General features: G+C 45.1%; 1 protein-coding gene across 1 annotated transcript; it reads left to right on the forward strand.

Annotated features, from left to right (window-relative positions):
* Window positions 1-5536: 5536 nt before the first annotated feature.
* On the forward strand, window positions 5537-52473 carry LOC124776144. Its single transcript, XM_047250980.1, has 3 exons — window positions 5537-5761; window positions 28647-29499; window positions 52289-52473. The coding sequence occupies exons 1-3, from the start codon at window positions 5537-5539 to the stop codon at window positions 52471-52473; spliced, it is 1263 nt and encodes a 420-aa protein (XP_047106936.1).
* Window positions 52474-72089: the final 19616 nt, after the last annotated feature.

Genomic DNA, 72089 nt, shown 5'->3' on the forward strand with positions numbered 1-72089 from the left:
CATCTTTGACTGACAGCTGAGTTAGATAGCAGAGATGCTTGCGTGCGCTGTTCAGACATTGCTGTAGTCACTTTAGTTCTACTTAAAGACTATTAAAAAATATGAAAAGCGCAGCCACCATTTTATGATGCTTGGTTCTGCATTAGATTTTGCTGAGGCCATACTTCAGCTTAGAGCGTATTGAGTCGATTAGAAAAGATTTATCTCGAGAATAACTTCATCTCAAAAGTTCAATTTATCATTGCAACGTAGCTATGCCGAAAGCATAAGTTTACTGTGAATTTAGGCCGTGGATAATTACTACTAACTTTACAAGTCAGTTAATTACTTATACTCATCTGTGAACTACTTAAGAAAGGTACGGGATTGTTATCTAAGAAAAACGATTAACTTAATACATAAAGTGAAAGTTTTCGTAATCTGATCTGGGAGGCTAGAACTTGAGAATCGATATTTAGACTCTTTTATATTTCATTGTCGACGAACCTGCTACCGGTGTCAGTTTTAAAACTTCGGATTATTCGGTTTAAAGCTGGGTCGCCCACGTCACGTTAAACTTCACGCGTACCTCTTGTGTGAACCGACCTGTCCCGCCTTTGCTCGTTCCTTCTGGGAGGTACCCGGAACAGCGCAACATTTCGTTGAGTATTCAGGTGCGGCATTTTTCGGTCAGCACAGCTCTCTTCAGTTCGGCAAATCATGGTGTCAGCACTATTTAGGTTTCACTATTTGTTCTTGGTATGAATGACGTTCACAGGTTCTGATGCTGTTAGCACAAAAAGAGTAAGTCTAGTGATTCATTGTCACAAGCATTTAACAATGAATGACAATGACAGAAAAGAGGGATGAGAATTCTCTGAGTCTGTTATCCAGTCGCTTAAGAGACGGGCACTGCTAACTTGCTATGAAATTATAATACCATGCAGAAATAATTTAGATCCTTAGTAGATAATGAGAGAGAGAATGAAAATTACAGTGATCGACACATGAGATTCATTGTTCAACGCATCAAGGAGCCCTTTGTGCTAGGTTTGCCGGTTTGGAGCACGTGGAGAAATTGGCGGTACGAACAATAAAATTTCCGTAGTCGCACGCATTATCCCACTTCAATTGCAACAGCTACCGATGGAAATGAACTAAGGGTATAGAGACTTTGTACGCTGCTGCAGAGTACGTTGATTAAGTCAAGGGACATCTCTGGAACGAGCTTTCGACTTAAAAGTCGCTATTGTCGATTTTATGAAGGAAAAAGGAGTGCAGCGACAGAAATTAGAAAATTCGGAATTATTTGCCGAACTTGCATTTTAAGTCGGCTTGACCGTTGTAGTCCATACGCACTCCCACAAACGCAGTCCGGTCCCCTACGTTCACTGGCGTTAATGAGAACATGAGGTATGAATGATTCATTGTGGCCTTTCAAGAATTACGATGATAGTTTCCTAAACGTATTGACGACCTGCCATTTTTGCATCTGATTTCGAGACCGTCTGTACTTTCGGTAAAAGGCGCTCCTGTCCATGTACAGATGTACAGGGTGATCAAGAAGTCAGTATAAATTTGAGAACTGAAGAAATCACGGAATAATGTAGATAGAGAGATACAAATTGATACACATGCTTGGAATGACATGGGGTTTCATTAGAACAAAAAAAATGCAAAAGTTCGAAAAATGTCCGCCAGATGGCGCTTCATCTGATCAGAATAGCAATAATTAGCATAACAAAGTAAGACAAAGCAAATACGATGTTATTTACAGGAAATGCTCAATATGTCCACCATCATTTATCAACAATAGCTGTAGTCGAGGAATAATGTTGTGAACAGCACTGTAAAGCATGTCCGGAGTTTTGGTGAGGCATTGGAGTCGGATGTTGTCTTACAGCATCCCTAGAGATGTCGGTCGATCACGATACACTTGCGACTTCTGGGAACCCCAAAGCCAGTAATCGGACGGACTGAGGTCTTGGGACCTGGGAGGCAAAGCATGACGAAAGTGGCGGCTGAGCACACGATCATCACCAGACGACGCGCGCAAGAGATCTTTCACGCGTCTAGCAATATGGGATGGAGCGCCATCCTGTATAAGCATCGTACGTTCCAGCAGGTGTTTATCAGCCAGGCTGGGGATGATACGATTCTGAAACATATCGGCGTACCTCTCACCCGTCACGGTAGCAGTTTAGCTGTCCAGCGCGATCTGTCGGACATTTTATGAACTTTTTTTTCGTTCTAATAAAACCCCATGTTATTCCAAGCATGTGTGTCAATTCTTACCTCTCTATCTACATTATTCCGCGGTTTATTAAGTTTTCAAACTCGCACTGACTTTTTGATCATCCGGTATCTCACTGATCTGCAAGGTAATTCTCATTTTAAGACAAATTCCTTTAACGTCAAAACTGTCCAGAACGTCTATATTGCTTTCCTTGGGTAGAGTTTCCTCATTCCATAATAAGGTTGCAAATGAGCTACAATATTTGAACCAACATGTGGCTGTGTGAAAGAGCTTCTTTTAATTAGGAAACAAAATAATCCACTATTACGTGCCAACGTGAGTGTGGGGACTGATGACCACAGCTGTTAAGTCCCATAGTGCCAACATGAGTGTGAAAGTCTGTGAAATTGTCTGCCTCTTGTTGCGTCCCTTGGGTAGTGAATTCAATAAATCGTAGTTAACACATAGAGAAAGTGTCATTAAAATTAATAAGCAATATTTATACACGTACAAAAGTGAGCAAACTCTGATGTAGGGATATTTTGTGAAATTATGTCAGATGTTAATTATATGAAAGACAATCAAAGACATGTAGATACAAGCAAACATATAAGAGTCGCTGCCATTGTAAATAGTGTAAAAATACTCTCTTATAGAATCTCTCTCTGTTGATCTTTATTGCTTTTTTGGTTTTGGTCTTGTTGGTGGTATGTAGTATCGAGTTACTTTCGTTTCATTTGTTATAAGAGCTGTTGTTCTTATCTGGAATTATAGGCTGGGGTAACTGTATTATGGTCTTTTTCTTAATACACTATAAAGCAACATTGAGCGTACATGTAATCATTTATTAGATAATAACCTCCATTTGCTACTTATTTGAGATTTTGCAGCAATCCTCCACAGATGCTGGGAGGCGAAAAGGATTATCACTGACCGTCATCTGATCCGCCATTACGCGGACCTTTCAAATTTCAATTTATTTAAAACCAACAGCGCGCTCTAAGAAGCAACAAACGCTGAAAATATGGAATAATCCTGGCGAGTATGTAAACAGAAAAACTTTGATTTAGAAAGCAGAACTTGAAGTAAGTAGGAAAGGATAAAATATACAATCCTGAATTGACTGTGTGAAACTGCGTAAGCAACTGACATTTAGTTTCCAGTTGTATTGATACTCAGGAGTGAGTCATTTTACGATATTTCTTGCAGATAATTTTATTGTCTCGTAAGTAGGTGTGTTTTACGTATCAAGTGCAGCAGTATAGCTTATTTGATAATTTAATTTATTAGATGCTAACAGATATGGAGAATTTAGTCTGCGAAAGCCTTATGTTGACATTAGTGTAAATTTTCACCACTTGCAGGGGCAGATACAAACAATCATACAATACCAACTTTGCACTTCTACAACTCAAACATCTTAACACATCATTTTATACCTTATACACCACACACTGTCCGTATGCCGATAGTTTCTACTAGCTGAAAATTATGTCTTCAGCGTGCCAAAAAAAATCAAGTAATATTGAAAATTTGTTTTGTTTTTTATCTGTGTTGCTGAGAAACGTGAAACAAACAACCAGACGGTATGCAGTGCTACTGTGCTGACGTTTAAATGCGGTGCGTTCGTCCTCTCCCACTCCTCCTCCTCCTCCTCATCGCACTCAGACGGAATGGCATGGCAGCGTTCGATGAGGAGAAAGTTTATCCAATGTCAACAGACACCAGATAATATGGGTGTTTTTTCGTAATACACGTTAGCTCTCGAAACTAAATTACTATTAATTCTACTCTTGCAGTAGTTGTATACACAACTGGCCATTAAAATTGCTACATCATGAAGATGACGTGCTACAGACGCGAAATGTAACCGACAGGAAGAAGAAGCTGTGATATGCAAGTGATTAGCTTTCCAGAGCATTCACACAAGGTTGGTGCCGGTGGCGACACCCAAACCGTGCTGACATGAGGAAAGCTTCCAACCGATTTCTCATACACAAACAGCAGTTGACCGGCGTTACCTGGTGAAAAGTTGTTCTGATGCCTCCTGTAAGGAGGAGAAATGCGTACCGTCACGTTTCCGACTTTGATAAAGGTCCGATTGTAGCCCATCGCGATTGCAGTTTATCGTACCGCGACATTGCTGCTCGCGTTGGTCGAGATCCAATGACTGTTAACAGAATATGGAATCGGTGGGCTCAGGAGGGTAATACGGAACGCTGTGTTGGATCCCAACGGCCTCGTATCACTAGCAGTCGAGATGACAGGTATCTTTTCCGCATGGCTGTAACGGATCGTGGAGCCACGTCTCGATCCCTGAGTCAACAGATGGGGACGTTTGGACGTTTTCAAGACAACAACCATCTGCACGAACAGTTCGGCGACGTTTGCAGCAGCGTGGACTATCAGCTCGGAGACCACGGCCCCGGTTACACTTGACGCTGCATCACAGACAGGAGCGCCTGCGATGGTATACTGTATGACGAACCTGAGTGCACTAATGGCAAAACGTAATTTTTTTCGGATGAATCCAGGTTCTGCTTACATCAACATGATGGTCGCATCCGTGTTTGGTGACATCGCGGTGAACGCACATTGGAAGCGTGTATTCGTCATCGCCATACTGGCGTATCACCCAGCGTGATGGTATGGGGTGCCATTGGTTACACGTCTCGGCCACCTCTTGTGCGCATTGACGGCACTTTGAACAGTGGACGTTACATTCCAGATATGTTACGACCCGTGGCTCTACCCTTCATTCGATCCCTGCGAAACCCTACATTTCAGCAGGATAATGCACGACCGCATGTTGCAGGTCCTGTACAGGCCTTTCTGAATATAGAAAATGTTCGACTGCTGCCCTGGCCAGCACATTCTCCAGATCTCTCACCAATTGAAACGTCTGGTCAATGGTGGCCGAGCAATTGGCTCGTCACAATACGCCAGTCACTACTCTTGCTGAACTGTGTTATCGTGTTGAAGCTAATGGGCAGCTGTACCTGTACACGTCATCCAAAGTCTGACACAATGCCCAGGCGTATCAAGGCCGTTATTACGGCCAGAGGTGGTTGTTCTGGGTACTGATTTCTCAGAATCTATGCATCCAAATTGGGTGAAAATGTAATGACATGTCAGTTCTAGTATAATATATTTGTCCAAGGAATACCCGTTTATCGTCTGCATTACCTCTTGGTGTAGCAATTTTAATGGGCAGTAGTGTATTTATAATAGTGCCTGGGACGTGTTGTTGGAATGTCTCATCCGGCATGTTGGCGTGTACGTTTTCTGCCCGGCAGACACGACACTCGGCCAGCGACCGCCATGGAGCGTGTGTTCGCGGTGAGGCGAGCGGGAGCGGCGGCCGGCCGGTGCTGCCCCCGTGCGGACGGCGCGCTGTGGCGCAGCCTGCGGCCACTGCTGGCCGCGTCGGCGCTGCTGGGGGTGCCCGCCTCCTACCCCCGGGGGCGGCCGTGGCTGCGAGCCGCCAGCCGCTGCCACTGTGCGGCGCTGCTGTCGCTTCAGCTCTTCGCCTCCACCTCCGCCGTGGTGAGGAGCGCGAAATGCATCCATACTCAGGAGTAGCTTCTTAAGTGTCCCCTGAACTGTCAATAATACACTCCTGGAAATGGAAAAATGAACACACTGACACCGGTGTGTCAGACCCACCATACTTGCTCCGGACACTGCGAGAGGGCTGTACAAGCAATGATCACACGCACGGCACAGCGGACACACCAGGAACCGCGGTGTTGGCCGTCGAATGGCGCTAGCTGCGCAGCATTTGTGCACCGCCGCCGTCAGTGTCAGCCAGTTTGCCGTGGCATACGGAGCTCCATCGCAGTCTTTAACACTGGTAGCATGCCGCGACAGCGTGGACGTGAACCGTATGTGCAGTTGACGGACTTTGAGCGAGGGCGTATAGTGGGCATGCGGGAGGCCGGGTGGGCGTACCGCCGAATTGCTCAACACGTGGGGCGTGAGGTCTCCACAGTACATCGATGTTGTCGCCAGTGGTCGGCGGAAGGTGCACGTGCCCGTCGACCTGGGACCGGACCGCAGCGACGCACGGATGCACGCCAAGACCGTAGGATCCTACGCAGTGCCGTAGGGGACCGCACCGCCACTTCCCAGCAAATTAGGGACACTGTTGCTCCTGGGGTATCGGCGAGGACCATTCGCAACCGTCTCCATGAAGCTGGGCTACGGTCCCGCACACCGTTAGGCCGTCTTCCGCTCACGCCCCAACATCGTGCAGCCCGCCTCCAGTGGTGTCGCGATAGGCGTGAATGGAGGGACGAATGGAGACGTGTCGTCTTCAGCGATGAGAGTCGCTTCTGCCTTGGTGCCAATGATGGTCGTATGCGTGTTTGGCGCCGTGCAGGTGAGCGCCACAATCAGGACTGCATACGACCGAGGCACACAGGGCCAACACCCGGCATCATGGTGTGGGGAGCGATCTCCTACACTGGCCGTACACCACTGGTGATCGTCGAGGGGACACTGAATAGTGCACGGTACATCCAAACCGTCATCGAACCCATCGTTCTACCATTCCTAGACCGGCAAGGGAACTTGCTGTTCCAACAGGACAATGCACGTCCGCATGTATCCCGTGCCACCCAACGTGCTCTAGACGGTGTAAGTCAACTACCCTGGCCAGCAAGATCTCCGGATCTGTCCCCCATTGAGCATGTTTGGGACTGGATGAAGCGTCGTCTCACGCGGTCTGCACGTCCAGCACGAACGCTGGTCCAACTGAGGCGCCAGGTGGAAATGGCATGGCAAGCCGTTCCACAGGACTACATCCAGCATCTCTACGATCGTCTCCATGGGAGAATAGCAGCCTGCATTGCTGCGAAAGGTGGATGTACACTGTACTAGTGCCGACATTGTGCATGCTCTGTTGCCTGTGTCTATGTGCCTGTGGTTCTGTCAGTGTGATCATGTGATGTACCTGACCCCAGGAATGTGTCAATAAAGTTTCCCCTTCCTGGGACAATGAATTCACGGTGTTCTTATTTCAATTTCCAGGAATGTATTATGTAACATTTCATATTTTGTAATATTATACAGAAACAAGATGGCAGTTATAAGAGTCGAGCGACACGAAAGGGAAGCAGTGGTAGGGAAGGGAGTGAGACAGGGTTGTAGCTTCTTCCCGATGTTATTCAATCTGTATATTGAGCAAGCAGTGAAGGAAACAAAAGAAAAATTCGGAGTAGGTATTAAAATCCATAGAGAAGAAATTAAGATTTTGAGGTTCGCCGATGACATTGTAATTCTGTCAGAGACAGCAAAGGACTTGGAAGAGCAGTTGAACGGAATGGACAGTGTCTTCAAAGGAGGGTATAAAATGAACATCAATATAAGCAAAGCGAGGATAATGGAATGTAGTCGGATTAAGTCGGGTGATACTGAGGGAATTAGATTAGGAAATGAGACACTTAAAGTAGTAAAGGAATTTTGCTATTTGGGGAGCAAAATAACTGATGATGGTCGAAGTAGAGAAGATATAAAATGTAGACTGGCAATGGCAAGGAAAGCTTTTCTGTAGAAGAGAAATTTGTTAACATCGAGTATTGATTTAAGTCTTAGGAAGTCGTTTCTGAAAGTATTTGTATGGAGTGTAGCCATGTATGGAAGTGAAACAAGGACGATAAATAGTTTTGATAAGAAGACAATAGAAGCTTTCGAAATGTGGTGCTACAGAATAGTGCTGAAGATTAGATGGGTAGATCACATAACTAATGAGGAGTTACTGAATAGGGTTGGGGAGAAGAGGGGTTTGTGGCACAACTTGACAAGAAGAAGGGACCGGTTGGTAGGACATGTTCTGATGCATCAAGGGATCACAAGTGTAGCATTGGAGGGCAACGTGGAGGGTAAAAATCGTAGAGGGAGACCAAGAGAGGAATACGCTAAGCAGATTAAGAAGGACGTAGGTTGCAGTAAGTACTGGAAGATGAAGAAGCTTACACAGGATAGAGTAGCATGGAGAGCTCCATCAAACCAGTCTCAGGACTGAAGACCACAACAACAACAACAATATTATTCACTATCAATGGACAATAGTGAAGGTTGTGCAGTATATCGATGGACCTACTGATATTGGTTTTTTATTGGTAAACTGGTTAGATTGTGTCGGCTCTGGCTAATATTGTGTATCTTTGTCAACTCAGTTTCGTATGATTAAGTGTTCATTTTGCGCGAGATGTTGTGTTGTAAAGTGGAAATTTCTTCTAAATCAGCGGAAAGCATGTTGCTTTTTAAAATTAATGAAAGCATGTAGAGGTTTTCTAGCCTGATGGTATGTCTTAAATGAAGTGACTTTATTAATTGCAAAAAAAAAAAGGAACAGAGCAATACGGTCAGTTACTGTTGTAATTCAGGAAAATATACTTGGAAGCAGATAGGCTTCATTTAGTAAAGATGTTAAATTCATTGATGACACATCACGCTATCGTTTTGAACTCAGTTACCGTGCTTGCAGAATATAATACTGAATAAATGTATCGAATGAATTAATGGGTGAATGGAGTGAATGGGTGCTAAAATAGAACTATAATTTTGTGTACTTGCAAAAAGGCAGACCAATACTTAATTAATTATCATTGAGGACAAATTATAGGAAGCAACTCAACGGAATTACGAGAGCATCGAAAGGGGGACATGGTGCTGACGAGCTACTGCAGCCAGCACTTCCGTAGTTTGAAGGTACTAGAGACCACTTGAAAAAGTATCGGAAGGAAAGTATCGATAGTTTGACATATTGATACCCATGTCTGATAAGAGAAATGTTAGAGTAGATCTGTCTATTGGCTCCTATCTCTATATATCTGTTTTCATCATCAACCTACAACGAAGAGAGATAGTCGATTTTCAAAAGATTTAAAAAGACTAATACAAACGCTAAATCAAGCAGCGTTTTTATTTCTTTTACAAATCACAATTTTTAAAAATCTCAAACTTGAAATACAAAATCACAGACCATTTTACATGAAAATAACTGAATTGCACTAAAATGGCAAGTCTCCTAATTTCAGCCAGCTCATTGCATGTTGGCTGTTGTCCAGTTTAGCCATCCTGAATATGAGCAGGTAGCAGACATTTCTGCCAGAGCAGTGATATTTTATAATTAGCTTCACTCGAATCTCTAAACTGGAAAAAATTTTAATACCACAGAAATGCATACATTTTAAAACATCGTTTGCACTCTGTTCAGATTAACAACATATGCAGTAAAACTATATGGTCGTAATTATAACCGGTCTTTTTTCAGCTGTTGGTGCTGTTTATTGTCCTATCAGCTATAAGGCTCTTTTCTCATTGTCAAACAGACTTTGCACATCATTTCAGCGTTATCCTGTTTATCAAAATACTGACAACTTCTAACTGCTGATTTAGTAAGTTTTACGTGTCAACTATTTTTAACAACATTACAAAAGCAAACAAGCAAGTGGAATCGTGAAAACAAGGCAATTCCAGGTGAACGAACTGCAAACGAAACGTTTCCAAGGTTGGCAGAGCATCCAAAATGTTTTTGTAAACCCACTCTGTTGCCCACACGCACATGGCTCATTCAGTTGTTGGTCATATGATCCTCACACCTTCTATTGTTGAAAGTGTTGAAATTGAGCTATATAGCAAAAATTTTGGGTGCGTAATATACATTTAATAAACCTTATTAGGTTCATTCGATATTATACCACGTGTAAAGTACTAATGTGAGTTAAAGCACGGTTACTGGAAAACATGACAGGGTTCGCGGGAGCATCTGTGCAGTAGCCAGCCACGACGATAACGTCACAGCTGACCCTGCATTCGCTCTGCCGCAATCTACTTTGCTCTGTCTGTGTTTATGAGTGACTACGAGGTTATTTAAGGGATAATGTTATTCCAGTTGATTGTCCTGCAATCGTATAATCATAAAACAATTGGCTTACAGCATGTTTATGCACAATAGGTTACATTTGTTTATGTTGAGATCATGGACTTCACAGCCATGGGCGAGAGGGGGACGAGTTCTCCCGAAAACGTTTCGAAAAGTAATTTCAATATTTTGAGTCTTAGTTGAAAAAAAATCTTGGAACGGCTGTATCCAAGCTTAACTAATTATCTATAATAAAAGCTGTTGTGCAGGAAAAATTAATGCTTTGAAGGCTCTACTAACGTGCGTGTAAATCAAAGCCACTTATACTGTTTACTAAAAAGACAATCCATTTTTAATAAACTGTGTTGGTATGTCTACGGACAATGCATAAGCACTAATTTGCTTGGTTTTCCTGTAAGTCTGAAGGAGGAATGGCCAGGGGGCAGGAAGCCACATGACACTCACAGTCTGATGTTGATATAATAGTAAAGTTATAGTTAGTGCCTGTGCCAACAAAAATTGCTACGAAGAGAACTCAAGAGAATTAATGAATATTGACACTTTTTAAAAGGCAAAGGGAGGTTGGTAAGTAAATATTTATTACGAAACATATTCCAATTTACGCAGTTTCACCACTACTACATAACAGAATATCTAATTTGTAGGATTTATTAACTATTATTTAAAGTGATGAAATATTGTTCTATTGGCACTATTTTTCCTTGGTTCTTCCATAAAAAGAAAGGTTTATTCTAAACCAAGAAGAGCACAGGGTGCAGCCAACTGCAGGTGGTTGCTCACGTCGGTACCAATGATGTGTGTCACTTTGGATCAGAAGAGATTCTCTCTGGTTTCGAGCTGCTAACAGAAGTGGTAAAGGCTGACAGTCTTGCTTATAAGATGAAAGCAGCGCTGACCATTTGCAACATAGTCGACACGAGCGATTGCGGACCTCTGGTACAGAGCCGACTGGAAGGTCTGAATCAGAGGCTCAGACGGTTCTGCGACCGTGTAGGTTCCAGATTCCTCGACTTGCGCCAAAGGGTGGTTGGGTTTCGGGTTCCGCTGAATAGGTCAGGTGTCCATCACACGCAGGAGGCGGCTACACGGGTACCAGGGGCTGTGTGGCGTAGACTGGGCGGTTTTTTAGGTTAGAGGGTCTCGGGAAGGGCTTCAGTCACAAAGGGAGCAGGCTGAACACGGGAAGAATGTAGGTACAGGAACCATCGGTATAACAGTTGTAAATTGTCGTAGCTGTGTTGGGAAAGTACGAGCGCTCTAAGCGCTAATCGAAAGAACTGATGCTCAAATTGTTATAGGCACTGAAAGCTGGCTAAAGCCGAATATAAGCTCAGCTGAAATTTTGGCGAAGAACCTAATGGTGTTCCGAAAGGATAGGCTAAACGCCTGTGGCGTGTTTGTTGCTGTCAGAAGTAGTTTAACTTGCCGCGAAATCGAAGTAGATAATTCCTGTGAGTTAGTATGGGCAGAGGTCTTTGTTGGCAACCGGAAAAAAATAATAATTGCATCCTTTTACCGACCTCCCAATTCAGATGGTACAGTTGCTGAAAGGTTCAAAGAAAAACACCTGACTCATACGATACTGGTTGGTGGTGACTTTAATTTACCCTCGATGTGTTGGCGGAAATACATGTGTAATTCCGGAGGTACGCATAAAATATCATCCGAAATTGTGCTAAACGCATTCTCTGAAAATTATTTCGAGCAGTTAGTTCATGAGCCCAAGCGAATAGTAAACGGTTGTCAAAACACACTTGACCTCTTAGCAACAAATAATCCAGAGTTAATAACGACCATCAAAACCGATTCAGGGATTAGTGAACACAGGGTTTTCGTGGCGAGACTGAATATTGTAATCCCAAAATCCCCGAAAAATAAGCGAAAAATATACCTATTCAAAAATGCAGATAAAAACTCACTTGACACCTACCTGAGAGACAATCCCCACTCATTCCAAATTAATAATATAAGTGTAGACCAGATGTGGCTTAAATTCAAAGAAACAGTATCGGCAGCAATTGAGATATTTATACCAAATAAATTAGCAAACGACGGAGCTGATCCTCTTTGGTACACAGAACGGGTTAGAACACTGTTGCAGAAACAACGAAACAAACATGCCAAATTTAAACAGACGCAAAATCCCGAAGATTGGCGATCTTTTTCAGAAGCTCGAAATTTAGCGCGGACTTCAATGCGAGATGCCTATAACAGTTTCCACAACGAAACGTTGTCTCGAAACCTGGCAGAAAATCCAAAGAGATCCTGGGCGTATGTGAAGTATGTTAGCGGCAAGAAACAATCAATGTCTTCCCCGCGCGATAGCAATGGAGATACTATGTAAGACAGTGCTGCCAAAGCAAAGTTACTAAACACAGTCTTCCGAAATGCCTTCACAAGTAAATATTCCAGAATTCGAATCAAGAACAGCTGCCAACATGAGTAACGTGGAAGTAAATATCCTCGGAGTAGTGAAGCAACTTAAATCACTTAACAAGAGCAAGTCTTCTGGTCCAGACTGTATACTATTTAGGTTCCTTTCGGTGTATGCTGATGCATTAGCTCCATACTTAACAATCATATACATCCGTTGGCTCGACGAAAGATCCGTACCCAAAGACTGGAAAGTTGCACAGGTCAGACCAATATTCAAGAAAGGTAGTATGAGTAATCCATTAAATTACAGGCCCATATCATTAACGTCGATATGTAGCAGGATTTTGGAACATATATTGTGATCGATGCACATGAAGTGTTGTGTGCTATTGACAAGGGATTTCAGATCGATTCCGTATTTCTGGATTTCCGGAAGGCTTTTGACACTGTACCATACAAGCGGCTTGTAGTGAAATTGCGTGCTTATGGAATATCGTCTCAGTTATGTGACTGGATTTGTGATTTCCTGTCAGAGAGGTCACAGTTCGTAGTAATTGACGGAAAGTTATCGATTAAACCAGAAGTGATCTCCGGCGTTCCCCAAGATAGTGTTATAAGCCCTTTGCTGTTCCTTATCTTTATAAACGATTTGGGAAACAACCTGAGCAGCCGTCTTCGGTTGTTTGCAGATGACGCTGCCGTTTATCGACTAATAAAGTCATCATCAGATCAGAACAATTGCAAAACGATTTAGAAAAAATATCTCAATGGTGTGAAAATTGGCAGTTGACCCCGAATAACGAAAAGTGTGAGGTCATTCATATGAGTGCAGAAAAGAACTCGTAAAACTTGCGTTATACGATAAATCAGTCTAATATACAAGCCGTAAATTCAACTAAATACCTGGGTATTGCAATTACGAACAACTTAAATTGGAAGTAACACATAGAAAATGTTGTGGGGAAGGCTAAACAAAGACTGCGTTTTGTTGGCAGGACACTTAGAAAATGTAACAGATCTACTAAGGAGACTGCCTACACTACGCTTGTCCGTCCTCTTTTAGAATACTACTGCGCGGTGTGGGATCCTTACCAGATAGGACTGACGGAGTACATCGAAAAACTTCAAAGAAAGGCAGCACGTTTTGTATTATCGTGAAATATGGGAGAGGGTGTCACAGAAATGATACAGGATTTGGGCTGGAAATCCTTAAAAGAAAGGCGTTTTTCGTTGCGACGGATTGTTCTCAGGAAATTCCAATCACCAACTTTCTCCTCCGAATGCGAAATTATTTTATTGACACCGACCTACATAGGGAGGAACGATCACCTCGATAAAATAAGGGAAATTAGAGCTTGTACGGAAAGATACAGGTGTTCATTCTTTCCGCGCGCTATACGAGATTGGAATAATAGAGAATTGTGAAGGTGGTTCGATGGACCCTCTGCCAGGCACTTAAATGTGATTTGCAGGGTATCCATGCAGATGTAGATGTCGATGCAGAAACTAGCAATTTGCCCGTTGCAGCTTCGCTTACGTTACTCAATAAAATAAAATTAAACAGTGTAAATTTTTGGATGATATTATTGTAAACTAATGGTTTTTCAACGTTCTCCATGTTTTAAAAGCATGGATCTGTACTTAAACTACGAAATAAACTGTATTTTGGGACGGATTATCCTCATTTGCCTAAACTGGATTTAATTATCAAACTAATACAGTATTTAAAAAATAGAGATCTTCGTCTGTTACTTTTATACTCCCTAATTGTAAAACGCGTTTAATCCAAACGCTTAAACGTGAGTGCCTTGAAGAGTTTTTTAAAGCACTGTTAAAATGTGTGGTCTCAAGCATCCAGAATTCTCCAGAAAGTGGTTTTAGGTCCTAATTTTGTTTAAAGGGGATTTCTCGTTTAGAGCTCCTTGTGATACATACCTTATCGAATGAGTTGTCCTCAAATTCTTAAATAATTTAGTGCTGGCGATGCTCATGGTTGAGAGTAAGCTGTTAAACCCTGCACAAAGCAACGGTCCTCCGCTGCTAATCGTGCATACCGCTGCAATTTCCCAGGATTATAACTTCTATGTATATGAAAGCACTATCCATGACTGACGATTAGGTACAGAGTCACGCTAGAGTTGTCATGGTACTGAGCGGTTGCGAGAGTGTGTTTTGTGTTTTTACGAAAAACAGTGGTTTTCTTCTCGATCGCAATGTGTACTAACCACTGCACATAAGGAAAAAGTTAGGAATTAAGTTTCACATAATTTCAAAGAACAATGAGACGACACAAAAATGGAAAAGAGATTTTGAACGCTCTGGTTAGTTTTCAGATGCTAATGCTTCTTTAGACTCAATGCATTTTGCTGATTCGAATTATCAAAAGGAGTTTAATAGCGAATTTTTGAATCTGTTTGCGAAACGAAAGTTGAAGCCAGAAGCTGTTCCTGCTCTGTACCATCCATCCTCCGTAACCGATGTAGCGGCTAGAAATGAGTTTGACAACAAAAGATAAGTTCAGGTACAAATACGAAAGTTATCCGTTAAAGCACAACAGATTTTACAGATAAATCTAGTATCAACTAATGAAGAAATTAACAGTAGAAACACATGAACTACGAACACAAACGAAGTTGTACATGTGACATTGTGCCTCTCTGCCAACTTTTGAAAATTATGGAAAAAAGAATACAAAAACTTAGTCAAAAGATTAAAGTTACATTATCGTCTCTCTTTCTTTGTACGTAATGCTGACATACTTAAAATAAAATATTTTCAAAAAGTGACTGAAGGTTCTTTTTCTATCAACAACAAGCAACTATATAAAGAGAGTTTACTAGCTTGTGGTCTGAGTACACAGGACAGACAGTGTCTGTGCAATATATATCTTATAAAATGTTTTAAGTTTTTAAACAAACGCAAATTTATTTCTTCATTCAATTAAGAAATAAGTTAATAGCAATCGATGTTCCTAACACTGTTCATAGGGCACGTCCCAGTTGCAAGTTGCCGCCTATCTGTGGCTTCCAAGGCGAACAAAAAGATGATGGTCAGTTTGTATGTATACGGATCCCGCTCCAGCTACTGCCGCGTCTGGGTGCTGACGTGTCCAGCAGGCCGGAGTGGCCGAGCGGTTCTAGGCGCTACAGTCTGGAACTGCGCGACCGCTACGGTCGCAGGTTCGAGTCCTGCCTCGAGCATGGATGTGTGTTATGTCCTTAGGTTAGTTAGGTTTAAGTAGTTCTAAGTTCTAGGGGACTGCTAACCTCAGAAGTTAAGTCCCATAGTGCTCAGAGCCATTTGAATTTTTTGCTGACGCGTCCTCTCCATTTGGCTCGGTCCTCCCACCACTTTTCTTCCTCCACCTGATGTCAGCTCACACCTGTCCTTTCCACAGATATTCTCACTCCCGTTTTCCACTGTGTTCTTGGGCACCCTCTAGGTCTTTTTCCATCCATCTTTAGTTCTTCCATAATTTTAGGAAGTCCTTGGCCACGCATTCTGTTAACATGCCCATACCATCTTAATCTCTCTTTCCGAATTTCTTCTCTCATACTTTCTGGTTTAAGGTCCTTTCGAATATCTAAAATGGCTCTAAGTGCTATGGGACTTAACATCTGAGGTCATCAGTCCCTTAGACTTAGAACTACTTAAACCTAACTAACCTAAGGGCATCACACACATCCATGCCCGAGGCAGGATTCGAACCTGCGACTGCAACAGCAGCGTGGTTCCGGACTGAAGCACCTCGAACCGCTCGGCCACAGCGGCCGGTTCTAATATCAACATTCCTTAATCTGTGCATTCTTGTTTTCCCCTTAACTGCTCTGAGAAATTTCATTTCCCCTGCTTGCAGAATGCTCCAGTCCCTTTCTGTCGCTGTCCACGTTTCTCCTCCATAGGTGACAATAGGGAAGTAATAACTCTTGTACATGAGGAGTTTTGCTTTTTCTGAAACTTCCTTATTCCAAATCAGGTGTTTTATTGTTTGGTAGAAAGTGCATCCCTTTCGTAACTTCCTATTAAAGTCTTTAGTTATTCTTCCATCACTAGATATTTCACTTCGCAAGTACGTCAAACTGTCTACAACTCTGAGAGGTTCTTCATTCAAAGTAATAATCCCGTTGATCCTTTTGGCTCTTCCAAATACCTTTACTTCACTCTTACCTCTATTTACTTTTAATCGATACCTTTTCATTATTTCTTTCCACGCATCAAGTTGTAACTGTACATCCATCTCTTTATCGCCCCATATTACCATATGATCTGGAAAAATCTTCTTTTTGTCTTTCCTTTTACTGTATCTTTAAACTGCCGTATGCACTCCTTCCATTACAACATTAAAAAGTGCAGGAGATAGAATACTTCCTGGTTGAAGTCCTTGTCTTATTTCGAAGTATTCAGAGTTCCCCAATGATGTCCTAATTTTACAATTGTGTCCTCTGTACATTGTTTTTATTAGATTAATGTATCCATCTTCTATACCTATCTTCGTCATTTCTCTCACAGTCTTTCTCTGTTAACTGAGTCATATGCCTTTTCTATGTCTGTTAAAACCATTATCACCCTTTTTCCATCAGTTGACGGATAGAAAATATGAGGTCGATCGTGCTTCTTTCTTCCCTAAACCCATGCTGTTCTTCAGTCAGCTCCTTTCCTATCATTTTACTTATTCGATTTAGTAGCTTTCAAAAATCTTGGCTGTATCATTCATTAGAGTTATTCCTCTGTAGTTTTTACAAAGTATTTTATTGCCTTTTTTAAAGATGGGAACAGTGCCTCCTGTTCTCCAATCGTCAGGTATTGTACTATCTGTCACCACACTTGACAGTACTCTATACAGCCACTGCATTCCCAATGGACCTGCTGCTCTTATCACGATTGTCAGTATTTCATATAAATCAGAATTTCATAAAATTGTTCACCGACTTTAAAAACTTTAAAATGCTGACATTATCTACTCAAGCGATATAATCTTACTTTGAAGGTTTCACACAGTAAGACAAGTATCACAGAAACTATATATATGGCTGAGGCAGCTTGACTGAAGGCATGTGCTGGGCTGGAAACGCTTACTACTTTGTCAGGATGCGGCATTTAATATTAAAATTTATGCCATTCGCTACCGGAAATAGAAGTCCTTGGTGCTTCTTCTGCACTGAATGTCGGCCACGCAATCTGGAGAATAATCAGCTGAATCCAATAACAGATTCACGGCTACCGAGGGTGCCGCATCAGCTAGGAGTGGAAGTCGATGACTCCTTGTTATGGCGACTCTGCTGCCCGCAGGCGAGGTAGGCAAGCGCCGTCGGTAGCTCTGCTTTCGAAGACGGCGGTAGCCATGATGTGTGTATTTTGAGTCACACACTGTTCTGGGGAGTTCTCGATCCCTCCTAGATTGCTGCCCTCGTTGTTTCCCTCAGGTGGACTTTGATTTCGGATGCCGTGTAGTTGTGCTGAATGATGAACCTGGTCCGCCAATGTGGTATGCCTCCAGATACGTGCGACGTTGGAGTTTAGGGCATTTTCCACCCTGGACTGTAGCTGTGTGGGTAGACCCTCTGTCTTTCCATCAGTGCTGGCTGCTGTGCTGTTGTTAAGCAATGGATATTAGACTCCATCAGCCTTGGCTTCGGACAGCTGATCGTCTCGCAGAGCAGTGAGTGCAACGCCCACAACAGGACAATCTCACGTACTAGATTTTACCAGATCATTACGAGAGAATCGAGTGTGAACGACATGAACGCCGTTGATTATACTGACTGAGCGTCAAAAGCTAGTAGGGGGTGGAGTGTTCATCTCGCCGAGGAGAGGCTCTGCTCTATGACGTCATTCACAGTGACAGAATAGATTCAGCTCTTCCCTGGTCGTCAGCGGTCTTCAGTGCCGCTACATTTGCTTTACTGCTTACTCAGACTCCCGATAGTCGTTGTTGTGTCCCACCAGATATCTCTTGTGTAACGTTACGGGATAATGAAGGCGGTTCGGTCTGCACTGTTCTGAGTTGCTCGCAGTCTGTTTTAAGACTGGTGGGGTGACTGTTTTGCCTGGCCCAAAACGGTATTGAGATGTTTACGTTGGTGGCTGGCGACACTTCTGCGTGACAAAGTAATGCTGGCTGGTAGAACTTAGAAAACGTTTTACTCTTTCGTTTCCTTAGTAGCTTTAGCTCGTAACGCTGCCCAAATTATCCAATCTATGTTAATTTAGTGTTTGATAATGAGAGCACTTAGCGACTTCCAAGACAACACGATTTCAAACCTTTTTTTTTTTCCCTCACCTCACTCACATACTTAACGTTAAATATTTAACATACTAGCTCATTTGCAAAGTAGCCAGATATTTCATGGTGCTTTGTATATAGCTGCTTGATTCTTTAAAGAATCTGTGGTGGTGTTTAAAGGTAATACACTATAATAAGCAACACTCCATTTCTGTTTGCAACTGTGTATGAGTTAAACACACGACTACTGGTGTACCTGCACTGAGTGGACAAGTGTTATGCAATAACTTTTAATATCGAGTCGGACCTTCTGTAGCCCAGCTCAGCGTAGCAACTCGACAAGGCACGGACTCAACAAGTCGTTGAAAGTCCCCAGCGGAAATACCGAGCCATGCTGTGTCTACAGCCGTCCATAATTGGGGAGGTGTTGCTGATGCAGCATTTTGTGTATGAACCGACCTCTCCATTATGTCCCGCGAATGTTCGATGGGATTGATGTCGGGCGATTTAGGTGGCCAAATCATTCTCTCGAATAGTCCAGGATGTTCCTCAAACGGTCGTGGCACATTATTGTCCATAAAAATTCCATCATTATTTGGGAATATCACGAATGTCTGCAGATGGCCTCCAAGTAGCCGAACATAAGCATTTACAGTCAATGATCGGTTCAGTTGGACTGGAGGACCTAGTCCATAGCACGTAAACACTGCGCACATCATTATAGAGCCACCACCAGTTTGCACTGTGCCCCTGTTGACAACTTGGGTCCATGGCTTCGTAAGATCTGCGCCACACTCGAGCGCTGCCATCGGCTCTTACCAACTGAGATCGGGACTCATCTGTCCTGGTCGTCTGTGATCCAACTGATACATTCACGAGCGCAGGATAGGCCTTGTCGGCGATATCGTGTTGTTAGCAAACGCACTCGCGTTGCTCGTCTTTTGCCATAGGCCATTAACGTCAAATTTCCCCGCACTGTCTTAAAGGATACATCCGTCGTACGTCCCACATCGATTTCGGCTGTTATTTCACGCAGGGTTATTTGTCTGTTAGCACCGATAACTCTACGCAAACGCCGCTGCTCTGGGTTGTTAAGTGAAGGCCGTCGGCCACTGCGTAGTCAGTGGTGAGAGGTAATGAGTGAAATTTGGTGCTCTCGACACCACTTGACATTGTGGATGTAGGAATATTGAACCCTCAAACTATTTCTAAAAAGGAATGTTGTGGTGTGCGTACTGTAAGACCTTCGGTATACACACCATCAGATTATTTGACTTGTCGCTCTAACGAAGCTAGGGGAGTGTCAGCAATATGGTTGGTTGGTTGGTTGTTTCGGGGAAGGAGACCAGACAGCGAGGTCATCGATCTCATCGGATTAGGGAAGGACGGGGAAGGAAGTTGGCCGTGCCCTTTGAAAGGAACCATCCCGGCATTTGCCTGGAGCGATTTAGGGAAATCACGGAAAATCTAAATCAGGATGGCCGGACGCGGGATTGAACCGTCGTCCTCCCGAATACGAGTCCAGTGTCTCAGCAATATGTCTCGTGGTCTTATCGTGGCGCGTTTATCTTCTGCCGTTAGGCCAGACGATAGAAATGCCACTTGCACGCTTAGAGTAGCAGATTGACGGTGACCAACTTTAAACGGAGCTTGATTAATTTTCACACACATTTATTAAAATAATAAAAAACATAGACATTACGCAACTTGATTCTGGATGCTGTTTACAACTGACAATCTGAAGTTCGTTTGGTCTTGGTACGTTAATCTTATTCTCACATATCTCTGATACTTGACAAAGTGTTTATACATTTCTCTTCATGGCTATGTACAGGAATATGATAATCTTATTAGGCGGAAACTGAAACTTGACTATAGACTGGTACAGACAAATGCAGACTAATGTAGACTGACTAATCTGAGGTCTGTACACTCGTTATAATATTTGCGCGTTCAGGTATCACCGCGCGAGTGTGATCCGCGAGGAGAAAAGGTTCTACGTTAGCAGCAATCTCATTGGCTGCATTACATATTAATACGCGGATCGGCGGAAGCAGAATTTGGTCCGTCGTTATGGCAGCGCCATCTCGTAGATCGGAGACGGACGAGCGCTGCGCCTGCGCTGTCGTGCTTAGCCGGGCGCGCTCTAGTGGGAGAGTTGTGTACGTGCTGACTACGCGGAACTATGTACACAACAAATGTGCCATACATCTAGCTCCAGCTACCATTCCGCGTACGAAGTCCGTTAATTGCCGTGGTCTGGCCATAATCTGCTGACATGAATCACTTGAGTACAAGTGACAACCTCGCCAATGCACTGCCCTTTAATATCACCTCAGTGTCCAATGTTCTGCGTGGTGTGGTAAAAGAGGCGCACGAGTACGAGGAGGAGGGGATTAGTTTTAACGTCCCGTCGACAACGGCGTCATTAGAGACGGGGCACAAGCTCAGATAGGAAAGAATGGAGAAGAAAAGCGACCTTGCCCTTTCAGAGGAACCATCCCACCATTTGCCTTAAGCGATTTAGGGAAATCATGAGAAACCTAAACCAGGATGGTTCGATGAGGATTAGAACCATAGTCCTCCCGAAAGCGAGTCCAGGTTACAATTACTACACTGCCGCGCTCGGAGTGTGGTGTGGTGAGATGGGAGGGTCTGTGGTGGCATTGCTACTCACAGCATGTCTTCGTGTGGTACTTAAAATTTATTGTGGTATCTAACAAGGGAATGGTCAGACTTGTCATGTCGAAACCTGTGTTGCTTTTTTTACCACTGTGAGTTAACGGTGCAAGAAGTCTGTATGCAGAATTTTAGCTGCTGACATGACCTGGAAGTCTGTAAACAATTCTATGAAGGAAGACATTATTGTCACGTGGTTTCCGCGCGTATAACCGCCTCTTGTACAACCCTGACCTCTTTCGCTACGTTATACCAACGCCATCTAGGAACAAGGTGGCGATAGCTACGCCCCGCTCTCTTGCCACAGCAGTCAGAGAGCTGATTCCCCCAGAGAAAGCGATCGTATGATAATTAAACATTCGTGGACAAATATGGCTGATATGTTATCTACAACATTCTTTCCAAATAGCTATGAAATAGTTACAAATAAATATACGGTTTAGAACACGTCCAAATTTTATTTCTTGTAATTACCGCAAAAATGCGAAATATTGATACAATGTTCAAAACATAGGTTTTTTGTGCACCAAGAACATACAAGCAATGACGACGTATGACAGCCCTGCAAATCACAGACGTTGTTAGATGTCCGTAGACAAAACTAGGCTGGTGTTAGGAATGAATCAGGCCTAGTATCAGTATATTTCGAGGAGTGCCACGCATCTTTAATCAAACTCTGAAACCGTGGGGAGGAAAATTGATAATGTACAAATGATTGCAGCTTGAGAATATTATCACTGTGATAGACAGGAAATCCCCCCATGAACCATGGACCTTGCCATTGGTGGGGAGGCTTGCGTGCCTCGGCGATACAGATAGCCGTACCGTAGGTGCAACCACAACGGAGGGGTATCTGTTGAGAGGACAGACAAACGTGTGGTTCCTGAAGAGGGGCAGCAGCCTTTTCAGTAGTTGCAAGAGCAACAGTCTGGATGATTGACTGATCTGGTCTTGTAACAATAACCAAAACGGCCTTGCTGTGCTGGTATTGCGAATGGCTGAAAGCAACGGGAAACTACAGCCGTAATTTTTCCCGAGGGCATGCAGCTTTACTGTATGATTAAATGATTATGGCGTCCTTTTGGGTAAAATATTCCGGAGGTAAATAGTCCCCCATTCGGATCTCCGGGCGGGGACTACTCAAGAGGATGTCGTTATCAGGAGAAAGAAAACTGGCGTTCTACGGATCGGAGCGTGGAATGTCAGATCCCTTAATCAGGCAGGAAGGTTAGAAAATTTAAAAAGGGAAATGGATAGGTTGAAGTTAGATATAGTGGGAATTAGTGAAGTTCGGTGGCAAGAGGAACAAGACTTCTGGTCAGGTGACTACAGGGTTATAAACACAAAATCAAATAGGGGTAATGCAGGAGTAGGTTTAATAACGGATAGCAAAATAGGAATGCGGGTAAGCTACTACAAACAGCATAGTGAACGCATTAGTGTGGCCAAGATAGATACGAAGCCCACACCTACTACAGCAGTACAAGTTTATATGCCAACTAGCTCTGCAGATGACGAAGAAATTGAAGAAATGTATGATGAAATAAAAGAAATTATTCAGATAGTGAAGGGAGACGAAAATTTAATAGTCATGGGTGACTGGAATTCGAGTGTAGGAAAAGGGAGATTAGGAAACATAGTAGGTGAATATGGATTGGGGCTAAGAAATGAAAGAGGAAGCCGCCTGGTAGAATTTTGCACAGAGCACAACATAATCATAACTAACACTTGGTTCAAGAACCATGAAAGGAGGTTGTATACATGGAAGAACCCTGGACATACTAAAAGGTATCAGATAGATTATATAATGGTAAGACAGAGATTTAGGAACCAGGCTTTAAATTGTATGGCATTTCCAGGGGCAGATGTGGACTCTGACCACAATTTATTGGTAATGACCTGTAGATTAAAACTGAAGAAACTGCAAAAAGGTGGGAATTTAAGGAGATGGGGCCTGGATAAACTGAAAGAACCAGAGGTTGTACAGAGTTTCAGGGAGAGCATAAGGGAACAATTGACAGAAATGGGGGAAAGAAATACAGTAGAAAAAGAATGGGTAGCTTTGAGGGATGAAGTAGCGAAGGCAGCAGAGGATCAAGTAGGTAAAAAGACGAGGGCTAGTAGAAATCCTTGGGAAACAAAAGAAATATTGAATTTAATTGATGAAAGGAGAAAATATAAAAATGCAGTAAATGAAGCAGGCAAAAAGGAATACAAACGTCTCAAAAATGAGATCGACAGGAAGTGCAAAATGGCTAAGCAGGGATGGCTAGAGAACAAATGTAAGGATGTAGAGGCCTATCTCACTAGGAGTAAGATAGATACCGCCTACAGGAAAATTAAATAGACCTTTGGAGATAAGAGAACGACTTGTATCAATATCAAGAGCTCAGATGGAAACCCAGTTCTAAGCAAAGAAGGAAAAGCAGAAAGGTGGAAGGAGTATACAGAGGGTCTATACAAGGGCGATGTACTTGAGGACAATATTATGGAAATGGAAGAGGATGTAGATGAAGATGAAATGGGAGATATGATACTGCGTGAAGAGTTTGACAGAGCACTGAAAGACCTGAGTCGAAACAAGGCCCCCGGAGTAGACAACATTCCATTGGAACTACTGACGGCCTTGGGAGAGCCAGTCCTGACAAAACTCTACCATCTGGTGAGCAAGATGTATGAAACAGGCGAAATACCCTCAGACTTCAAGAAGAATATAATAATTCCAATCCCAAAGAAAGCAGGTGTTGGCAGATGTGAAAATTACCGAACTATCAGTTTAATAAGTCACAGCTGCAAAATACTAACACGAATTCTTTACAGACGAATGGAAAAACTAGAAGAAGCCACCCTCGGGGAAGATCAGTTTGGATTCTGTAGAAACACTGGAACACGTGAGGCAATACTGAACTTACGACTTATCTTAGAAGAAAGATTAAGGAAAGGCAAACCTACGTTTCTAGCATTTGTAGACTTAGAGAAAGCTTTTGACAATGTTGACTGGAATACTCTCTTTCAAATTCTAAAGGTGGCAGGGGTAAAATACAGGGAGCGAAAATCTATTTACAATTTGTACAGAAACCAGATGGCAGTTATAAGAGTCGAGGGACATGAAAGGGAAGCAGTGGTTGGGAAGGGAGTAAGACAGGGTTGTAGCCTCTCCCCGATGTTGTTCAATCTGTATATTGAGAAAGCAGTAAAGGGAACAAAAGAAAAATTCGGAGTAGGTATTAAAATTCATGGAGAAGAAATAAAAACTTTGAGGTTCGCCGATGACATTGTAATTCTGTCAGAGACAGCAAAGGACTTGGAAGAGCAGTTGAATGGAATGGACAGTGTCTTGAAAGGAGAATATAAGATGAACATCAACAAAAGCAAAACAAGGATAATAGAATGTAGTATAATTAAGTCGGGTGATGCTGAGGGAATTAGATTAGAAAATGAGACACTTAAAGTAGTAAAGGAGTTTTGCTATTTGGGGAGCAAAATAACTGATGATGGTCGAAGTAGAGAGGATATAAAATGTAGACTGGCAATGGCAAGGAAAGCGTTTCTGAAGAAGAGAAATTTGTTAACATCCAGTATTGATTTAAGTGTTAGGAAGTCATTTCTGAAAGTATTCGTATGGAGTGTAGCCATGTATGGAAGTGAAACATGGACGATAAATAGTTTGGGCAAGAACATAATAGAAGCTTTCTAAATGTGGTGCTACAGAAGAATGCTGAAGATTAGATGGGTAGATCACATAACTAATGAGGAAGTATTGAATAGGATTGGGGAGAAGAGAAGTTTGTGGCACAACTTGACCAGAAGAAGGGATCGGTTGGTAGGACATGTTCTGAGGCATCAAGAGATCACCTATTTAGTATTGGGGGGCAGCGTGGAGGGTAAAAATCGTAGAGGGAGACCAAGAGATAAATACACTAAACAGATTCAGAGGGATGTAGGTTGCAGTAGGTACTGGGAGATGAAAAAGCTTGCACAGGATAGAGTAGCATGGAGAGCTGCATCAAATCAGTCTCAGGACTGAAGACCACAACAACAACACAGACAGGAAATTGCAGTGATCTGCACACAATAATTTTCTCTGTTAGTTTTCTGTAAAATGCCTTCTACTGACGGTAAAATTCTCTGTCCAAAGGTTGAATTACGTTCGTCGTGCCGGGTGGAATCCGAAGTACCTCTACTTCTTTGTGAGGGTGGGTTCGAAATACTGCTTTTAATAAATCAGACCTTTTATGACCTGACTACGAATCTAGAAGGAGAACTGATTTGTTCCCGCGGAACGGAAGAAAAGCATGACGCATGAAAAGTGTAACGTTTTCATTTCCCATTTTTCCAGACTTCGATGCGTCTACTACATGATTGTTTGCGTAGAACATTGTTCTTTTGACACGTGGTCCAAAACGTCAACTTGGTTCTTGAAGACACACATATAGTTTAGGCAGCAATGAAGCATCTATACTAATTATGGGCATTATAGTGTATGAATGGGTGAGTGCAGTCGTGGACTGCGCAATCGCCTCAATATGTTTTTCCCCTTTGAATGACAGTGTTCTTTTCGCATACATTTATTTTTGAAAACCTGACTGATCTGCATTGTACACGTACGATTCACTAAAACTAGCGATCTTATTTTTTGTATTCGTAAGAAAAGCTTCTATCATGTCGATTTGTGTCACTTCCTTTTCCGACCTCTTTCTTGATAGAAATTTTATTATTTTTCTTGCCACAATTCTATGTGATATTTTGAAGCGACTAATCCAACTTTGAGAAGCTGTAAATTCTTTAGCGCCTATCGCGTTGGTAATCTCTAACGCCCAATCACGCAAAGTTGTATCGCTGACACTAAATGACTGTTGTCTGCCATCGGTAAACAGCTCAAAAAGTCGCGCATTTATCTCCGTCGTAATTTCCAGTCGACTCTTACGTCGTCCAGCGACTTCCTTTTTCCATCTATACAATTCACGTTCAGAACGGACAAAACGATACTTATTTTGAACAGTACTGACACGTAGGCGTTTCTTACCACTTTCGTTCAACCAGTACGTCACCGCTTTTTCTTTGTCTGATAAGGTAATTGTAGTTGCTGGTGTTACTTTCGGAGACAATTGATGATGGTACGTGGCACTATCACTCGAAGAGTCTTCATGAGTGCAACTTTCATCGGTGTCTTCGCCGTCTGTAGATTCATAGTCCGCAATATCGAGTGTTCCAGTTGTATCTAGCGACATGTTTGCGCCATTTACATGCTCGCCTATAAGTTTAACAACCGTGTCGCACAACACATAGCCTTCACGCGTGTTTTCTGTTGATTGCTTCAATTGACGTCTGTGGTATATCTCCACGGAAAGCAGCAAAACATTTACAGGGTTCGCCATCACCTGTGAGTGGAGATTAAATGTTCACCGTAAAGTGGCTTGCGGAGTATAGATGAACCTGTACAGAACATCTTTCACTTCTCTAACCAGTTTCAGGACGGTATTTTTCCACATACGTACCAGAAATTTAAAGGACGTGTATGCCACAGAAACGAATATTCGTTTCCCCTTTCCACCAAAACGTGCAGCGATATTCCTCTTTAGTGAACTTCGCGATATGACGGCCGCACTTCCCGACCATGCGCACAACGCTCGTGACTCGCCATTTCCAGGGGTGGCCAGCCGTCACTGCAAGCGCCAAGCAGGAAACACAGCCACGTTCGCGATTTTTTTTTAGGGAACTCCCAGTTCATGTAAGCAGCTAAAATTTTGCATACGGACCTATTGCACAGTTAAATAAAAGTGCTAAAAAAAAGCAATACATGTTTCGGCATGACAAGCCTGACCATTCCCTTGTACGAGGTGCATTCAAGTTCTAAGGCCTCCGATTTTTTTTTGTAATTAACTACTGACCCGAAATCGATGAAACTGGCGTTACTTCTCGAGGTAATCGCCCTGCAGACGTACACATTTTTCACAACGCTGACGCCATGATTACATGGCAGTGGCGAAGGCTTCTTTAGGAGTCTGTTTTGACCACTGGAAAATCGCTGAGGCAATAGCAGCACAGCTGGTGAATGTGCGGCCACGGAGAGTATCTTTCATTGTTGGAAAAAAGCCAAAAGTCACTTGGAGCCAGGTCAGGTGAGTAGGGAGCATGAGGAATCACTTCAAAGTTGTTATCACGAAGAAACTGTAGCGTAACGTTAGCTCGATGTGCGGGTGCGTTGTCTTGGTGAAACAGCACACGCGCAGCCCTTCCCGGACGTTTTTGTTGCAGTGCAGGAAGGAATTAGTTCTTCAAAACATTTTCGTAGGATGCACCTATTACCATAGTGCCCTTTGGAACGCAATGGGTAAGCATTACGCCCTCGCTGTCCCAGAACATGGACACCATCATTTTTTTCAGCACTGGCGGTTACCCGAAATTTTTTTGGTGGCGGTGAATCTGTGTGCTTCCATTGAGCTGACTGGCGCTTTGTTTCTGGATTGAAAAATGGCATCCACGTCTCATCCATTGCCACAACCGACGAAAAGAAAGTCCCATTCATGCTGTCGTTGCGCGTCAACATTGCTTGGCAACATGCCACATGGGCAGCCATGTGGTCGTCTGTCAGCATTCGTGGCACCCACCTGGATGACACTTTTCGCATTTTCAGGTCGTCATGCAGGATTGTGTGCACAGAACCAACAGAAATGCCAACTCTAGAGGCGATCTGTTCAACAGTCATTCGGCGATCCCCCAAAACAATTCTCTCCACTTTCTCGATCATGTCGTCAGACCGGCTTGTGCGAGCCCGAGGTTGTTTCGGTTTGTTGTCACACGATGTTCTGCCTTCATTAAACTGTCGCACCCACGAATGCACTTTCGACACATCCATAACTCCATCACCACATGTCTCCTTCAACTGTCGATGAATTTCAATTGGTTTCACACCACGCAAAATCAGAAAACGAATGATTGCACGCTGTTCAAGTAAGGAAAACGTCGCCATTTTAAGTATTTAAAACAGTTCTCATTCTCGCCGCTGGCGGTAAAATGCCATCTGCCGTACGGTGCTGCCATCTCTGGGACGTATTGACAATGAACGCGGCCTCATTTTAAAACAATGCGCATGTTTCTATCTCTTTACAGTCCGGAGAAAAAATATCGGAGGCCTTAGAACTTGAATGCACCTCGTAAGAGTGAAACTATTAAATGATAAGTAGCAAGTAAAGAAGTACTGGTTTAGAAATGAAAGTACTCGGCACCAAGGACAAGTGATGGTTTCGCCGTGTCCCCAGGTGAGGCTGTCCGCCCTGGTGTTGAGCGGCACCATGCGCTCGGTGCTGGTGCCTGCGCTGGCGGGCGCCCTCTGCAGTTCGGTGTCCGGCGTGGTGGCCGCCACCTGCGCCCTGCTGAGGTGCGCCTCCCGCCTGCCGAGCGCCATCTCCGCCATCGAGAGGGTCGACCATCTGCTCGCCGTAGACCGTCCGCGCTCCTACTCCACCACCCGCACCTACTGTGTCCTCTCGCTCTCCGTGGTCCTGCTCTACCAGGCCGCTCTGGCCGTTTATAAGGGCCTCGTCGTGCACCAGTACGTCCTGTTCCCCTTCGTCGCGACCATCACCATGCTGACACTACTGCAGTTCTTGACGCTGGTACTCACGCTCCGCTACAGGTTTCACACTCTGAACCGGGAATTAGTCAAGTGTCTAGGTTACACTGGTAACAACTTGGAACTGCTAGACCAAATACACAACTGTGGCGGTACAAAGTGGCGTTCGGTGGACACTCACAGCCTGACAGACCACATCGTCATGGGCGACGACACACTGTGCGCGCGGCTTCTGCAGCTTCAGGTTGTTTACAAGAGACTCACTCAGTTGGCTTCATCTGTCAACGACATGTACGCAGTACCGATTGTTGCTCTAGTGGTTCAGGACTTCGCAGTCATTACAGGACTGGTTTTCCACCTTCTGCTGGTCGCCTTTTCGGACAGGGAGTACGACGCAGTCGATACCACTATCGACCAGTCTTTCATGGTCCTGTCAGCTCTGAGACTCGTCTGCTTGGCCTCGGTGTGTCAGACGACATCGTCGCAGGCTGCGAGAACCGTAGATGTGGCCGAGGAACATCTTCTACTGAATATGGCAAGTGAGTATATGCACCACAAAATCATCATGTTATAGAAATGTAAAAGCGACACCAAATGTCAAACGGAGACGGTGTGTAAGAGCACTATTTTAGAGAACCTTTACTGATTTTTTTCGTTCAGTACTGTGCTAGTGGTGCAAAACTCGAGTTGTGGAATGAAGCATTCCAACTATTTTACAAGTGTATGCATCACCATCATGGGCTTCTCACAAGGGAACCTCCCCATCGCACACCCCCTCAGATTTAGTTATAAGTTGGCGCAGTGGATAGGCCTTGAAAAACCGAACACACTCTTTCAAATTCTAAAGGTGGCAGGGGTAAAATACAGGGAGCGAAAGGCTATTTACAATTTGTACAGAAACCAGATGGCAGTTATAAGAGTCGAGGGGCATGAAAGGGAAGAAGTAGTTGGGAAGAGAGTGAGACAGGGTTGTAGCCTCTCCCCGATGTTATTAAATCTGTATATTGAGCAAGCAGTAAAGGAAACAAAAGAAAAATTCGGAGTAGGTATTAAAATCCATGGAGAAGAAATAAAAACTTTGAGGTTCGCCGATGACATTGTAATTCTGTCAGAGACAGCAAAGAACATGGAAGAGCAGTTGAACGGAATGGATAGTGTCTTGAAAGGAGAATATAAGATGGACATCAACAAAAGCAAAATATGGATAATGGACTGTAGTCGAATTAAGTCGGGTGATGCTGAGGGTATTAGATTAAGATATGAGACACTTAAAGTAGTAAAGGAGTTTTGCTATTTGGGGAGCAAAATAACTGATGATGGTCGAAGTAGAGAGGATATAAAATGTAGACTGGCAATGGCAAGGAAAGAATTTCTGAAAAAGAGAAATTTGTTAACATCGAGTATAGATTTAAGTGTCAGGAAGTCGTTTCTGATAGTATTTGTATGGAGTGTAGCCATGTATGGAAGTGAAACATGGACGATAAATAGTTTGGACAAAAGAGAATAGAAGCTTTCGAAATGTGGTGCTACAGAAGAATGCTGAAGATTAGATGGGTAGATCACATAACTAATGAGGAGGTATTGAATAGGATTGGGGAGAAGAGAAGTTTGTGGCACAACTTGACTAGAAGAATAGATCGATTGGTAGGACAAGGTCTGTGGCATCAAGGGATTACCAATTTAGTATTGGAGGGCAGCGTGGAGGGTAAAAATCGTAGAGGGAGGCCAAGAGATGAATACACCAACCAGAGTCAGAAGGATGTAGGTTGTAGTAGATACTGGGAGATGAAGAAGCTTGCACAGGATAGAGTAGCATGGAGAGCTGCATCAAACCAGTCTCAGGACTGAGGACCACAACAACAACAGGTCTCTGTAGACATTCTGCAAGCGCCTATGAATATCTTAGATGGTCTGGTTTTCCACTTAAAGAAACTCAATGACAGCTCTCTGCTTGGAACCCACCTCCTTTACAGACGTCACTTTGAAGGCTGCGTGTAGGGTCGCCATCTACGGTACTTCATGAAACTGTAGGGGCTGAAGCGGGAATATTCAACAACGTATCACAACAAATTCCGGAGCTATTTGTTGTAAATCATTTGTCTCGTGTGGTATAACAGAATTATTGTGTTTGCTGTAGGGTTTAGCTTACTTATATTCATGAAGTTGCAGTTTTCCAGTAGGTAAGTGTTATTTATATGCTCTTAAAGAGTTCATTACCTACAGTTAAGGTCACAAGTCTCAAACTTTTCATGTTGTTTTGTTTTTAGAGATTCTTTGGTTTGAAGATTTTGTGTTGGCTGTATTAAATGCTCTCATGAATCAATAAAAAGACTGTTTAGTTTTGTTAAATATTTTCGTGGCCTGGGCGATTACCGCTCTTCTCCAGAAATAACTTGGTGAAAGGTCTAGCGGAAACGTGCCACCAACAGCGTGCAAAAATCTTAACGTCACGATTCAGGAGCGTCAGCCGGTGGCGCGCGGTCCGGCGCTGGTCGTCGGCGACCATATGAACTAATTCAGTTGGACTGTGGACCTCGTGCCTTACAGGCCCAGATCTAGGGGGGGGGGGGGGGAGGCTGAGGAAGAGGAAGAGAAGGGGGGCAAACCAGGGTATCTGCCTCGGGCAGCAATTCGTATTTTTGAAGAAACAAGATGGCCAGCGGTCGCCTCACGTGACGGCCGTCAGATGCGTCCGCGCCCGCTGCCGGTCCAACGCTGAATAAACACGGGAATAATAGTCGTGGAGTGCGATGCATATGTCACGTTGCGTGGAGAGGCGTCGACCGACCTCCGTACGATTGAGTCTACAGCGCTGTTCGGCGTCGTTTACGTTCACGAAGTACACGGAACATAGACAGGCGTTCACTTGCTAGCCTATCCTGCGCCCTTGATCGAACTACCGCCCCGTCTAGGTGGCCCCGTGTGTGGGCGATGTTCTGAGCCTTAGCGTGGTGAGTCGCCATTTGTCACTCTGGAGATAATGTCATAGTATCACAGTCCCTCAGTGCCTTGTAATAGAAATCAAATGTATGTCTGCACCAAGCTGCGTGATCTCGATCATAGTTAATCAGCGTTCGTCGTAGGCCCGTTTTGGCGCGGTCCAACCACTAGTGGATCATCATAGGATATTCCCGGAGGTGGATGTCACACTAAAGCCAGGTATCCTCAATGGTTTGAGGGCAGTGCGGGTAAGCTTAGCGAGTGACGGTTAATTTCCACGGCCAGCGGCTTCTCCACACTCGTTATCGGCGATGGTTGATAGCATATATGTATGCCAAATGGTCCGAAAAAGCGGCAAGCCAAATTTCCACATCCTGCGTCTCAGCAGTGACAGAACGTGAAACACAAATCCGTCAATGTGATTGGCAGAGTGATTCGTGCAGCGTGTATACAAGGGTCTGTGGCCGTGATAATTTTGCCAAGTGTCCAAAATCTGCAGGTCCCAAATTATCGTCCTGAGCTCTGGGCATGGATTACGTCAAGGGAGCTGGTCTTTGAGTGCCAGCACCCAACTGAAGTCACCCTCGAATATTAAATGTACGGGGCGTCCTTGGAAGAGCGCCGCGACTTCTTCTGCAAGGAAACGCGAACGTTCGCGACGTCTGTTCGTGCCAGAAGGTGCGTAGATGTCAACGAGACATATACCCAGGACCATTTTTCGAGTCCCTGGCAGATAATGGGTATTGACCGCCACTACTCCTTCCTGTAGAAGTTTAGGGGCACCGTTGCCTGTGGGAGAGGCGTGGGACAGGCATGAGCGGCAGACGCACATTTCTGGAAAATCGTCGACATATACATACTTCCCGGAGAAAGGCCATATCGATGGCAGGAGCATGTAGCATATCCCGAAGCGAAGATACCTTAGTTCGAGATATACTTCCCGGAGAAAGGCCATATCGATGGCAGGAGGGTGTAGCATATCCCGAAGCGAAGATACCTTAGTTCGACATATACTTCCCAGAGGAAGGCCATATCGATGGCAGGAGCGTGTAGCATGTCCCGAAGCGAAGATACCTTAGTTCGACATATACTTCCCAGAGAAAGGCTATATCGATGGCAGGAGGGTGCAGCATATCCCGAAGCGAAGATACCTTAGTTCGACATATACTTCCCGGAGAAAGGCTATATCGATGGCAGGAGCGTGTAGCATATCCCGAAGCGAAGATACCTTAGTTCGACATATACTTCCCGGAGAAAGGCTATATCGATGGCAGGAGCGTGTAGCATATCCCGAAGCGAAGATACCTTAGTTCGACATATACTTCCCGGAGAAAGGCTATACCGATGGCAGGAGTGTGTAGCATATCCCGAAGCGAAGATACCTTAGTTCGACATATACTTCCCGGAGATAGGCTATATCGATGCAGGAGAGTGTTGCATATCCCGAAGCGAAGATACCTTAGTTCGACATATACTTCCCGGAGAAAGGCTATATCGATGGCAGGAGCGAGTAGCATATCCCGAAGTGAAGATACCTTAGTTCGACATATACTTCCCGGAGAAAGGCTATACCGATGGCAGGAGCGTGTAGCATATCCCGAAGCGAAGATACCTTAGTTCGACATATACTTCCTGGAGAAAGGCCATATCGATGGCACGAGCATGTAGAATATCCCGAAGCGAAGATACCTTAGTTCGACATATACTTCCCGGAGATAGGCTATATCGATGCAGGAGCGTGCAGCATATCCCGAAGCGAAGATACCTTAGTTCGACATATACTTCCCGGAGAAAGGCTATATCGATGGCAGGAGCGTGTAGCATATCCCGAAGCGAAGATACCTTAGTTCGACATATACTTCCCGGAGAAAGGCTATACCGATGGCAGGAGTGTGTAGCATATCCCGAAGCGAAGATACCTTAGTTCGACATATACTTCCCGGAGATAGGCTATATCGATGCAGGAGAGTGTTGCATATCCCGAAGCGAAGATACCTTAGTTCGACATATACTTCCCGGAGATAGGCTATATCGATGCAGGAGAGTGTTGCATATCCCGAAGAGAAGATACCTTAGTTCGACATATACTTCCCGGAGAAAGGCTATATCGATGGCAGGAGCGTGTAGCATATCCCGAAGCGAAGATACCTTAGTTCGACATATACTTCCTGGAGAAAGGCCATATCGATGGCAGGAGCATGTAGAATATCCCGAAGCGAAGATACCTTAGTTCGACATATACTTCCCGGAGATAGGCTATATCGATGTAGGAGCGTGCAGCATATCCCGAAGCGAAGATACCTTAGTTCGACATATACTTACCGGAGAAATGCTATATCGATGGCAGGAGCGAGTAGCATATCCCGAAGCGAAGATACCTTAGTTCGACATATACTTCCCGGAGAAAGGCTATATCGATGGCAGGAGCGTGTAGCATATCCCGAAGCGAAGATACCTTAGTTCGACATATACTTCCCGGAGAAAGGCTATATCGATGGAAGGAGAGTGTAGCATATCCCGAAGCGAAGATACCTTAGTTCGACATATACTTCCCGGAGAAAGGCAATATCGATGGCAGGAGCGTGTAGCATATCCCAAAGCGAAGATACCTTAGTTCGACATATACTTCCCGGAGAAAGGCCGTATCGATGGCAGGAACGTGTAGCATATCCCGAAGTGAAGATACCTTAGTGCACGTTCGTATAGTAGTAATGTCGCAACGCGGTAAGTTTGTAGTCGGCCCATCGCACCCTTGTCGGCCATCGACACCAGTGTCAGCGATGTGGGCGCGTCGCGTTATGTCAGGTTCAAATGGCTCTGAGCACTATGGGACTTTACTTCTGAGGTTATCAGTCCCCTAGAACTTAGAACCACTTAAACCTAACTAACCTAAGGACATAACACACATCCATGCCTGAGGCAGGATTCGAACCTGCGACCGTAGCGGTGGTGCGATTCCAGACTGTAGCGCCTAAAACCGCTCTGCCGGCGTTATGTCAGGATGACTTATCGTAGTCACCGACAGCGGCAGAGGATCACCACTGTTCGGATGGAATCACTGGTGCGGTGTCTGACACTATGTGCGATGAGTCTTCTTCAGAATCGTTCGCCCAGATTCCATGAGATACCATCGACTGTTGATGGAATATCTCAGTTGTGGTTCCTGGGACAGACTTCGCGGTCGCTACGGGCCAGTAATCTGTGGCGGATATCTCCATGCGATAGTGCCTTAGAGAGGGGTCTGAAGGACTGGAGCCATCGCCAATGAGAACTACAGGGTGTGGTGCTACTGCGACTCCTTTATCGCCATCACCACCGTTAGACTGTGAAACGTCCCCTTAGAAAAATTTATGAATTACTGTGCTGATAAACCTCTACGTTATTTAATTTCCAACAGCTGAGCAAAACTGAACGTACTCACACATTGCTCTCTTTACTTCTTCTGATCGACACTAAACTGACACACAATTTTTTAGCGCAACGCTATCTGACTTTCAAAAATCTCTACAAAAGAATGGCCCTGACTAACAATAACCTACACCTTTCATGAATCACTTACCTCACGAAAATCTTCGTTACTCGAACTACTGCGTACAGCGAGCGCCAATACTGCCAGCTAAATAAAAGATTCTAACTACTGAAGGCACTAAATACTGATAGGCATAGTCAGCAAATGAAAGATTTTGATAGAGAACAAACAATGCATTTACCTTAATAATGTTCAAAAGTCATAATATACAGGGAGAGTCACCTAACATTACCGCTGGATATATTTCGTAAACCACATCAAATACTGACGAATCGATTCCACAGACCGAACGTGAGGAGAGGGGCTAGAGTCATTGGTTAATACAAACCATAAAAAATGCACGGAAGTATGTTTTTTAACACAAACCTACGTTTTTTTAAACGGAACCCCGTCAGTTTTGTTAGCACATCTGAACATGTAAACAAATACGTAATCAATGCCGTTTGTTGCGTTGTAAAATGTTAATTACATCCGGAGATATTGTAACCTAAAGTTGACGCTTGAGTACCACTCCTCCGCTGTTCGATCGTGTGTATCGGAGAGCACCGAATTACGTAGGGATCCAAAGGGAACGGTGATGGACCATAGGTACAGAAGAGACTGGAACAGCACATTACATCCACATGCTAACACCTTTTTATTGGTCTTTTTCACTGACGCACATGTACATTACCATGAGGGGTGAGGTACACGTACACACGTGGTTTCCGTTTTCATTCACGGAGTCGAATAGAGTGTGTCTCGACATGTCAGGCCAATAGATGTTCAATGTGGTGGCCATCATTTGCTGCACACAACTGCAATCTCTGGCGTAATGAATGTCGTACACGCCGCAGTACATCTGGTGTAATGTCGCCGCAGGCTGCCACAATACGTTGTTTCATATCCTCTGGGGTTGTAGGCACATCACGGTACACATTTTCCTTTAACGTACCCCACAGAAAGAAGTCCAGAGGTGTAAGATCAGGAGAACGGGCTGGCCAATTTATGCGTCCTCCACGTCCTATGAAACGCTCGTAGAACATCCTGTCAAAGGTCAGCCTAGTGTTAATTTCGGTATGTGCAGGTGCACCATCATGCTGATACCACATACGTCGACGCGTTTCCAGTGGGACATTTTCGAGCAACGTTGGCATATCATTCTGTAGGAACGCGATGTATATTGCAGCTGTTTGGGCCCCTGCAATGAAGTGAGGACCAACGAGGTGGTCGCCAATGATTCCGCACCATACATTTACAGTCCACGGTCGCTGTCGCTCTACCTGTCTGAGCCAGCGAGGATTGTCCACGGACCAGTAATGCATGTTCCGTAGATTCACTGCCTCGTGGTTTGTGAAACCCGCTTCATAGGTAAACAGGTAGAACTCCAACGCATTCTCTGTTAATGCGCATTGACATAATTTCACTCGATGATTAAAGTCATCTCCATGTAATTGCTGATATAGCGACACATGAAACGGGTGAAAGCGGTGACGATGCAGTATGCGCATGACACTATTTTGACTCAGTCCACCGGCTCTCGCAATGTCCCGTGTACTCATGTGTGGGTTCATGGCAACAGCAGCTAACACACCAACTGCACCCGCTTCTCCTGTGACGGGCCTGTTACCGACCCGTTTGCGTGCTACGACCATACCTGTTGCATTCAGTTGGCGGTAGATGTTTTACAATGTGCGGCACGTTGGATGCTCTCTGTCCGGGTACCGTTCTGCAAACACCCTGCAGGCTTCAGCTAAATTTCGTCGACACTCGCTATAGATGAGTATCATCGCCGCCTTTTCAGAGTTCGAATACACCATGGTCACAGTTCCTACAACACTACACTATCACAGACGTCTGGTAACAGGGTGTACTACAGTTGGTCTGCGTGCGGAGACGAATGCAGAATAACAATAGCAGCAAGCGCTACATGCGGACACTGCGACAGCTAGACCAAACCACAACAGTGCACTACAGCCACACTCGTAAACACAGTCGTCATCGTAAACATGTCCCTGCAGATGCTGCTCGCCGACCGTGGCCCGTGTTTGTTACAACACGCAACTGAATGTTGGAGGTTTCAAGCGTCAAATTTAGGTTACAATATCTCCGGATGTAATTAACATTTTACAATGCAACAAACGGCACTGATTACGTATTTGTTTATATGTTCAGATGTGCTAACAAAACTAACGTGGTTCAATTTAAAAAACACGTAGGTTTTTGTTAAAAAACATACTTTCGTGCATTTTTTTATGGTTTGTATTAAACAATTACACTAGCCCCTCTCCTCATGTTCGGTCTGTGGAATCGGTTCGTCAGTATTTGATTTGGTTTACGAAATATATCCAGCGGTAACGTTAGGTGACTCACCCTATATATATATATATATATATATATATATATATATATATATATATATATATGTATATATATATATACAGGGTGTTTCAAAAATGACCGGTATATTTGAAACGGCAATAAAAACTAAACGAGCAGCGATAGAAATACACCGTTTGTTGCAATATGCTTGGGACAACAGTACATACAGTACATTTTCAGGCGGACAAACTTTCGAAATTACAGTAGTTACAATTTTCAACAACAGATGGCGCTGCAAGTGATGTGAAAGATATAGAAGACAACGCAGTCTGTGGGTGCGCCATTCTGTACGTCGTCTTTCTGCTGTAAGCGTGTGCTGTTCACAACGTGCAAGTGTGCTGTAGACAACATGGTTTATTCCTTAGAACAGAGGACTTTTCTGGTGTTGGAATTCCACCGCCTAGAACACAGTGTTGTTGCAACAAGACGAAGTTTCCAACGGAGGTTTAATGTAACCAAAGGACCGAAAAGCGATACAATAAAGGATCTGTTTGAAAAATTTCAACGGACTGGGAACGTGACGGATGAACGTGCTGGAAAGGTAGGGCGACCGCGTACGGCAACCACAGAGGGCAACGCGCAGCTAGTGCAGCAGGTGATCCAACAGCGGCCTCGGGTTTCCGTTCGTCATGTTGCAGCTGCGGTCCAAATGACGCCAACGTTCACGTATCGTCTCATGCGCCAGACTTTACACCTCTATCCATACAAAATTCAAACGCGGCAACCCCTCAGCGCCGCTACCATTGCTGCACGAGAGACATTCGCTAACGATATAGTGCACAGGATTGACGACGGCGATATGCATGTGGGCAGCATTTGGTTTACTGACGAAGCTTATTTTTACCTGGACGGCTTCGTCAATAAACAGAACTGACGCATATGGGGAACTGAAAAGCCCCATGTTGCAGTCCCATCGTCCCTGCATCCTCAAAAAGTACTGGTCTGGGCCGCCATTTCTTCCAAAGGAATCATTGAACCATTTTTCAGATCCGAAACGATTACTGCATCACGCTATCTGGACATTCTTCGTGAATTTGTGGCGGTACAAACTGCCTTAGACGACACTGCGAACACCTCGTGGTTTATGCAAGATGGTGCCCGGCTACATCGCACGGCCGACGTCTTTAATTCCCTGAATGAATATTTCGATGATCGTGTGATTGCTTTGGGCTATCCGAAACATACAGGAGGCGGCGTGGATTGGCCTCCCTATTCGCCAGACATGAACCCCTGTGACTTCTTTCTGTGGGGACACTTGAAAGACCAGGTGTACCGCCAGAATCCAGAAACAATTGAACAGCTGAAGCAGTACATCTCATCTGCATGTGAAGCCATTCCGCCAGACACGTTGTCAAAAGTTTCGGGTAATTTCATTCAGACACTACGCCATATTATTGCTACGCATGGTGGATATGTGGAAAATATCGTACTATAGAGTTTCTCAGACCGCAGCGCCATCTGTTGTTGAAAATTGTAACTACTGTAATTTCGAAAGTTTGTCTGCCTGAAAATGTACTGTTGTCCCAAGCATATTGCAACAAACGGTGTATTTCTATCGCTGCTCGTTTAGTTTTTATTGCCGTTTCAAATATACCGGGTATTTTTGAAACACCCTGTATATATATATATATATATATATATATACACTCCTGGAAATGGAAAAAAGAACACATTGACACCGGTGTGTCAGACCCACCATACTTGCTCCGGACACTGCGAGAGGGCTGTACAAGCAATGATCACACGCACGGCACAGCGGACACACCAGGAACCGCGGTGTTGGCCGTCGAATGGCGCTAGCTGCGCAGCATTTGTGCACCGCCGCCGTCAGTGTCAGCCAGTTTGCCGTGGCATACGGAGCTCCATCGCAGTCTTTAACACTGGTAGCATGCCGCGACAGCGTGGACGTGAACCGTATGTGCAGTTGACGGATTTTGAGCGAGGGCGTATAGTGGGCATGCGGGAGGCCGGGTGGACGTACCGCCGAATTGCTCAACACGTGGGGCGTGAGGTCTCAACAGTACATCGATGTTGTCGCCAGTGGTCGGCGGAAGGTGCACGTGCCCGTCGACCTGGGACCGGACCGCAGCGACGCACGGATGCACGCCAAGACCGTAGCATCCTACGCAGTGCCGTAGGGGACCGCACCGCCACTTCCCAGCAAATTAGGGACACTGTTGCTCCTGGGGTATCGGCGAGGACCATTCGCAACCGTCTCCATGAAGCAGGGCTACGGTCCCGCACACCGTTAAGCCGTCTTCCGCTCACGCCCCAACATCGTGCAGCCCGCCTCCAGTGGTGTCGCGACAGGCGTGAATGGAGGGACGAATGGAGACGTGTCGTCTTCAGCGATGAGAGTCGCTTCTGCCTTGGTGCCACTGATGGTCGTATGCGTGTTTGGCGCCGTGCAGGTGAGCGCCACAATCAGGACTGCATACGACCGAGGCACACAGGGCCAACACCCGGCATCATGGTGTGGGGAGCGATCTCCTACACTGGCCGTACACCACTGGTGATCGTCGAGGGGACATTGAATAGTGCACGGTACATCCAAACCGTCATCGAACCCATCGTTCTACCATTCCTAGACCGGCAAGGGAACTTGCTGTTCCAACAGGACAATGCACGTCCGCATGTATCCCGTGCCACCCAACGTGTTCTAGAAGGTGTAAGTCAACTACCCTGGCCAGCAAGATCGCCGGATCTGTCCCCCATTGAGCATGTTTGGGACTGGATGAAGCGTCATCTCACGCGGTCTGCACGTCCAGCATGAACGCTGGTCCAACTGAGGCGCCAGGTGGAAATGGCATGGCAAGCCGTTCCACAGGACTACATCCAGCATCTCTACGATCGTCTCCATGGGAGAATAGCAGCCTGCATTGCTGCGAAAGGTGGATATACACTGTACTAGTGCCGACATTGTGCATGCTCTGTTGCCTGTGTCTATGTGCCTGTGGTTCTGTCAGTGTGATCATGTGATGTATCTGACCCCAGGAATGTGTCAATAAAGTTTCCCCTTCCTGGGACAATGAATTCACGATGTTCTTATTTCAATTTTCAGGAGTATATATATATATATATATATATCAGTTCATGACATCAATTCTAAAAATTAACTCTCTCTGATGGACAAACGCCCAGATCACCCGCTCTCAAAACTCCACCATCTCACTCCCCACATCCATTGCTGCTGGCGGCCCACCTCCAACTGCGCAACGCTACGCGCTGTTCACATCCAACTGCCCAACACTACAATAGCTATTATTCCAACAATGCCAACCAGCCACAGATTTCACATAGCACAGTCAGTTATTTTCATATAGGCGCTACGTGGCTTTACCAACATAAAAACCTAAACAGCCTACTTACAACTGTTCACAGTCCTTTCAAGACGTTCACAGGATGCAGTCATCTGACGAAGCACGCTGCCGTTGTTTGGTGTCTTCGCAGGGAATGTTGCTTGCGGACGTGTGTGTCAGTATTCGAAGGAGCATGGATCTCTTTGACTGCTCTGCTCTCGGTAAGAAAGGCTGCAGTTGTTACCACATGTGCGTCAGTATCCATCTTCCCACCCGTGTCCTCCTGCAAGGTCGGCCGTTGATTGTCTTCTGAATAGGGCGCTGAAGTAGTGCATGCGTCCAATACTTCTGACTCCACCTTATTCGTCCTGTAGGGGGCGTCTGTCTGACGGGTGTCGACTTCGGAGTCACAGTTCCACCTGTCGGGATTTGAGCAAATCGTCGTTGTAGACACGTCGACCTGACGTGTCCGACTTGGCCACAACCGGGGTAAGTACATGGCTGTCCATTGTACATAATAATCGCCCTACAGAGGTCGGTGACCAGTTAGTACGGCACTTGTGTCGCCAACTCAGTTTCAATCTGTCGTACTCCATTGAGGGTATGTCCATTTTTCAGGCATATGGCTGACCACTTCGCCGTAAGATTGGAAAGCAGTGGTGACAGCGTCCGGTGGTACTTTGAACGGGTGTTGGAAAACTCGTAGTGTACGGAGGCCGAGTCCCGCGTGATCGATAGAAACGGATCAAGTATGACCATCAGAGTGTTCGAATTTCAGATTCTTCTGTTGTACACATCGTCACTGACTTACTTGATGTACACGAACTTGTACACGACACTACTTGTAATAGAAAGGCGGATACCGATGACGTCCTGTGGGTCAAAACGTTCAACTTCAAAAGCTTCCGGCCTGCGTGATTGGGTTGAAAACTGATCTGTATAGTGGTTTGCTGTATTAGTGCACCATGTTATGTCCACTGTGATGGGTTCTTAGTTAGTCCGACGAAGAAGTAAACAACTACGCGCGCACGAGACTCCGCAGACGGGACGTAAACAGCACGTCCGCGCACGACCTAAGGCTGACTTAGCCGATTGAGCTACGCAAGAACAGCCTACAACCCGTCCGCACAGCTTCATTTCCACAAACACCTCTTCTCCTGCCTTCCAAAGTTCACAGACATTTTCCAGAAAGTTTCACATCAGCGGACACTCTGCTGCAGAGTAGAAATTAATTATGTGAAGTTTGGTTGCTCGGCTGTTAGGAAATGTATGTCCTGTAGCATCAGCCCAATCGTCTTCTTCACCAGCGAGGGACAGGGAGGGCAGTACAGTTTCAGGTTAAGTGCCGCTCTGCAGTATCTGTATACTCTTATGCTGAGATGTGACTGTCTTACGGTCTGTGGGAAGGAGAAGACTATGACGTGACAACCATGGCGGACGAAGACACAGCGCTATGTTCTATTCGGGGTTAAACGGAGGACGAACGGAGACTGGTTCGACTCTCAGAGTTGGGTCAGCTTAGAAGGCGAAGAAGAACACTGCAGCTAAACGATGTCGACATGTTTAGGCATACTATCTGAGGTGCATTCGAAAGCAAGTCATTTGACAGAGATTAAGTCAAAACTCTTCCGTTTCCGAAAAAAGATTCAAGCCGAAGTACGTAAAGGAGCCGCTTCGCAGGCCATTTCCATGCATGTGGTTTAGCTATAGCGAAATTTATACATCTGATTGTGAAAAAAGACGAAAAGTGACAGGGTACGTCCTTATGAAATCTGATACCACATCATGTTCATCGATGCAGACTGTAGGCGCTTTGGTCTTTTTTTTTCGAGTAAAATAAAAAAAAAATTCTAACATTTGTGAAGATGAAAAAGCGATGGAAAGTCTTACGTAACTCTTGCTGGAATGTGTCAGTTTTGTAAATCGTATAAGATGGGCTCACAATACAACACATGTACTTATGATCTTTAATGGACATCAGTTAACGTCACATACGAGATGAAGGCATCGCAAGTATTAATAAACGTTTACGAACGTAAGCTCAATGCACGTGTACTACGAGAAGAAGGAAAGACGTGTGTGTGCTATCCGGGAAGAGCAGAACAACAAAGACTGGGGGCGCGAGTGGAAATACAAATTTAATCTCTCAATTGAAGTTCACACAGGATCTGAATACAAACAATGTCAGACGGAACTGTACGCTGTGTCCCTATCACAGTCACTGAACACTGTCACTTCAAGTCTGTATATGTCCGTAGTTACAAGCGGTGAGACCAAACACCTTTGTTTTTTCTTTTTATGAGTGGAGCCCCTCCACGCCCACACCGGCATGACAGCCAACACAAAAGGTCTACTACCATATCTGTATATTAATTAGTTTTCGCTAAGTGAGGTCGAAAGCTGAACAAGGGGTGGTGATTTGAAGGGCAGAGGAAAAAAAGCGCCAAGGCGAGAGACACGGGGGGGAAAAAAAACTTCTGCGATTGTTGGGTCGGGTTGTAAGAGTAGTAGCGGTTTTCTTGGTGGCTGCGACAGGTCATGCAAGGGTAGGGTCTTTCAGTAGTGGGTATCAAGCATTCAGATATGTTTGGCGTTGTGCAGCGGAGTTACTCGGCAGGATGGATGGTGGGGGTAAGTTCGTATGGGACTACGGGACCAAACTGCTGAGGTCATCGCTCCATAGGCTTACACACAACTTAATATAATTTAAACTAACTTACGCTGATGACAACACACACACCCATGCCCGAAGGAGGACTCGAACCTCCGACGGGGGGGAGCCGCGCGAACCCTGGCAAGACGCCTAAGACCGTGCGGCTTTCCCGCGCGGCCCTACTCGCAAGAGCAGGTGGGTACCGGTGTTGGCTTCGCGGTCACCATCAACGTACCTGTAACAGGTGGGTTCATCATTGTTTAGTGTCCGATAGATCATATATTGGATTCACAGTGCGGGGTAGTGTCGGCAGTTTGTTTGTGCGTTACTGTGCGAGCTTGTCGGCTTGCCTGCTGTAGCCTGTAGGTCGGCTTTAATAGCAGCTAGCATATCGTCAGTGTTGCTGACTGGCAGTGGCTTGCAGGTGTTGTCGCTTGTTTTTTGAATACTTCCTTTTTCAAGGTGGTAGTCACTGTGAAGATCCATGGCGCGGGTGTAGCGTGGAGCGTTGCTAATGATGCGTAGCACTTTGTTCTGTATGATCTGCAGGCTCTGCAGGCGTGTAGGCGCTGAATATCCCCAGTCGGGAGCTGCGTACGTCATCAGTGGTCTAATCAGTGTCATGTATAAGGACCTCGACATCCCCCTATTCAGTGTGCTTTCCCTGTTGAGCATTGCGTAGAATTGTTTGAGCCTCAAGTGCGCTCTGTTGGCAAAGTATACTGTGTGGTCCCCCCCCCCCCCCCCCCCGCCCCACCCCACTTCAGTTCCCGGTTCAGCCAGATACCGATGTATCTGATTTTCTCTCGGAAACTTCCTGGGCGTTCATGTAGCGTTACCTGTTTACAGTGTTGAGGTTTGCGCAGCAGCTTCAGCCTGCGTGTGGACAGAACTACTTCGCACTTTCGACGTTTACTTTGAAACGTCATCGTTGCAACCAGGGCTCGGCAGTTCTGAGTGCCGCCTGTATCCGTGAATTTATGTTAGATAGTTTCCAGTCTCGTGCAAGGATAGCTCTGTTATCCGCGTAGATGGCTAACGTCGAGTTCTGTGTTGCTGGAAAATCATTAATGGAGAGGATGAATAAGATGGAGCCCTGAATGCTTCGCTGGCGTTCTGCAGTTTGGATACCGTCTTCTGTCGTTTGTTTGCCTAGCACGTCAGTGTTGAAACATTTCTTCCTGAAACACAAGTATATGAGATGTACGAGTCCATCGGGTAAAACAGCATCGCTCAGCTTGCGTAAAAGGCCGGTGTACCAGAGACGGTCGAAAGCTTTCTCGATGTCCAGGAACACGGCCTCTGTGGCTTTGTTCGTGTTGTAGCTGTGTCTTGTTCCTGAAGCCGAATTGCTTCGGTCTTCGGGTGTCATTGGCGATGCAGTGCCTAGTGATGCGTTTTGTGTTTCCTTCTCAACAATCTTGATGAGTGAGCGTAGCAGACTGATGAGTTGGTAATTTTGTGGAAGGGAGTGGTCTTTCTCTGGCTTTCTGAACATCAGGACTTGGTCGCCTTCCCGAAGTCAGGGAACCGTTGGTGTTTTAAGATGGCAGTCGTCATATGTGCAAGGTATTCTACAGCTCTACCGTGAAAAGGAGAACACTGTTTTGAATGCCATTGAGCCCAGAGGCTTTTCCCAGCACTAGTATGCTTGATAGCCCAAGCAATTTCGTTTGTAATAGTACGTCTGTTTCCATCGCGCGTGTGCTGGGCTACAAGTCGTGTAATCTCGTGGTCCGTTTCAGGTGTGAATACCAGGTCTGGAGGAGCCGAATTCGGAATGAGGAACGCTGCAGGTGTTGTGGCCAAAAGCTCTGCCTTCTCCTTCACGGAGTATGCGGGGTCGTCTGGTCCTTGTAGAGTAGGAACGTAACGTTTCTTCTTGTGGAGCGACTGGCTAGATTCCGCACGCCAGGGCGTGTGGTATCTAGCCCTGCGAGTTTCTGCCCCATTTCTCGTTTCTAAATGTTCGTATTTTCTCCCGTATTGGACCCTGGAGTCTGTTGACGTGCAGTTTATAGAACGGGCGCCTGGTACGCTACCAGTATCTCCTGAGGCGGTTCCGCATTGAAATAAGGCCCAGGATTATCTGGAGCAGGGCTGTCGAGTGTTGTTGTGTTGTATGTGGAATGGTGTCAGTCATTGTGTCTTGGACAGCAGTAATAAGAGCCTCCACTGCCTCATCAACTTGTTGTGTGTTCTTAATTTCGTGAGTGTCCGGAATACGATTATGAAGCGTTCCTTGAAGAGGGTCCGATTCGCGCGCTTGCAGTTCAGTATTCTGCGTGGTTCTTTCCTGTTCAGTGTTTCTTCCTTGTGCAGTATTACAGGCCTGTGGTCTGGGTCCAGATCGTTTCCAAGCGTAAGGTTCAGTGTGTATGTGATGCCCTTGCTGAGGGCTATGTGTAACATGTCTGGCCTGTGTCGGGCCTGTACGGGCACGTACATGGCGGACGTGCGGCGGGGCGTGCGCTTTTAACACGTCCGGGAGCTGGACTACACAGGCCGCTGGTGAGCCCGCGGTGGAGTGGCATTACGTGACTGGCCAGTAGTCGGTAGTGTATTATTTTGGTCACGGCAACTTCGCTTTATGGCCTAATTGTGAGTTGTGCTGCTTATCATTAATTTCTGTAACGCTTCAGAAGACTGTTCCAACACACAAACACACACACACACACACACACACCATCTTCAGAGCAATACTGCTAACTGATCAGATATTGTTTTGATATAATCTACAGCTACATCTAAATACATACTCCGCAATCCACCATACGGTGCGTGCGGAGGGTACCTCGTACCACAACTAGCATCTTCTCTCCCTGTTCCACTCCCAAACAGAACGAGAGAAAAATGACTGCTTATATGCGTCTGTACGAGCCCTAATCTCTCTTATCTTACCTTTGCGGTCTTTCCGCGGAATGTAAGTTGGCGGCAGTAAAATTGTACTGCATTCAGCCTCAAATGCTGGTTCTCTAAATTTCCTCAGTAGCGATTCACGAAAAGAACGCCTCCTTTCCTCTAGAGACTCCCACTGGAGTTCCTGAAGCATTTCCGTAACACTCGCGTGATGATCAAACCTACCAGTAACCAATCTAGCAGCCCGCCTCTGAATTTCTTCTATGTCTTCCCTCAATCCGACGCTCGAGCAGTACCCAAGAACAGGTCGTATTAGTGTTTTATAAGCGGTCTCCTTTACAGATAAACCACATCTTCCCAAAATTCTACCAATGAACCGAAGACGACTATCCGCCTTCCCCACAACTGCTTGTCCCACTTCTTATCGCTCCGCAATGTTACGCCCAGATACTTAATCCACGTGACTGTGTCAAGGGCTACACTACTAATGGAGTATTCAAACATTACAGGATTCTTTTTTCTATTCATCTGCATTAACTTACATTTATCTATATTTAGAGTTAGCTGCCATTCTTTACACCAATCACAAATCCTGTACAAGTCATCTTGTATCTAGTCATCTACAGTCATCTACAGTCACTCAACGACGACACCTTCCCGTACACCACAGCATCATCAGCAAACAGCCGCACATTGCTATCCACCCTCTCCAAAAGATCATTTATGTAGATAGAAAACAACAGCGGACCTACCACACTTCCCTGGGGCACTCCAGATGGTACCCTCACCTCCGATGAACACTCACCATCGAGGACAACGTACTTCGTTCTATTACTTAAGAAGTCTTCGAGCCACTCACATATTTGGGAACCAAAACCCATATTCTCATACGTTACTTAGGAGTCTGCTGTGGGACACCGAGTCAAACGCTTTCCGGAAGTCAAGGAATATGGCATCCGTCTGATACCCTTCATCCATGGTTCGCAAGATATCATGTGAAAAAAGGGCGAGTTGCGTTTCGCAGGAGCGATGCCTTCTAAAGCCGTGCTGATGCATGGACAGCAACTTCTCTGTCTCAAGGAAATTAATTATATTCGAACTGAGAATATGTTCGAGAATGTTAAGGATATTGGTCTGTAATTTTGAGGATCTGTCCTACCCTTCTTGTATACAGTCGCCACCTGCGCTTTTTTCCATTCGTTCGGGACTTTACGTTGGGCTAGAGATTCGCGATAAATGCAAGCTAAGTAAGGAGCCAATGCAGTAGAGTACTCTCTGTAAAACCGAATTGGAATCCCATCAGGACCTGGCGATTTATTTATTTTCAACCCATTCAGCTGCTTCATGACCCCAGGGATGTCTATTACTATGTCCTCCATACGGGAATCTGTACAAGACTCAACCGGCGGCATGTTTGTACGATCCTCGTGCGTGAAAGATTTCTCAAATGCTAAATTTAAAATTTCAGCTGTCGTCGGTATGTTTGTACGATCCTCCTGCGTTAAAGATTTCTCAAATGCTAAATTTAAAATTTCATCTTTCGTTTTGCTGTCTTCCGTTGCCAGGCCAGACTGATCAGTGAATGACTGGATGGAAGCGTTCGACCCCCTTACCGATTTTACGTAAGACCAGAATGTCCTTGGGTTTTCAGCAAGATCTTTTACTAAGGTATGACGATGGTAGTGGTTGTATGCTTCGCGCATCGCTCTTTTTACAGCAGCACGAATCTCTACTAACTTTTGCCTGTCCGAATTCTCCCGATCTTTCTTGTACAGCGAGTGCAACTGCCATTGCTTCCTGCACATTCTCCGAATTGCGCTGTTAAATTACGGTAGGTCTTTTCCGTCCGTCACCCACTTTTTCGGCACATACTTCTCCAATGCATGATTTGCAGTGTGTTTAAAATTTGCCCATATTTCTTCCACGTCCATCGTACCCGAAGTAAATGAAGTCGATTCATTTACTAAGTGGGATGCTAACAACTGCTTATCTGCTCTTTCTAGTAAGAATACTCTCCTAGCCTGCTTAACCGACTTTTCAACTTTCGTAACCATAGTCGTAATGATAACATCATGATCACTATTCCCTGTGCCAACACTGACACTGTCGATGAGGTCTGGTCTGTTCGTGGCTACCAGATCTAAAATATTTCCTTTACGCGTTGGCTGTCGATTTAGCTGCTCAAGACAGTTTTCGGATAATGTGTTCAAAAGTAATTCACACGACGACTTGTCTATACCACCTGTAATGAATCCAAAGACATCCCAGTCTATACTAGGTAGGTTGAAGTCGCCCCCGACCAATATAGCATGATCCGGGTACTTCTGCAATGCAGAGTGTAGACTCCCTTTGAATGATTCTAGAACTGTCAGGGGGTACCTGGTGGCCGATAATAACACGCAACAATTAACTTTATTTCTCCTACCCCTGTTAAACGTGTCCAGATAACTTCACAATCACACTCTACTTCGACCTCAGTAGACACAATATTTTTGTCAACTTCAATAAAGAAATGAAGACACCATCTCCTACGGCGTCTAATCTGTCTTTCCGATACACGTTGCAACCCTCACTAAATATTTCAGAACTTCCCATCTCAGGGTTCAGCCAGGTCTCAGTCCCGAGAATAATTTGCTTCCTGGAGGACAGTGAATTCAGGAACTTTATTCCGAACACTGCTAATATCTTGGTAGCTGAAGTGTCTTTACACTGAGCGCGTCCTGATTCCCCTGCCTGCACATCGACTGGTGAGTGTTCATCAGGCCACCTCACACTACTGCCTAGCCTAAAAAAAAAAAAAAAAAAACCATGTGCACGCCACAAGTACTCTGCTACCCGAGTAGCCGCTGCCTTTGTGTAGTGCACCCCTAACATATCTAGGGGCGTCCTACAATTCTCCACCCAATAGCGCAAGTCTAGAAATCTGCAGCCAAGACCGTCACAGAGTCGACGAAGCCTCTGGTTGAGAACCTCCATTCGGCTCCAAACCAAATGACCCCGATCCACTCTGGGAACGATGCTGCAAATAAAGAGCTCTGCTTGCACCCCGCGTGCGAGGCCAGCGGTCTTCACCAAATCCGCCAGCCACCTGTACGAACTGAGGATCGCCTCAGAACCCAAGCGACAGGCATCATTGGTGCCGACGTGAGCAACTACCTGCGGACGACTGCACCCCGTACGCTAGATAGCCGCAGGCAAGGCCGCCTCCACATCTTGGATGAGGCCACCCGGCAGACAAACCGAGTGCACGTTGCAATTATTTCCAGCCCTATACGCTATTTCCCAAAGGGGCTCCATCACCCGCCTAAAGTTGGAGCTCCCAATAACCAGCAAGTCTTTGCCCCCGTGTGCCTGCTCGGGCCCTGCTGAAGGAGCGGCCACCTGCCCACTGAGAGGATGAACGGGCGAGGCCAGCCGGCCAGCCTCCACATTGACCCTCCGCCTCGAGCTACTCGAACGCGTGGCAGTCCGCCACTCACCCTGAGGTGAGGGCGGCCCCAACGCGCCGAGTACACTAGAAGGTGCCTCGGCGGCTGAGTCAGCGGACGCAGCAAGCGACACCTGGGGTGTCTCAATCGACGCGCCAGACCCTCTGCCGTCGCTGCACCTCAACATCATCCCCTAGGGCTGCCCGTATTTGGCAGAAATGTCACGATTCCTCGGATACGCTTATGAATTCGGGTACACATACCCCTTTCTACGCTGCTATAGTCCACTTGTAGCCGACAACAGATCCAAGCGACGAGTTTTCAGTTAAATGGGCAGCGGTGGATACTGGCGAGTCGAATCATCTCGCGCACGTAGACACCGAAGTCGGAGATGACGTCATAGGACCCAGCTGCCGAGTGTAATACTGGTATACAAAGGCTTAATAATCTGCAGTATACATCACTTTCCACTGCTTGTTTTCATTTCGGTATATTTTTCACCGTATTTGTGTTATAATGTGACGCGCTAGGGAAAGCGTATAAGCTGACCAGAGGCGAATGGCAAATAATTACCGCGACGATACGGGCGACAAGTGGGGAACTCCACTGACATCATCGAATTTGACGACGAATGGTTTGAGATTGCTCTGTACCAAGAAACGAGCATCTCCGAAATGCCGAACCTGGTCGGCTGTTCGAGTGCTACGTGGTTTAGGGATGATGAAATCATTAGTAGGCTACAAGTCACATGACGTCCATGCCTCATCACACAACCTGAAGGCCGGAGACTTGCTCATAAAGGAGGATAAACGACTGTCTGTGGTATACTTGAACAAAGTGTAGAATGCTAGGGCAGGCACAAGTGTATCGGAGCACACCATGCAGCATATGTTCTTGAATATATAGCTTCGTATGAAGACTATACCATTTATTACGACTGCAGTGAGCACGGGATCTTCGAGACTGGAACAAGTCTTAGTCGTATAGGATTAATCACTTCTTACATCAGCTCGATGGTCGTGCCTGGATACTGTGTCATCCAAGAAAACGGCTGATGCCTTGCGCCATAGACATAGACCGATGGGGGAAGTGTTAAGATATGAGGGACATTCACCTGGACCGACACAATGGTAGGCTACCGTTAATCTTAGAACCATCTGAAGAGAGAAGGACTAACAGAGGTAGTATAATCACTGCTGCAATCTTTCTGTTTACTTCTCTCTCCCTCTCTTTCTCTATTTGTTTCTTGAAGATACACTTTGCAGTAACATCAATCACAGAACCGTGGCGCACAGTGTTTCGCGGCCATGAATCAGACGGCGTTCAACTCACGGCAGACAGGCGGCGATGCCACCGCCGCTAAACAGAGTAGGCGCGAAAAAGCCTAAACAGCTTCTACGGTAACCCTAGCAACGCTAGCCGGCCTGCATACGGTAAATAGTCGGAAGAAAAAAGCCAGTATACGAGACCACGACAGAGACAGGCCGTGGCGTGTACGTCACAAAGGTAGTCCTGCGCTCGGTCGCTCAGATCAGCAGACAAACTACGTTTCTACACCTGTTAACTCGTAACTAGTCGTGTCCGTACAAAAGAAAACTGAATCTTCTACTGGAACCCGCTATCATGGAATCTTACTCTTATTAGTCCTATAATGATGGGAAGTCCGTGGGCCTACTTACAATTTGTTACGGCTGTACTGGTGTACAATAAAATAAAATCACGCGAAAATGATTATCAGTTGCATAAGGCACCACTTTCAGCATGTAATGAGTACTGTTAAGCAGATGAGACTAAATGTTACAAACAAGCCTTTATACCATTTATATCGAGTACTGATATTAAATTAAATTTTGCTGTAGTACTGTTCATCAGTAAAACTTCATAATAGCAGATTCCAGTGGAAGATGCAATTGTCGTTATTACTTACACGCCGAGCTGCGAGTTAACAGGTTTAGAAACGCATTTTGTCTGCTGAGCTGAGCGAGCGAGCGAGTTCAGGACTACCTTCGTGACGTGCGCGCCGCGGCCTGTCTTTCACTTGGGCCTCGGCCAGTATAGCGATGACGTAACAGCGGTACCTTGATCTCTGATGTATGCAACCCGCAACACCAGACTCATACTCACTCTGCTGGTGTGAAAAACAGCGTCAGTGAAGAAAGGTCTGGCCTCACAGCTTAGGTTCAGCCTTGTGTGGAGAGGGTAAAGTGCGAGAATAACACCCTGTTTTTCGAGAGACTGAAACGGATTCATATGGCGCAGGACGGGGCAGCCCGGCCGTGTCTCGCGAGCTGCGGCAGCTGTCGCGACAGGCGCGGCTCCGCCCCGTCACCTTCAGCGCCTGCTCGCTCTTCACGGTGGACGCCGGCCTGCTGACCACGATGGCGGCCACCATCCTCACCTACACCGTCATCCTGCTCCAGTTCATCGCCTCAGAGATCCAGTAACCTTAGCCGATAATCGTCAGCGCTGCCCTGAGAGTTATCTCTGAGGTAAGCTGCCTGCATACCCATTGTCGCTAATCTCAATAAATAGTATAGTCATATACTGTGTGAATAAAGTGAAGTAGTCATAACAGAAGGGAAATAAGAAAAGGAACTTGGCAAGTTGAGAGGATATGTGAAGCTACTGCCGCCATTACAAAACTATGTTAAGTTTTCGAACAACATGGCAATATGGGCCCCTTATCAGTATGACACAGCATCCCTTCTACCCTCTACCGAATTATTTACTTGTGAACCGTATCATAAAGATATTTTATCCTTTCATGATTCAAACCAGACCACAACTGTTGAAACTGATGCTTCATACTGGGATGGAATTGACGTTGAAGCTTCCCCACACATGTTCTATTGGGGGCAGATCTGGCGAGATCGCTGGCTATGTAAGCACCTCAAGTCATGCAGAGGGTGCTATGCGTGGACGAAAGTTGTCCTGTTGATAAACGGCACCAGATACGGTCCGATGAGAGGTAACTCACGGCGGTGCAGAATAACCTTGATGTACTGTTGCATCATCAGAGTTATCCATATCACTACCAGCTGTGATCCAAAGTGGTACATGATGGCTCCCCACACCTTAATACAGTTGTGCCACTCCAAAACACTGGAAGATTGGAACCTCTTCCCAGGTAGCCCTGCCATACTCACCCGCATTGCTCGTTTGGGGTTGTGCAGAACCGCGAGTCATCATTGAATGGAGTGCAATGCCACTCATCAGCAGTCCGTGCTTCCCAATCATGGCACCATTCCAAACACTGCCGTTTGTGTTGGGATATTAACGGCAGCCTACACATGGGACAGTATTTCCATAGTCGGCTGGTGCTAGTCTCTGACCAATGGAGCAGGATGATGCAGAATGTGGCAGGGAGTCCATTACTTGTTCTCAGATGGCACACGTGGGTCAGAAGGACTATCGATGTGCATGATGCACAATACAGTGACCATCTGTTGTAATGGTCAGACACAGTCCACCAGAACCTTGATGATGAGGACGTCCCCACCACGTTTCCGTGCAGTCCAAGTTATACGCAACAAATCTGAACGTTGCCTGATTCGATCGGCCAGTCACAAGGGGACCCTCAATCAGGGCCCTTTCAGAGTCTTTTAGGTGCTGATAATGCTGTCTCAAGTTTGTGGCACAACTTGAGTAAAAGGAGGGATCGGTTGGTAGGACATGTTCTGAGGCATCTAGGGATCACCAATTTAGTATTGGAGGGCAGCGTAGAGGGTAAAAATCGTAGAGGGAGACCAAGAGATGAATACACTAAGCAGATTCAGAAGGATGTAGGCTGCAGTAGGTACTGGGAGATGAAGAAGCTTGCACAGGATAGAGTAGCATGGAGAGCTGCATCAAACCAGTCTCAGGACTGAAGACCACAACAACAACAATGCTGTCTCGTGTGAGTACGCAGCATCTCCGTGTCCTGTTCAGTGATTACTCAACTTCTGACGCTGTTCACACCATTTTTTTACCGTATCACATACGATGACTACCATTAACATGAGGTATACTACTCCATTCTGATGGCTGTTATACCTGTAGCAGAGAATCGCTCTTCAAATCATTTATGCACCCACCTACCGTGTGTATGTATACGAAGAAACACTGGCATCAGATAATGTCTTTTGGATGCTTTACTTTTTTATCAGGTAGAGAAAAATACAGATTAAGCAATTTCTAGAATAATTTAAGTCTTGTAAGTGAATCACAATTTGGGTTCCGAAGAAGTAGAGTTAAAGAATCAACCCATAAAAGTGGAACTTATTGCCCTTGACAAGGATGAATGTGTCACAGACATATTTTTAGAAGTTGTGAAGGCTTATAGTACTGTTGACCATAATTCTGTACCCAGAATTATCAGGATTGTTGGGTACAAGATCTACAGATCACAAAAACCTTAAACCTCTATTAAGTCTGAACTATTGGTGAAAAACTTATCAGAATTAAAACATTAATATAGGAATACATTAGGCTGCATATGAAGACGAACACTGTTCCTAACGTACATCAATGAGTTCCCAAACAGGGTTAGCCATAAGGAATAAATTATGTTTGCTGATGACAGCAGTATTACTGTCAACGGTAAGACAATAGAATAAATGATATCGTCGAGGAAGTTTACAAATGGTCAATAGGCAATAAAGTGACATAAGTCACAAAAGAAAACAAATAAGAATTTCTGTCTAAAGAGGGAAAATGACACTGTTAAATTAAATGTAGATTGTACCTCTATAGACTGCGTAACGAACACAAAGTTTCTACAAGAGATATTGATTGTCAATCAGTTGCGTGAACACAAAAAGGTACTTGCAAATAGAATGTCATCAGCAAGTACGCCATTAGAAGCTTGTCATCAGTGTGCAACAATCAGTGAATTTTAATTACTTACTGTTCACATGCACACTCAGTTCTTAGCTGGAAAAATGCATACGGTATAAACACAAATTTCAAATTTCAAAATTCAAATAACAAAAAACTGCCATAAGAACAATAACAAAAAATGGTTGTCAGGCTCATTTTAAGGATCTATTCAAAATACTGGATCTACAGGGTGTTTCAAAAATGACCGGTATATTTGAAACGGCAATAAAAACTAAACGAGCAGCGATAGAAATACACCGTTTGTGGCAATATGCTTGGGACAACAGTACATTTTCAGGCGGACAAACTTTCGAAATTACAGTAGTTACAATTTTCAACAACAAATGGCGCTGCAAGTGATGTGAACGATATAGAAGACAACGTAGTCTGTGGGTGCGCCATTCTGTACGTCGTCTTTCTGCTGTAAGCGTGTGCTGTTCACAACGTGCAAGTGTGCTGTAGACAACATGGTTTATTCCTTAGAACAGAGGATTTTTCTGGTGTTGGAATTCCACCACCTAGAACACAGTGTTGTTGCAACAAGACAAAGTTTCCAACGGAGGTTTAATGTAACCAAAGGACCGAAAAGCGATACAATAAAGGATCTGTTTGAAAAATTTCAATGGACTGGGAACGTGACGGATGAACGTGCTGGAAAGGTAGGGCGACCGCGTACGGCAACCACAGACGGCAACGCACAGCTAGTGCAGCAGGTGATCCAACAGCGGCCTCGGGTTTCCGTTCGCCGTGTTGCAGCTGCGGTCCAAATGACGCCAACGTCCACGTATCGTCTCATGCGCCAGAGTTTACACTTCTATCCATACAAAATTCAAACGCGGCAACCCCTCAGCGCCGCTACCATTGCTGCACGAGAGACATTCGCTAACGATATAGTGCACAGGATTGATGACGGCGATATGCATGTGGGCAGCATTTGGTTTACTGACGAAGCTTATTTTTACCTGGATGGCTTCGTCAATAAACAGAACTGGCGCATATGGGGAACCGAAAAGCCCCATGTTGCAGTCCCATCGTCCCTGCATCCTCAAAAAGTACTGGTCTGGGCCGCCATTTCTTCCAAAGGAATCATTGGCCCATTTTTCAGATCCGAAATGATTACTGCATCACGCTATCTGGACATTCTTCATGAATTTGTGGCGGTACAAACTGCCTTAGACGACACTGCGAACACCTCGTGGTTTATGCAAGATGGTGCCCGGCCACATCGCACGGCCGACGTCTTTAATTTCCTGAATGAATATTTCGATGATCGTGTGATTGCTTTGGGCTATCCGAAACATGCAGGAGGCGGCGTGGATTGGCCTCTCTATTCGCCAGACATGAACCCCTGTGACTTCTTTCTGTGGGGACACTTGACAGACCTCGTGTACCGCCAGAATCCAGAAACAATTGAACAGCTGAAGCAGTACATCTCATCTGCATGTGAAGCCATTCCGCCAGACACGTTGTCAAAGGTTTCGGGTAATTTCATTCAGAGACTACGCCATATTATTGCTACGCATGGTGGATATGTGGAAAATATCGTACTATAGAGTTTCCCAGACCGCAGCGCCATCTGTTGTTGAAAATTGTAACTGCTGTAATTTCGAAAGTTTGTCTGCCTGAAAATGTACTGTTGTCCCAAGCATATTGCAACAAACGGTGTATTTCTATCGCTGCTCGTTTAGTTTTTATTGCCGTTTCAAATATACCAGTCATTTTTGAAACACCCTGTAAGTACACAATGTCAATGTCAGTGCACATAAAAGAATAACATTATTAATTACTACATGAGGAACTGTGTCCATGACCATGGAACGGAACAAACTGTACGCGTATGCTGAACTTATATTTGTCAAGAATGTGTAAACATAAGGCTCAAAACAACATTTTTATACTAAGAAATAAAACATTGGCCAAGGAGATAAAGAATTCCTAAAACGAACTTATAAAGGTACTTAAAATTATCTATTAGCTATCTATTAAGCTTACATTCTATACAGCATGAGATTACTTAGATAACCCAGAGTGTGGTAAGAATTTAATGCAAGTAAATAATAAAAATAATAATACTAAGACATCTATCATTTCTCACAACAATGGAAGTGACTCAGTCGAGTATAAACGGAGTCATTGAATATTTGGAGCCACACTATGTGAAATGTTATAGAAACCAATAAACGTGAATAGCTGAACGTCTACAAAGGTAGTACAATGAGTGAGAGTTTCCCTCCAATGTTAAGCTGGGTTAAGCTCTCGCGAACTTCGGAGGTAGGCTAGTACATCGAAAAGCTGACTTTGCTGTTTCAGAGTTTGCAGATATGTTGCATCATGTGGCAAAGTGCATCATCTCGCTTAGTATTATTGTTTTGTGTACATAGTATCAGATTACAAAATTATATTTAGTAAACAGCTATCTAAATGAATTAAATCAAACAGATCAGATTGACCATCGAGTGCATAATTCTACATCTTAAATATAGTTTTCTTCTGTTTTCAACAGATCTTCCACAAAATAGCACTTGTGTAGTTTTGCACAATCTCGGTGTGCCTCTGCACTGATATATTTCCACTCTTCAGACTTTTCTTGTACAGCACTCAACCCCTCAGTCTGTTGACAATCATCCATGTCATGTACTGTCTCTCGTAACCGTCAGCAGGTATCTTCTTGAAATCCTAGAGTTAAGCTACAAGTACTGTGCCAGCTGATATCTAGGATGCAATGGAAACGGCTATCCAGTCCTCAAGAGGAGCTTTCTTGATCTGAATCTAGGCGTTTGGATTTCATAGGCGTGCAAGAGACTTCAGATGTAATTTATCCAGTTAATTCTTCTCGACAGCTTCTGATTCTGTCCTTCACCTGGCGTCTGTAGAGTGAAAGAAGGAAAACACAAGAGTAAATAAAAGGAAAGATTGAAGGACCACGAAAGACCTGAATCTGGATTCTTGAGCGAGGGTTTGAACCGATTTCCTCTTGAATGTGTATTCAGTGATTTAATTGCTGCGCGAACACGCTCACTATGACGTCTGAGGGTGTTATGTTCGTAATTCAGCGAACAGCATGATTCAGCTGCCCCTACCGCTGTCGTTTTGTGCAGCCCACTATCTTGTAGCTGGCCTTCATTAACTACACTCGAGATTATCATATTCTCTCCCACGCTCGAGGAAGTTACAGGAAAAATGAGCAGGGCCTCTTTGCACGAAATTTAATGTAGTTAAATTTCGTACTGGAACACGTTTTCGCTGTACGCCACGGTTATCATCAAGCCGACCAGTGTGGCCGAGCGGTTCTAGCCGCTTCAGTCTGGAACCGCGCGACGGCTACGGTCGCAGGTTCGAATCCTGCCGGGGCATGGATGTGTGTGATGTCCTTAGGTTAGTTAGGTTTAAGTAGTTCCAAGTTCTAGGGGACTGATGAGCTCAGATAGTCCCATAGTGCTCAGAGCCATTTAAACCATTTGAACGGTTATCAACTTATTCAAGAGAAACGCACAAAAGTGGCCTCCAAACACACCTCTAACCCTCATTCATCCCTCACTAGTCAGGGTTGTTAGTATGTTGTTCGTGCCAGTCTTTCCTATCACTGGACAGAAATTTTTGACTACATGAACTATTCCCGATTTTCGACCTTCTTTGGTCTCTATTTATTGGGCTATTACGCCACTAGCATGGTCGGCTACTTCATTAGCATTATTAATTCGAACGTGCCCGTGAGAGTAATAATCGAGAAACGACTTTTGTAAACGATATGGTAAATCTAATGACGTTGACAATTCGAACCAAACTTAAAAGTTACGAGCACAGAAGTTTCGTAGTCAGAAGCCCGACGAATACAGCGATGTAATTGCTTATTTTATGCTGTCAAAATCAACAAAAAAGCTGGGTAAAATTTACACAAACGTTATTTTTACAATCTGTAAATGCTCGACTATGGCGGTTGCTTAATAGGACCAGTCGATGAAAACCAATAAAGGTCGAGTGTGGGGAATAATTCGTGCAGTCGCAAATACTTGCACAGTGGTAGGAGGGAGTGCCGTGAACAACATACTAGAATTCCTGACCCGATGAGACTGTGGTAGAGGGATTGCGTTTGAAAGTCAGTTCTGTATGTTTTTCTTATAAAACTCGAAAACTACGGCCTCTAGCGAAAACAAAATTTAACTAAATCAAATTTCCTACAAAAACATCATGTTCTTTTCTCTCTCTCTCTCTCTCTCTCCTTCTTTTAGGATTAATAGCTTGAGCATAGCGTGCGCGTGCGAGAGAATATGAAAATTTCACGCATCGTTTGTGAAGGCCAGATGTAGCATAGCGTGTTGCATAAAACGACAACGATAGGGGCAGCTGAGTCACCCTTTATATTGCTGAATGTCAGTTGTCGTAAGTACCTGTCAGAATTCGCGACGGTCCGTTCAGAGGAGGTTCTATAATTTCTCCAGTCAGATGCTGTGCATTCTTTTGCACAGAAACACAAAAAACGGGTCATGTGCAGGTGACGTTTTTCCAAACAAACACACTTTAACTTCATTTTAACAGTCAAGCTACTGCAGTGGATGACCGCTACCTACGGATTATGGCTCTGAGGAACCCTGACAGCAACGCCACCATGTTGAATAATGCTTTTCGTGCAGCCGCAGGACCTCGTGTTACGACTCAAACTGTGCGCAGTAGGCTGCATGATGTGCAACTTCACTCCCTACGTCCATGCAACCACGACATCATGCAGCGCGGTACAGATGGGCCCAACAACATGCCGAATGGACCGCTCAGGACTGGAATCACTTTCTTTTCATCGATGCATATGCCTGCAACCAGACAACCGTCGGAGACATGTTTGGAGGCAACCTGGTCAGGCTGAACGCCTTAGACACACTGTCCAGCTAGTGCAGCAAGGTGGAGGTTCCCCGTTGTTTTGGGGTAGCACTATGTGGGGCCGACTTATGCTGCTGGTGGTCATGGAAGGCGCCGTAACGGCTGTAGGATACGTGAATGCCATCCTCCGACCGATAGTGAAACCATATCGGCAGAATATTGGCGATACATTCGTCTTCATGGACGACAATTCGCGCCCTCATCGCGCACATCTTGTGAATCACTTCCTTCAGGATAACGACATCGCTCGACTAAAGTTGCCAGCAGATTCTCCAGACATCAACCCTATTGAACATGCTTGGGATAGATTGAAAAGGGCTGGTTATTGACGACGTGACCCACCAACCACTCTGAGGGATCTACGCCGAATCACCGTTGAGGACTGGGACAATCTGGGCCAATAGTGCCTTGATGAACTTGTGGATAGTATGCCACAACGAATAGGGGCGTGCATCAATGAAAGAGGACGCGCTACTGGGTATTAGAGGTACCGGTGTGTACAGCAATCTGTATCACCACTCTGAAGGTCTCGCAGTCTGATGGTACAACATGCAATGTATGGTTTTCCTGAGCAATAAAAATGGAAAATGATGTTTATGTTGATCTCTATTCCAATTTTCTGTTCAGGTTCCAACACTCTCGGAACCGAGGTGATGCAAAACTTTTTTTGATATGTTTATTTTCCTGCATTACACTATCCACTTCCAACCAGTGATGTACTCTAGAAGTTCAGTCTCAGACATTTCTTTGTCAAAAGCGAGCCTATGTTTAGTACTACTAATCATTTAGCGAGAAATGGTACCATTTCCTTTGCTAGCCTGTTCCCACCAGAAAGCTAATCACATGTGTGAGACACATCAGTGTTTTTTATTCCTTATCTTTGTTTCATAGGAAGCAACTGTAGCCACCAAGCATTCAATCTAAAGCATGTTAATTGCAATATCCTAAAAAGGCTGTAATGCGTATCAGATAAGCATCTACTGGACACGACGCATCACAGTCCAAATGGTGAAACTTATTATTGAACCATTATTGTCCACTATAATAGACATCTTCAGCCACTCCTTGGCCACAAATGTTTTCCTTGAGCCGTGGAAACATGGACTACCTAAACCACTACCACGTAAGGACGTTGCCACAACACCCAGTGATTACTGACCCATATGCACTCTTCCTGAACTGTCCAAGGCCTTAGAGTATGTAGCTGATAGCCATCTACACTCATGCTCATAAATTAAGGATAATCCTGATACATGGTGAAACAACGCTCTATTGGGCGGTTAGCGGGTTCAAATCACCTCGGGGTATGACCATGCGGTGCATTTGACCTGCGGTCGTCGCACGGTGGCGCTGGCAGCAGTCCACATAAGCAGAGGTGTGTTCGTGCAAGTCAAAGTACGGTACAGCGAGTAAGTGTGCAGACGTTTTCAGTCGAGCTAATGGTGACTGTGTGTTGAAATGGCTCAAAGAACACATATTGACGTTATGAGGGGTAGAATACTAGAGCGACTGGAGGCTGGTCAAACACAGCAGGTCGTAACATGGGCCCTCCGTGTGCCACAAAGTGTGATCTCAAGATTATGGCAACGATTCCAGCAGACAGGAAACATATCCAGGTGCTGCAGTACGGGACGTCCACAGTGTACAACACCACAAGAAGACCGACGTCTCACCATCAGTGCCCGCAGACGGCCACAGAGTACTGCAGGTAGCCTTACTTGGGACCTTACCGCAGCCACTGGAATAGTTGTCTCCAGACACACAGTCTACAGACGACTGAACAGACATGGTTTACTCGCCTGGAGACCTGCAAGGTGCATTCCACTGATCCCTTGTGACAGGACAGCCCGTAAAGCCTGGTTCAAGAACACGATACATGGTCATTGGAACAGTGGCCCCAGGTTATGTTCACAGACGAGTCCAGGTATAGTCTGAACAGTGATTCTCGCCGGGTTTCATATGGCTTGAGTCAGTAACCAGATACCAACCCCTTAATGTCCTTGAAAGAGACCTGTATAGAGGTCGTGGTTGGATGGTGTGCAGTGGGATTATGATTGTGATTGGTGCACGTACACCACTGCATGTCTTTGACAGAGGAACTATAAGAGGTCAGGTGTATCGGGACGACATTTTGCACCAGTATGTCCGTCTTTTCAGGGGTGCAGTGGGTCCCACCTTCCTCCTGATGGATGATAACGCACGGCCCCACAAGGCTGCCATCGTGGAGGAGTACCTTGAAACAGAAGATATCAGGCGAATGGAGTGGTCTGCCTGTTCTCCAGACCTAAACCCCATCGAGCACGTGTGGGATGCTCTCGGTCGACGTATCGCTGCACGTCTTCAAACCCCTACGACACTTCAAGAGCTCTGACAGGCACTGGTGCAAGAATGGGAGGCTATGCCCCAGCAGCTGCTCGACCACTTGATCCAGAGTATGCCAACCTGTCGTGCGGCCTGTGTACGTATGCATGGTGATCATATCCCATATTGAAGTCGGGGTACATGCGCAGGAAACAGTGGAATTTTGTAGCATATGTGTTTCGTTACGGTTTTGTCAACTTATCACCAATACCGTGGACTTACAGATCTGTGTTGCGTGTGTTCCATATGTGCCATGTGCTATTAGCACCTGTTTTGTGTAGTGCCACATTGTGTGGCACCACACTCTGCAATTATCCTTAACTTATGAGCATGAGTGTAACAAACTATCTAACCACAAACAACCTACAAGATGAATGTAACCAGCTTTCCATAAACATCACTGTACAACTTTTGCCTTAAGGAAGGTAACAGATGACCTGAAGCTTGCCATGGATGCACAAGAGGCCACTGCCATGTGCTTCTTAGATTTCAGCAAAGTCTCTGGAGTATCGACTTTGACATTTTACTTGGCAAACCTACCAGCCTAAATATCCCTCCAAGTGCAGTCCAGTGGTTTCACTCGTACTTGACGTCTCGCCAGCAATTCATCCTGTCCTGTACCATAAAGTCATAGTGCATGCAAGTAGTATCAGGTGCCCCCCAATGTACGTTATTACGTCCTACACTCTTTTTATTGTACGTAAGTAATGTGTAAACAGTTCTGTCCCACTACAAATACCATATGTATGCTGATGACCTCCAGTGCGAATCTAGTAAACTTGCAGACAGCTATGGAAAATCTCGTTAACGACCTGTGTGCATTATCAAACCGGGCTCAGGATATACGGTTAAATCTCAACCCATCGCTCTACGCCCATTATACAGAAATATCGGGAATCCCTACCATCTTTAACCCTAAACGGGACAAATATCAACTTTAGCCAAGAGCCTAGGAGTAATAACACATGAAAATCTAAATTTGACTGAGTATATAACCACAATGTGCAAGAAGGCTTCAGCATCTCGCCATGCTCTAGAAAAATATAAAAAGCTATTCCCTCTTGGCCTGAAAAAGGAACTTGTAAAAGTGCTTACACTTCCAATTATTGATTACAGCGATGTTATCGTACAAAGCCTTCCTCAGGAAAGCTGACGGCGCCTGCAACTAGTTATGAATGCTGTGTTCTTTACATCTGTGATGTTCGATTCTTTGATCTTATTTCACCATCATATGCATAGCTATCCTGGCTGCTTGCGGAGAAGCATAGAGATTTCCACAACCTCTGTCTTATCAACGGACAATGTCCCTCATATGTCTCCTCTGCCTTAATTCTCTTGTCTGAACAACATGGCAGAAACACCCGTTACCCTCAGAGCAAAATCCAGAGCAAAATCCTCCATCGTTAAACCAATTTCTCGAAGTCCTTCTCAGGAGCAGGAAACCGACTCTGCGATAACCCCCCGCATCACATTGGAGAACTGAATAACATCTTCAGCTTCATAAGTTAGTGATATGTCTACCAGAGCAACAATAAAAATTACCATTGTTACTGTGTGCACTCGTTACCCCTTTTCTGTTCCCAACGAGATCTTCCTGTTTACCCAGAATTCTTAGCTGGTGCAATCTCCATAAATTTCGTTTCCCCAGAACTCGCTCTATCACAAAACATTTATCTTTCTCATCTCTAAATTCTTTTCATATCTGCCACTATAATTATTGTTGTTGTTATTATTCAAATGGTTCAAATGGCTCTGAGTACTATGGGACTCAACATCTGAGGTCATCAGTCCCCTAGAACTTAGAACTACTTAAACCTAACTAACCTAAGGACATCACACACATCCATGCCCGAGGCAGGATTCGAACCTGCGACCGTAGCGGTCACGCGGTTCCAAACTGAAGCGCCTAGAACCGCACGTCCACACCGGCCGTTTGTCATTTTTATTGTTACTATTATTAGTATTAGTGGCAACAACTGAGGTAGTACAAGTACTATCAGCATTAACTTTCTCAGTTCATGGTCTGCATTATTTACTCACATAGCCACTTCAGACACCCAGATCAATCTAATACTATCTGTCGTCTTAAAATTATTTTTTCGGAAGTTATGATATTAAAAATATACTGTATGTGAGAAAACCTGGTGCGATTGAAGAGAGGGCGTAATGGCCGTAATGAGGTCTGATTAGATATATAAATGAAATAAATATTTCGGTGCAAGTCTTAAAATTTTTGAGGAGGTGTGAGGTTGTGTAGACGAACAGAGAGGTAAGTTTAAATACCTCGAGTACTGAGCGATTCGTTTCCAGTCAGGTTTGGAGGACTTAACTTTAGTCTCTATCTGGTCGCAAGGTCCACTGTAACTACTTTAGATTTTTATTAAATCTAATAATTACTTTTACCTCACTATTGGTAACATACCAGTACTTTTAATGTGCCGAATTATACAGTTTTTATAATTATGGCACGCTTATTTTTCTCAAGGTATCGTTGAGCGTATAACTCTTAAATCCACCAGACCTTTAGAATATTTTGCGTTGCTTCACAAAAGCAGAGTGTAAGATGTACATTTTTGTTCATTTATTGTCATCTAAAATTTGTATGTATTCATAATAATGAGCGTATGGCATTGGTGGGCGGGAGACCCCTCGCGGGGCGGTTCGGCTACCGCTCCACAAGTTCTTTAACGCCACTGCGGCGACTTGCGAGTGAATGAGAATGAAATGATGATGAAAGACACACAACACCCAGTCATCTCGAGGCAGAGAAAATACCTGACCCCGCTGGGAATCGAATCCGGGACCCCGTGCGCGGGAAGCGAGAACGCTACCGCAAGACCACTTTTTTTTTTTTTTTTTTTTTTAAAATCATCGTGGAGAGGTGAAAATGTGTGCACCGACCGGGACTCGAACCCTGGATCTCCTGCTTACATGGCAACGTTCTATCCAGTTTTTTTTTTTTAACCACCGAGCCGCGGACTGTTTTCATGATATTAAATATTAACAATGACAGATTCAGATCAAAATGGGCCGTGTGTGGAGGTGGAAATATACCATGAAGTACTTATCAGCAACTGGAACGGTCTTTAATAATTACGCTTATCAGCCTGTAACTACAACAAAGTCACGGGACGCCCGAAGCGATTTCGTGGAAGGATAGCAAAATATGACGATCTTATCTAGGACTGCCCGCGGGCATGGAGGCGGCGTGACAAGCAGTAGTGCGGCAGTGCTGATAGCCGTCATGGACTGGGCGTATACCGGCAGGTGGCAGGGGGCGGTCCGTGCGGACGGCGCGCTGGGGTCGGCGCTGTGGCCGCTGCGGGTGCTGTCGCTGGCGGTCGGGGCGGCGCCGGCTCACCCCCGGGGGCGGCGCTGGCTGCGGGCCGCCTCCCGCGGCTACTGTTCGGCGTTCCTCGCGCTGCTGGCTTGGCAGGCGGGGGCGACGATCTGCGGGTTTTGGCGCATCATGCGGGGGGCGGCGTGCCAGTCCTTCTTCGCCCCAGCGCTGGTTGGCGCGGTCGCCTGCTCCTGCGGGGGCGTCGCCTGCCTGCTGGCCGCCCTGCTCGGGCGTCGCGACGCCTTCTCGCGCGCCGTCGCCGCCTTCGAGGTGGTCGACCAGCTGCTCGGCGCAGACCGCCCCCACCTCCACCGCAGCACTCTCTTCTACTCCGCGCTGGCCACGTCCCTAGCGGCGCTGTACCACGGCTCGCTCGCCGTCTACAAGATGTTCAAGGACGATTATGTGCTATTCAGTCTCGCCAGTGTCGTGGCGACGGTGACTGCGGCCCAGTTTGCGACACTGGTGACGCTGCTAAGTCAAAGATTTTGCTTACTGAACGAAGCGCTGATAAGCACTTTTGGTGCCGGTTCCGATATCTGGGAAGAACCGAATGAATCGTGGCCGTTCTGTGGCACTAAACGGACGGTGACACAACGACACACGTCCGTAATCGGCCACCAGACGCTTCATCGACAATGCCTATATTTCGAAATTATATACAAGGTGCTCACGCACGCGGCTTCTTCGGTGAATGACATGTACGCTGTCTCCATCGTCGCCATTGTTGTCCAGGACTTCCTGTTGATGACTGGACTTGCGTTCTACCTGCTCATTATCCTCTCCTCGGCAGCCGCGCTAGAAGTCGAGGCACTTGTCGACCAGTCGTTCATCGTGTTCGCCGTGGCAAGGCTCGTCTGCTTGGCCACAGCCTGCGAATCAGCAGTGTCCCAGGCGAAGAGAACCACGCAGCTGGCCGAGGACATCCTTCTGATCCACAGAGCGAGTGAGTGATAGTCTTTCTGGAATTTTCTTAACTTACTATTTGCCGGCGTGTTTCCTGGTGTGACGAAATGGTGCGCTGGTAGTTATGACTGGTAACCGACAGTAGCGTGCGTCTCGTCTTCATTTCTACCAACGAATTTATATGCAACTACGTATTTTTCCTCTTTACTACACTTCTACATTTGCATCCATACTCCGCAAGCCACCTGACGATGTGTGTCGGAGGGTACTTTGAGTACCTCTATCGGCTCTCCCTTCTATTCCAGTCTCGTATTGTTCGTGGAAAGAAAGATTGTCGGTGTGCCTCTGTGTGGGCTCTAATTTCTATGATTTTATCCTCATGGTCTCTTCGCGAGATATACGTAGGAGGGAGCAATATACTGCTTGACTCCTCGGTGATGGTATGTTCTCGAAACTTCAACAAAAGCTCGTACCGAGCTACTGAGCGTCTCTCCTGCAAAGTCTTCCACTGGAGTTTATCTATCATCTCTGTAACGATTTCGCGATTACTAAATGATCCTGTAACGAAGCGCGTTGCTCTCCGTTGGATCTTCTCTATCCCTTCTATCAACCGTATCTGGTACGGATCCCACACTGGTGAGCAATATTCAAGCAGTGGGCCAACAAGTGTACTGTAACCTACATCCTTTGTTTTCGGATTGCATTTCCTTAGGATTCTTCCAATGAATCTCAGTCTGGAATCTGCTTTACCGACGACCAACTTTATATGATCATTCCATTTTAAATCACTCCTAATGCCTACTCACAGATAACTTAGTAATTAACTGCTTCCAGTTGCTGACCTCCTATATTGTAGCTAAATGATAAAGGATCTTCCTTTCTATGTATTCGCAGCACATTACACATGTCTGCATTGAGATTCAACTGGCATTCCCTGCACCATGCGTCAATTCGATGTGGATCCTCCTGCATTCCAGTACAAGTTTCCATTGTTACAACCTGTCGATATTCCACAGTATCATCTTCAAAAAGCCTCAGTGAACTTCCGATGTTATCCACAAGGTCATTTATGTATATTGTGAATAGCAATGGTCCTACGACACTCCCCTGTGGCACACCTGAAATCACTCTTACTTCGGAAGACTTCTCTCCATTGAGAATGGCATGCTGCGTTCTGTTATCTAGAAACTCTTCAATCCAATCACACAATTGGTCTGATAGTCCATATGCTCTTACTTTGTTCATTGAACGACTGTGAGGAACTGTATCGAACGCCTTGAAGAAGTCAAGAAACACGGCATCTACCTGGGAACCCGTGTCTATGGCCCTCTGAGTCTCGTGGACGAATAGCGCGAGCTGGGTTTCACACGATCGTCTTTTTCGAAACCCATGCTGATTCCTACAGAGTAGATTTTTTAGTCTCCAGAAAAGTCATTATACTCGAACATAATACGTGTTCCAAAATTCTGCAACTGATCGACGTTAGAGATACAGGTCTATAGTTCTGCATATCTGTTCGACGTCCCTTCCTGAAAATGGAGATGACCTGTGCCCTTTTCCAATCTTTTGGAACGCTACGCTCTTCTAGAGACCTACGGTACACCGCTGCAAGAAGGGGGGGCAAGTTCCTTCGCGTACTCTGTGTAAAATCGAACTGGTATCCCATAAGGTTCAGCAGACTTTCCTCTTTTGAGCGATTTTAAATGTTTCTCTATCCCTCTGTCATCTATTTCGATATCTACCATTTTGTCACCTGTGCGACAATCTAGAGAGGGAACTACAGTGCAGTCCTCCTCTGTGAAACAGCTTTGTATACTGAATTATTACTCCTACACTATCCTCGTTTAATGCACCGACATCGTCAGCTACCTATGAATCACTTCCACCGTTCCACTATGCCTAATCCCCCATCTTTTCAAACGTACATATTTAAAACAATTTTTTTAACTTTTCTTTGAATTTTACAAATTGTAAAAACTCGTGCCTTGATGCTCCAAAGAAATTAGTTGTGGAAGTAGCTATTCCTTTTGTGAATAGATACAGGTGATAAAGTCAAATTCATTCCGCCTACAAAATTTCGATCTCTCTCTCCTGTCACCTCCAGTATTGTTGACAATCAACGGATGTGGTTCGCAATATGTTCCATTAGGTATGGTTTTATTCTTTTCCATCCCTACGTAGATAGTTATTGTCATACACTGGTATCCAAAATTAAAGTAACCAACGGAAATTTTGAAAGTTTGTGTTAATGTTGCCACAAAACAGCATAAACAGTTGATCGCAAAGTAGAAAGGATGTAAAGAATACAGAACGTAAACGACTGCAACATGCATAACGGTAAACGAAGATGTTCTTCGTTTTTTCTTACTTAACGTATTTGCACACACAGTCAGACAACTGGTTAATGTTGCTCAGTATGATGTGTGACCACCTCTGGCAGCAATATGGGCCTGACAACTACGGGGCATGCTGTGAATGATGTCATCAATCTCATATTAAGGCAACAACGCCCATTCTCCCTGCAGAACTGCTCGCTGGCTTGGAGAGGGTTTGGCGGTTGCTGACGTGATGCAAGCCGTCGGCATAGTGCATCACAGCCATGCTCGATGGTTCAGGAGAGCGACCAGGCCACGCCATGCGTGCAATACCTTCCGTTTCCAGGAAAACATCGACCAACCGTGCTCTATGAGGTGGAGCATTACCGTCCACCAATACGAAGTCTGGGCCCATAGCACCTCGCACAACCGCAAATGAGGTCCCAAGATCTCGTCACGATATCTGACAGCAGTTAAACTTTTCCGATTCAGCCGTACAGTTTCACGAAGAGGTGTTCGAGTTGTCAACATAATCCCCGCCAGCATCATTATGGATCCACCTCGATATCGGTCTCTTTCCACAATGTTTGGTTCCCGAAATCGTGTTCCACGTCAACTCCAGATGCGAATTCACTCTCCAGACCAAATCGCGACTCATACGTGAAAACAACATAGGCCTACTCTTCGACCGTCTATCTGGCGCGTTGATGACTCTACTCTAGAAGTTCCCTTCTGTGAAGACGCGTCAGAGGTAGACATGCAGCATGTCTCCAACAGTAGTCGCCACTCTGCCAAAGCCTCCTGCACACCGTCCGTCTCGATACAACACGTCCAGTGGATGTTGCGAGCTCATATTCCAGTTGCTGTGCAGTACTAAGGCGCTATTGTTGTACCCTTACAGTCAAATATCGGTCCTCTCATCTGAAGTCACACGTGGTCGGCCCTTCCCTGGTCTTCTGAACGCAGTATCGGTTTCTATAAACTGTCGCCACATGTGAGAAACAACACAATTCACATTAAACCAGAGGGGACAAATCAGTTTGCAAGTGTCCTGATTCCTTTCTTTCTATGGCTCTCCACCGCAGAAAGTCTGGTAGGAATCTTCTCAGTGCGATACTGCACCATCTGTGATGTACACATAGTGATTGTGGCGCAACCCACCAAACACTACATCGTTTCATATATGCCATGTCGTCATCGTTGGCATGGTTGTCCGTTGACCAGAATGGCATCTTCCGTGCAAAACACGATCGTCCGGACATCTGGTTGACAGTTGGTATGATTATATCGTGAAATAGACACAGGACGGAGAAATAGCCTTTTTTTGCTTTAATTTTGGACTCCAGTGTATTTCATACATTCTATAAATACTTTTTGTCTCCTTTTTCTAACTATCGGCGGTCTGTAGATGACTACAGGAAACTCAAAACACGTTACCGCGTTATATACCCATGTGATTGCATCAAATAAATACAAAGAATATCATATCTTTCCTAATTTGCAGCCTGTACAGTCAATACGTAGGACCTCAAGTAACATGACAATCTGTTGCATAACTATTTTTTTATCTTATGACCTAGGTTTTCATACGCTCTGTAACTTTTCCTAGAAATACTCATTTGGTATAAGTTGTCCCACACTGTATCTGGTCATAGAAATACTAATTATGTTTGGAGTAGATTTCCGGGCTGTCAAATAGAGCAACCCCCTCCAGTATCCAGGGAACCCTTAAGTCCAGCGCTTTATAAAAGCGGACATTTTTATGTTCAAATTAGCTACGGACATTAATATACTGTTGCTATGGCGTAAGTATTTCGGAATTAATACTGTCTTATTTAGGTGAGTGCCTAGAGGCTTCTCTCATTACTGTTTTTCGTTTTCCAATGACCACGATGTCAAATCTTCATTCCATACTTCCAGCTAGTAGTTCGCAATACCATTACTTTTTCAGGAATTATTCTGGAATATTTGCCGAAAATTATACACATTTTAGATAAACAGAGAATAAGAAAACGACAGTGGTATGTGCAGAAATGTCATCCAACCACTTTGTGAAGAGTGTAGAAACTACAGCGACGTACACCTGCCTAAGCGACGGCTATCCTAATCTTCTGCAGTGGAGATTTTGACAGTCAGTCGCTATCAGCGATCATAGGCCCATTGTGAGGCGTTCCATCTGCCAGTGTAAAAAGTCACATTTTCTGTCGAAGGAGTGGTGTATAAAGATTAAACCCCTTTAGCTTCCACATCCCGTAGCGAGGATAGATGACATTCCTGAAGACAGATTCCTATCCCCATTTCTTTCCCGAGACATTCTACAATTTGTTTGACGCAACCGATTTCTTATACCCCGCATATACACGTACAGTATGTGTCCAAAGGTATCCGCACGACTATTAGGGGACGTCAGCACGGCTTGTGTCCACCCTTCATGTTCATGACAGTTTGAACTCTACTGGCGACCCTTTCAATGAGATTTCTGCATACCTGTGGAGTAATGGGAGCCCATTCCTCCTCAATATCCGAAACCAGAAGTCGACGTTCTGATTCATCCCAAATTCGTTCCATTCGGTTGATGTCGAGTTACTGGTCAGGCCAGTCCATGTCAGAAATGTTATTGTCCCCAGAGCAATGCCTCGAAGATGCTGCTTTATGACAGAGTGCATTTTCCTGCTGAGACAGTCATATCCCCGAACTGTTCCTCTACTGCGGACTGTACACAATGCCGGAAAATGTGTTGACATCCTTTCGTATTCAGCGTTTTATGAAGCACACCACCTCTTCTCTACAGCAGAGTTGTCACTGTACATGACAGAAAGTAACCTTCTCCAGTCGCTCGTCAAAAGCAAACCTTTCAAACAGGTTACCACAACGATAGCTTGATTCATCATTCCAAATCCCTCGCTTCCAGTGATCCGCTGTCCAGTGGTGTCACTCTTTACATTACAACAGGGGTCAGTTAGCACCGACTACAGCTGGTCGGCCATTCTATCCCATCCTTTTTAACTCCATACGCACAGTCATTGTGCTAACTGAACTGTTGTTGTCACACTGGAACTCACGAGTCCTCCTTGAGATGAATTCATTCACTTTTTTGCAACGACTGTGCGCAATGCTCGACAATCCCAGTCCGTCAGTATACGAGGTCTTCCTGGTCTTTGTTTAGCTGTGATTGACCCTTCGCATTTCCAGCAGACAATTCCATTACGGCCAGTCGACTTAGGGAACTGTCGAAGGATTGAAATGTCCCTTATACATTTGTTGCTCAGGTCATATCCGATGACTGGTCCAGTTTCGACGTCGCAGAATGTTCCTGACCGTCCTATCCTGCTGTTACTGACAATGCTCCCGCGTCCTTTTGCACTAGAGAGCCAAAGGAACTGGTACTCCTTGCTAACATCGAGTA

The sequence above is a fragment of the Schistocerca piceifrons genome, chromosome 2 (genome assembly GCF_021461385.2).
Source record: "Schistocerca piceifrons isolate TAMUIC-IGC-003096 chromosome 2, iqSchPice1.1, whole genome shotgun sequence".
Lineage (NCBI taxonomy): Eukaryota > Metazoa > Arthropoda > Insecta > Orthoptera > Acrididae > Schistocerca > Schistocerca piceifrons.

Bases quoted from the DNA above. Each gene is read 5' to 3' on its own strand.
- LOC124776144 (XM_047250980.1), top strand. From the start codon at position 5,537: ATGGAGCGTGTGTTCGCGGTGAGGCGAGCGGGAGCGGCGGCCGGCCGG. The intron at 5,762-28,646 runs GTGAGGAGCGCG...CCGTGTCCCCAG, and splicing joins TCGCCTCCACCTCCGCCGTG to GTGAGGCTGTCCGCCCTGGT. The intron at 29,500-52,288 runs GTGAGTATATGC...CATATGGCGCAG, and splicing joins TCTTCTACTGAATATGGCAA to GACGGGGCAGCCCGGCCGTG.